Raw genomic sequence first — 67,647 nt, forward strand, 5'->3', positions numbered from 1 at the left:
AGTGTGGCCTCCTCTGCACATTCACGACTGCACAAATTGCTTTCGCTTTTCGCAGCGGGGCTGTCTTCAAAAAAGCAGCCGAGAAAAATAAAAGCAAGCCGCCCCTTTTGGTGCTGTTCGCCTTTAAGTGGAGGCAGGCGCCCTCGTTAGCTGCCATCCCTGAGAACGACACAACAACAAACTGTCAGTCTCATAACAATTAAGTATGAGTCGACTGGTCCTACCCTCTTCACGCTGTAAATGTCGACAAGTGGCTGATTAAAACCATTTAGATTTATATACGGAGGATGACTGCCAGGGAGGCAGCGAGGATGCCCTGCTCTAATTTGACTCCTATGAATATGTAATTAATCTAATTTCCATCTCTATTATCATTTAAAATCCTATAATCACCACAATTTACTGGTGTAATTGCTCTTTAATTAGCTGCTTTAATTGTCGTAATTGCTCTAATTGTCAAGGCTCAGGGCTGCCGACGCTAAGTGGTGGGTAATTCATTTTCAGCTCGTTTCTGCCTGTCTGTATTGTCTTGCTTTTCTGCCTGCGATCTCCTGTCCCCTCTCCTCTGCTCGCTGTTGGCGGGGTTGGGCCCCGCAGGGTCAGGTGGAGCCCTCGGGGGCCCCGCCCCAGCTCGGGCTGTGAGGGTTGGCATGTTTGGTCAGGGTCAGGGTGATCAGGGCCCAGGAGAGTCGTGTGTTTGGGACTTAGAAGAGGCGAGGGCCCAGGGGCAACACTGCGATATGTGTGCGCACTAGGTCCATGCAGCAGAGCAGGTCTCCAGTCGTCTTGGATAATCCTTGCCACTGGACCAAGACCGAGCTCTGTCAAGCCCATGTGGTGGCTGATGTGCAATGGCCATCACACGTTAAAAAAATCCACCCACAGGCCTCTTCCACCCTTCAACATGTAGTTTGGGATCTGGACTATTGGGTCCTTCATTGAAACATTCCTGTGAACTCATTCCTTTTTAGCATGGAAGCAAGTAATCCTCGATACGAGGGACCGCCTATGATGTTGATGATTTGCTCAACCTGATTTTGCCCTTGCCCTTCTATGCACAAAACATCAAAAACATACACACATGTGCACATACACACATAGACACGCACACACACAGACATAGAAACATACACACCTACACACACACACGCTGTTTTTGGGAGCTTGCTGTGCGCAAATTAGCTGCCGTGTTTCCCACATTACAACAGTGACTACACTCTAAGGTATTTCAATGCCTGTAAAGCGCTTTGAAAGAAAGACCTGCATTTGTTTAGCGCCTTTCATGTCTCAAAGTGCTTTACAGCCAGTGAAGTACTTTTGGAGTGCAGTCACTGTCGTAATGTGGGAATCGCGGCAGCCAATTTGCGCACAGCAAGCTCCCATAAACAGTGCTGTGATAATGACCCAGATAATCTGTTTTTGTTATGTTGATTGAGGGCTAAATATTGGCCTGGGACACCGGGGATAACTCCCCTGCTCTTCTTCGAAATAGAGGCCTCGGTTTACTGTCTCATCCGAAAGACGGCACCTCTGACAGTGCAGCACTCCCTCAGCACTCCCTCAGCACAGCACTGATTTATATTCTCAAGGCTCTGGATTGGGATTTGATCCCACAACCTTCTGACTACGGAGCGAAGGTGCTTCCCAGAGCTGAGACGTCCTGAGGTCTTGAAAGGTCATTGAGGTCATTGGTTGAAAGTTGGTTGGGACGTCCCGAGGTCGTGAAAGACGCAAGTCTTTCTTTCACACACGCATACAACACGCAGAGACACAGAAACATACTCAGATGCGCGGACAGACATAAGCACAAAGATACACACAGACAGACACACACAGAGACTCACACACACACACACACACACACACAGACTCACACACACACACACACACACACACAGACACACACACAGACAGACAGACACACACAGATACTCACACACACACACAGACTTACACACACACACACACACACACACGCACCGAGGCTCACACACACACAGACTCACACACACACACACACACACACGCACAGACTCACACACACACACACAGACTCACACACACTCACACACACACACACACACAGACTCACACACAAACACAGACTCACACACACACAGACTCACACACACACAAACACACACACACACACACACACACAGACTCACACACACACAGACTCACACACACACACATAGACATACAGACACACACACACACAGGCACACATAGAGGCTCACACACACACACACACACACACAAAGATTCATACACAGGCACTCACACACACAGACACACACAGAGGCTCACACACACACACACACACACACACACACACTCACAGAGACTCACACACAGATGCACACACACATACGTACACACAGACACACACAGAGATTCATACACACAGACACACACAGAGACTCACACACGCACACACACAGGCACACATAGAGGCTCACACACACACACACACAGATTCACACACAGACACACACAGAGACTCACACACAGACACACACACACAGAAAAACACACACACAGGCTCACACATACACACACAGACAGACAGACAGACACACACACGCACACAGACACACACAAAGGCTCACACACACACACAGACACACACACACAGGCACACATAGAGACTCACACACACACACAGATTCATACACAGACACACACACACACACAGACTCACACACAGAGACTCACACACACACACACAGACTCACACACAGGCACACATAGAGGCTCACACACACACACACACACACAAATTCATACACAGACACACATAGAGACTCACTCACATGCAGACACACACAGAGACTCACACACACACACACACACACAGACTCACTCACACACAGACACACACAGAGACTCACACACACACACACACACACAGACTCACTCACACACAGACTCACACAGAGACTCACACACACACACACAGACACACACAGAGACTTACATACATAAATGCAATCCGATGCACACACACAGACAGGCATACATACAGACAGATGCACACAGACAGACACATAAACAGATGCACACGCACACACACATGCACATTCTAACCGTGGGGTGGAGGGGGATCATGGGATAGGGACAGGGGCGGTAAATCCCGGTTGATTTTTCTCCTCCCCGATCAGTGGTGCTGAGGCCAATTGTAGCAACCTTGACCGCTGCCTTGGCTGAGATGAAGGATCTGAGCAGAGACGTGAGATGGAGCCCGGACTGTCCCGGTCTGTGGCTCAGCGACAAACTGCAGGGGGCAGGGCAGAGTGAGCGGCCCATGACTCGATCTCTGAGGTTTGTCTGTTTTTGGCAGTTCACAAAACGTGCAAGTTCCAACAGACATTCGCACTCAAAAGGGTTAGTCTGTGCCCTTTCATTTCAGTGATGTGTGCCAGTGGGTTGATGAAATTGATCGTAGTCCCTCGTAGCCATCGCCTCCATTTCAATGCATGGCAGGAATAGACTTCTGTTAAAGAGGCAGACTTTTGACGTTTGGTTGACAGAATTTTTGGAGTGCAGTCACTGTTGGAATGTAGCTAATTTGCACACAGCAAGATCACACAAACTGCAATGTGATAATGAGCAGGCCATCTGTTTCTGTTCTGTTGATTTCGGGATAAGTATTGGCCAGGGCAGCAGGGAGAACTCCCCCTGCCCAGCGCAGTGCAGCGCTCCCTCGGGGTACTGCACTTGGAGTGCCAGCCTGGATTATGTCGTCAAGTTCCTGGAGTGGGACTTGAACTCACAACCTTCTGACCCAGAGACGAGAGTACGACCCACTGAGCCACGGCTGAACGCCTCACGGGGTTGGCACAAAGCCATGAGTCTGGCCCAATCTGGATGACGACAGCCCGAGTCGAAACAACTAGCGAAAATGTGCGAAGCTTAGGTTTTCACCCATCATAGGCAGTCCCTCGAAATCGAGGAAGATTTGCTTCCACTCTAAAAATGAGTTCTCAGGTGACTGTACAGTCCGATACGGGAATTACAGTCTCTGTCACAAGTGGGACAGACAGTGGTTGGAGGAAAGGATGGGTGGGGAGTCTGGTTTGCCGCACGCTCCTTCCACTGCCTGCGCCTGTTTTCTGCACGCCCTCGGCGACGAGACTCGAGATGCTCAGCGCCCTCCCGGATGCACTTCCTCCACTTAGGGCGGTCGGTCTTTGGCCAGGGACTCCCAGGTGTCGGTGGGGGTGTTGCATTTTATCAAGGAGGTTTTGAGGGTGTCCTTGAAACGTTTCCTCTGCCCACCTGGGGCTCGCTTGCCGTGTAGGAGTTCTGAGTACAACGCTTGCTTTGGGAGTCTTGTGCCAGGCATGCGAACAACGTGGCCCCCACAACAGAGTTGTGCCAAATCCTTCCCCTAACTCGAGCGGATGTGGCTGGCGAACCAATCCGGGAGCGGCTCCGCCAGATTCCCACTCTCCATCCCGCCCCTCCGCAAACCCCCACCAATAGTTCCGAAATGTCCCGCTAAGGAATGATGCCTAATTGCGGGTGGGCGAGACCAATGGGCATGGAAACGTTGGCAATGTGCCGTTTGCAGCCCAACATGCCCCGGGCACGATCGGTGTTTGATCCTGGTGTCCACCGTTGCTATGAAACCCTAAAGGAGGTGATTTATACCTCAAGAGAAAGCCCATGCAAAAATCTTGCCCATCAAGTTTAAATCCATGTTGCTATTAACCAGTATTTCCTTCATGTATAAATTTATGTTTTTTGAAGAGTTGCCAACTTTGATTGGACACATTCCTGGAAGTTTCATCACATGACCTCCCCCCCAACCGCCCATGCCTTCTTCTGCAAATTTTTTATGACTGATAAACAAAAGTGTTCATAGAAAATGAAATAACTAAATGAAATAAATATTTTTATTAAACGCCCCTATGAGTTTTCTCCTTGGTTTGCTCCCAGCAGTGTTCAAGAGCTTTAAAGTGTTAGCTGTGGGTCAGTGGGCATCACTCTCTTTCACCTCACAGTCAGAAGGTTGTGGGTTCAAGCCCCACTCCAGAGATAGGAGCGCAAAAATCAAGGCTGACATTCCACTCCAGTGCACTGCTGAGGGAGCGCTACACTATCGGAGGTGCCATCTTTTGGATGAGATGTTAAACCGAGGCCCTGTCAGTCCTCTCAGGTGGATGTAAAAGATCCCATGGCACTATTTAGAAGAAGAGCAGGGGAGTTATCCCCGGTGTCCTGGGACCCATATTTATCCCTCAATCAAAATAACAAAAACAAGATTATCTGGTCATTATCGCATTGCAGTTCTATGGGAGCTTGCTGTGCCACAAATTGGCTGCTGCGTTTCCCACATTGCTACAGTGACTACACTTGAAAAGTACTTCATTGGCTGTAAAGCGCTTTAGAATGTCCTGAGGTTGTGAAAGGCGCTATATAAATACAAGTCTTTCTTTCTTTTACCTTAAAACCTGGAGGCTCCGGGAAGGTTGGCAACCATAATTGTTCCCATTAACCAGCATATATCCCATGTTAAATCCCCATTAACCAGCATATCTCATGTTTAAATCCGTGGTCCCATAAAGCAGCATATCTCCCATGTTTAAATCCCCATTAACCAGCATATCTCCCATGTTTAAATCCCCATTAACCAGCATATCTCATGTCTAAATCCGTGGTCCCATAAAGCAGCATATCTCCCATGTTTAATTCCCCATTAACCAGCATATCTCCCATGTTTAAATCCCCATTAACCAGCATATCTCCCATGTTAAATCCCCATTAGCCAGCATATCTCCCATGTTTAATTCTGTGGTCCCATTAACCAGCATATCTCCCATGTTAAATCCCCATTAACCAGCATATCTCATGTTTAATTCCATGGTCCCATTAACTAGCATATTTCCCATGTTTAATTCCGTGGTCCCATTAACCAGCATATCCCCCATGTTTAATTCCGTGGTCCCATTAACCAGCATATCTCCCACGTTAAATCCCAATTAACCAGTATATCTCATGTTTAATTCCGTGGTCCCATTAACCAGCATATCTCCCATGTTTAATTCCATGGTCCCATTAACCAGCATACCTCCCATGTTAAATCCCCATTAACCAGCATATCTCATGTTTAATTCCGTGGTCCCATTAACCAGCATATCTCACATGTTAAATCCCCATTAACCAGCATATCTCATGTTTAATTCCGTGGTCCCATTAACCAGCATATCTCACATGTTAAATCCCCATTAAGCAGCATATCTCATGTTTAATTCCGTGGTCCCATTAACCAGCCTATCTCCCATGTTTAAATCCGTGTTTAACCAGAACTCGCATGTTGTGATGGCACCGAGAATAGCCCATTCCAAACCTTCAGGTCCCTCAAAGTTCAACCAGCAAATAAGAATGGAGTGCACTGCAGATGCAGCATCTAATTCCGGACATTTTAGAGTATTTAAGAAAATGACATAGAAATTATCCAGTCTATGTTGGCCTTTATCCTCCAACAGCAGCCCTGATCTCATGGGCCTGCTGTTCCTACATATCTCTTCAACCCCACTTCCTTCAAACACCTATCAAACCTATTCTTAAATGTTGACATTGTCTCTGCTTCAATCATTAACTAGGGTAGTGCATTCCACAGCCTACCAACCCACTGTGTAAAAACAGTTTCTCCTGCTCTCTGCCCGACATCTCTTACATTTAATCTTCTATCTGTGTTCCATCCTCCTCGACCCCTCAATCACTTAAACAGCCTGTTTCTATACACCTTATCCTGTCCCTGCATCAATTTTAAGCACCTCTATCAAATCACCCGATAACCTTCTCTGTTCTAATGGAAGCAGCCCCTCCTTCACACACCCCCTCTCAGTGGAATCCCTGAACTATAATTTCTAGGTATTCAGCTACTACCTGCGGGATCACAGGATTTATCCCGTAGGGGCCCTGGCACTTTTTCTTACACAGTATTTACAGTACAGAACAGGCCATTCGGCCCAACAGGTCCATGCCGCTGTTTATGCTCCACATGAGCCTTGAGCTAAACTAACATGTCGAAACTTACCAGGAGAGATATCATTCAAAAGAGACCAGCTTCGGTAGTTCGACTGGGTTCTGCCGAATCTGCCTTTCTCTTACGTAAACAGAGGTGATCCAAAACTCAGCTGCCTAAGTCCTAAATCGCACCAAGTCCCGCTCACCCATCACCCCCTGTGCTCGCTGACCTACATTGGCTCCCGGTTAAGCAACGTCTCGATTTCAAAATTCTGATCCTTATTTTCAAACCCCTCCATGGCCTCGCCCCTCCCTGTTTCCATAATCTTGTCCAGCCCCGAGATGTCTGCGCTCCTCTAATTCTGCCATCCTAAGCATCCCTGATTATAATCGCTCAACCATTGGGTGGCCGTCCCTTCTGTTGCCTGGGCCCCAAGCTCTGGAACTCCCTTCCTAAACCTCTCCGTCTCTCTGCCTCTCTTTCCTCCTTCAAGGCGCTCCCTAAAACCTACCTCTTTGACCAAGCTTTTGGTCACCTGCGCTAATTTCTACTTATGCGGCTTGGTGTCAAATTTTTAGCACATAATACTCCTATGAAGCGCCTTGGGACGTTTTACTACGTTAAATGCGCTATATAGATACAAGTTGTTGTTGTTGTTAACATCCTGTATCTTTATTTATGAAATGCCGCTACAGTCCAATTGGCATCACTGGTGGTCAGGGGAGCCAGGCTGACCTTTGCCCTTTTGGTCACGGGCACCAACTTGTCAACTAGCAAGATCCCAGCACTGAGTCGACTAAGTGCCAACGCTGCCGGTTCCAGAAGTACACCTCCTCAGAGAATACTTCAGCAACTTCGCAATCTGCAGTGCAGTGCGACAAAATAACTATTTATAACAATTGGCCTCAAAGTGTGCGCGAGAAACAGCTGGGGATGCAAAAGATCTCATGGCACTGCTTGAAGAAAAGTGTTCTCCCTGGTGCCCTGGCCAAAAGGTTTCCCTCAACCAATGAACGATGGGCTGAATGATCACCTTCTGCACTGTGCGATTCTGTGATAATCTCATCTCCGCAAACAGTTGACCTGCTCATTGACCTTCATTGGCTGCAAAGCGCTTTGAGACATCTGGTGGTCGTGAAAGGCACTATATAAATCCAAGTCTTTCTTTTTTTCTTTCATTGCTGTTTGTGGGACCTTGCTGAGCGCAAATTAGAAGCCGTGTTTCCCTACAGCACGACAGCGATTGCATTTCGAAAGTACTTTGCTGGTTGTAACAGTTTCAATAGAGAATGGTAGCATGGTGGTTATGTTGCTGAACTTGTAATCCAGAGGCCTGGATTAATGATTGGGGGACAAGAGTTCAAATCCCACTATGGCAGCTGGGGAATTTAAATTCAGTTAATTAAATTATTAAAAAATCTGGAATTAAAAAGCTAGTATCAGTAATGGTGACCATGAAACTACAGGATTGTTGTAAAAACCTATCTGGTTCACTAATTCCTTTAGGGAGGGAAACCTGCGATCCTTACCCAGTCTGGCCAAAATGTGACTCCAGACCCACAGCAATGTGGTTGACTCATAATTATTCTCACCGCCACCTTCTCAAGGGCAATAAATGTTGGCTTCGCCCTTGAATGAATACAAATTAAATGAGATGGTTTAATGGATCAAGCCACTGCCTTTCTGGGCTGTGACCTCGATTCAAGTATAGCGTTGGCTGATAGGATCAAATGCTCCTCGCTCTGCTGACGGTAGAGGACATAACTGACACCAGTTTGTGGCCGTGTCACGGAGACAACCCAGTCTTGAGGCACTGAGAAGCCCATATAATGGGATATTGGAAAGCCGTACACTGGCACAGGAATGAGGAACTCACTCATTGAGTTGGTGGTTCATGCAGATTGTTACATCTAACTCGTGCTTTTCCTGATCTGGGAGTGTTTAATGGGACAGTGGAGAGGGAGCTTTACTCTGTATCTAACCCGTGCTGTACCTGCCCTGGGAGTGTTTGATGGGACAGTGGAGAGGGAGCTTTACTCTGTATCTAACCCGTGCTGTACCTGCCCTGGGAGTGTTTGATGGGACAGTGTAGAGGGAGATTTACTCTGTATCTAACCCATGCTGTACCTGACCTGCGGGTGTTTGATGGGACAGTGTAGAGGGAGCTTTACTCTGTATCTAACCCGTGCTGTACCTGCCCTGGGAGTGTTTGATGGGACAGTGTAGAGGGAGCTTTACTCTGTATCTAACCCGTGCTGTACCTGCCCTGGGAGTGTTTGATGGGACAGTGTAGAGGGAGCTTTACTCTGTATCTAACCCGTGCTGTACCTGCTCTGGGAGTGTTTGATGGGACAGTTTCGAGGGAGCTTTACTCTGTATCTAATCCGTGATGTACCTGTCCTGGGAGTGTTTGATGGGACAGTGTAGAGGGAGCTTTACTCTGTATCTAACAATGTTGTACCGTGATCAATTTATATCATGTAACCAGTCTTCCCTCTAATATTTTTTATTAGTGCGTTGTCCCTTTAACTGGGTGCCCAGCCCATTCAAATGTTCACCCATGCGCGATTTCTTCCCTGTAGAAGGCGGTGAGTGGCCTGTGCGGAACCTGCAGACCGCTGCGTGGCCGTGTAGCTTAGCGGGACCATTGCACGTAACGATCCCCCACTCATTACATTGTCCTGGAGAAAACCCCCTGCTTTTATCAGGAGGCTTTGCGGTAGTTTCAGTCATGAGTTCTGTTTGCTGTAGTTGGTGGAGATTTTGTTAAATAGTCACTGTAGACTGTTTGCTGAAGTGCGCTGCATAAGCTGGCTCGATGTGCTGAATGAATTGACTTTGTTTGCTATACTAGAGACTGTTTGCTGTGAGTCTTGCCTTAAGCCCCGCCTCGCCTCCAACTCATTGGCTGGCTAGGCGGTGTCAGTAGATACTCTGGCAACAGCTGACTAAATAGCAGGGCCGGCTCGATGGGCTGAAGACCTGCTCTTGCCCCCATTATTCTGTGCTGCGCACAGCTGGGGCATACTAGACGCTGACCCCCAGCGGACCAATACCCCTCAGACTGGTGGTCAGAGTATCAACAAAAAATGTAATTAAAAAAAATCTTTTAGAAATAATAAAGTGGCTGCACCTGGAGGTTATTGGCTTCACATCATCACTGAAGACAATTTGCCTTCCTCTGTGAAATCAAAGACCCGCACCTGATGACGCTGTCCCTTTAAATTTGCGTCAATAACAAGCCCAGATCTTAAATAGTTAATAATCGACCACCCGGCACCCAACTCTGTGCTCACTGCTGCCCTCTGGTGGAATGCAACTCACAGCAGCTACCAAGGAAAAAGGACTCGTTGTACTGGAAAGGAAGAGCTTGGATTGAAAAAGTTCTCAAATACGTCCCAAATTCACTTTACATTCAATTAATTAACATGAAATAGACTCACTGAGAGATAGGCAAATTTTCCTCACACATGAAATGAGCTGAATGCCAGCCTTACCCCAGTAGCACTCTCGCCTTTGAGTCTGAAGGCAATGGGTTCAAGTCTCACTCCCGAGACTCGACCACCTAATCTAGGCGACCACTCCAGTGCTGTCTTTTGGATGGGACGTTAAACCAAGGCACCGTCTGCCCTCTCAGGCGGACGTTACAGATCCCATAACACTATTGCAAAGAAGAGCAGGTGAGTTCTCCCCAGTTGTTCTGGATAATATATATCCCTCAACCAACATCACTAAAAATCAGATTTTAATGGCTCTACCATTGGTCGCCTCTCTACCGCTCTCTCCTTCTCTTGGACACTTGTGCGAGTTAGGACAGGGGCAGCGTTGGATGACCTTGGGTTGACCACCACAGTGTTGATGGTTGGGGAATCACCATCAGAGACACGCTACTCTTGTTCTTTACTGTCAGTTAAAGAAGGCACTGACTCTTGCTGGGCCACAGTTCCATAGGCACCGGCAACTTCCTGGTATGCAACGATCAATTCTAAACACAATGGGCCTGAATTTGCGGTCGGAGGCTTTCCGTGGGCGGATGCCTCCGAACCGCACCTACCTGATAGTCCTGGATCCAGGGAAACTCACACTCCTGGGCCTCTATGCATAGGCCTTACTAGAGACCCACCTATCCCAGGGGTGCATGCGGTTCGCAAACGTCCCTGGGATCACGCGGTCCGGCCCAACCAATCAGAAAGGTGACTCCCATTATGCTTATGGAGGAGATTCCATTGATGTACAGAATCCCCATCAACTTTATAAGAATCACATAAATGATACATTTTTATGACACTGAAATTTAAAAAAAATCATGACATGTATAACATTAATTAAAATGCAATTAAACATTTAAAACAAAAATTTTATTTTTGGAAAAATAAATGTAAATATTTTTCAAGGGGCCAAAATAACAAACTTATTTTACAGGTTATTCAATGTTAAAATGTTTTAAAAAAAAATCTATCTTAATATTTATTTTCACCCTTACACTGATAGAAGAAGCCCCTATGCCTGCTTTTACTAAGCATAAGAGTTTCACGGGCATTTGCTGGGAGTAGTTGAGCAAATAGTCCAATTCTCTGGCCGCGGTTGTCCATTTCCCGCGGATGCAGAGGATCTGTCAAGAAGATTCTTGACAGATCGTAAGTTCCGGTTTCCGCGCACATGAAGCGCATGGTAAACCCGGAACTTGCGGGGTACGTACGGCCACATACGTAGTCATAGACCCCGGAAAATCTGGGACATTATGTTCAGTTCTGGGTACCTCACCTCAGGAAGGATAGAGCAATCTTGGTCGGGGTGTAGTGCAGATTCTCTAGAATGATACCAACAACAACAAATTGTATTTATATAGTGCCTTTAGCATAATGAAACCTCCCAAGGCACTTCACAGGAGTGTTATGAGATAAAAAATTTGCCACTGAGCCACATAAGTAGAAATTAATGCCGGTGACCAATAGCTTGAACAAAGAGGTAGGTTTTAATGAGCGTCTTGAAGGAGGAAAGAGAGGTAGAGGGGCAGAGAGGTTTAGGCAGGGAGTTCCAGAGCTTGGGGCCTAGGCAACAGAAGGCACGGCCACCAATGGTTGAGAAGTTATAATCAGGGATGCTCAAGAGGGCATAATTCGAGGAGCACAGACATGTTGGGGGTTTTGTGGGGCTGGAGGAGATTCCATCATCATAGGCAGTCCCTCGGAATCGAGGAAGACTTGCTTCCACTCCCAAAATGAGTCCTTTGGTGGCTGAACAGTCCAATGCGAGAGCCACAGAGCCTATCACAGGTGGGACAGACATTCGCCGAGGGAAGGGGTGTATGGGACTGATTTGTCGCACGCTCTTTCCGCTGCCTGCGCTTGACCTCTTCACGCTCGTGGCGTTGAGATTAAAAGAGCTCAACGCCCTCCCGGATGCGTTTTCTCCACCTATGGCGGTCTTCGGCCAGAGACTCCCAGGTGTCAGTGGTGATGTCGTACTTTACTAGGGAGGCTTTGAGGGTGTCCTTGTAACGTTTCCTCTGCCCACCTTTGGCTCGTTTGCCGTGAAGGAGCTCCGCATAAAGCAATTGCTTAGGGAGCCTCGTGTCTGGCATGTGAACTATGTGGCCTGCCCAGCGAAGCTGATCGAGTGTGGTCAGCGCTTCAATGCTGGGGATGTTAGCCTGGGTGAGGACACTGATGTTGGTCCTCCCAGGGGATTTGCAGGATCTTGCAGAGACATCGTTAGTGGTATATCTTCAGTGACTTGAGATGTCTTCTGCACATGCCTGTGATCCATATAGGAGGGCGGGTATTACTACAGTCCTGTAGACCATGAACTTGGTGATAGATTTGAGCATCAGGTCTTCGAACGCTATTTTCCTCAGGCGGCCGAAGGCTGCACTGGTGCACTGGAGGCGATGTTGAATCTCCGCATCAATGTCTGCCTTTGTTGATAAAAGGCTCCCGAGGTATGGGAGTGGTCCATGTTGTCGAGGGCCGTGCCGTGAATCTTGATGACAGGGGGGCTGTGCTGTGCGGCGAGGACAGGTTGCTGGAGCACATTTGTCTTCCGGATGTTAAGCGTAAGGCCCATGCTTTCATATGCCTCAGTGAATACATTGACTATATCTTGGAGTTCAGCCTCAGAATGTGCGCAGATGCAGGCGTCGTCCGCATACTGCAGCTCAACGACGGAGGTTGGGGTGATCTTGGATCTGGCCTGGAGGAGGCGTAGGTTAAACTGCTTCCCACTGGTTCTGTAGTTTAGCTCCACTCCAGCGGGGAGCTTGTTGACTGTGAGGTGGAGCATGGCAACTAGGAAGATTGAGAAGAGGGTTGGAGCGATGATGCAGCCCTGTTTGACCCCGGTCTGGACATGCATTGGGTCTGTAATGGATCCGTTGGTAAGGATCACGGCCGCATGTCGTCGTGGAGCAGGCGAAGGATGTTGACAAACTTTTGGGGGCATCCAAAACGGAGGAGGACGTTCAATAAGCCCTCATGGTTGACAGTGTCAAAGGCCTTTGTAAGATCAAAAAAGGCCATGTATAAGAGCTGGCGCTGCTCCCTGGAATTTTCCTGCAGCTGTCGCGCTGCAAAGATCATGTCTGTTGTGCCCCGTAGGGGACGAATTCCGCCTTGTGATTCCGGGAGGAGCTCCTCGGCCACAGGGAGAAGACGATTGAGCAGAACTCTAGCGACAACCTTCCCAGTGGATGATAACAGGGAGATTCCTCTGTAGTTGCCGCAGTCGGACTTGTCCCCTTTTTAAAGGTGGTCACAATCACTGCATCTCTCAGATCTCCCGGCATGCTCTACTCCCTCCAGATGAGAGAGATGAGGTCATGTATCTGCGCCAACAGCGCCTCTCCACCATAATTTAGCACCTCAGCAGGACTTCCATCCGCACTCGTAGCCTTGTTGTTCTTGAGCTGTTTTATGGCTTTGTCTATCTCATGCAGCTTTGGGGTTTCACTGAGGTGGTGGCGGGTAGTATGCTGCGGGATGGAGTCGAGAACACTCGAGTCAAAGGCAGAGTCTCGATTGAGGAGATCTGCAAAGTGCTCCTTCCAGCGGGCCCTGACTGCCTCGGTGTCCTTGATGAGTGTTTCCCCTTTCTTGGCCAGGAGTGGGGTGGGGCCTTGGGCATTTGGACCGGAGGTGGCCTTGACTGCAATGAAGAATCCTTGCATATCGTGGCTGTCGGCCAGTTGTTGTATCTCCTGTGCTTTCCACCACCTGTTCTTTAGGTCCCGGGTTTTTTGTTGGACCTCAGCCTTGAGCCGTCTGTAACATTGCATTGCTGCTCCTGAATTGGGTTGTTGCTTGAGGCTCAGAAATGCCCTGCGATTGCGATCTATTAGCTCTTCGATCTCCTGATCATTTTCATCAAATCAGTCCTGGTGTTTTCTGGTTGAGTGACCAAGTGTCTCTTCACAGGCACTGGTTATGGAGACCTGGAGGGCAGATCAAGCGCCATGGGCATTCAGCATCACAGGCTCGCACCTACCCCGGGCCGAAAGTACCCTGCACCCACCGACTCTTCCCGGGCCCACCAACTCTTCTGGGCCCATCGGGGCTCGCTGACTCTTTTGGGGCCCGCCAACACTTCGGGGCCCGCTGACTCTTCCAGGCTTACCGGCTCCTTGGGGTCCGCCGGGACCTGCCAACTCTTCTGAAATTCTTCGAGGCCCGCCAGCCTTCTGGGCCTTTTGGCCTGCCAACCACAAGGAAGACGCTGGGGTGTGTGTTCCGGCAGTACTGTGGGACATTCTGTCCGGGGCCGGCAGAGACAGGGAGGGGCGAGGCCATGGATGGATTTGAAAATAAGGATGAGCATTTTGAAACGAGGCTTTGCTTAACCGGAAGCCAATGGAGGTCAGCGAGCACAGAGGTGATGGGTGAGTGGATGGTGTGAGTTAGGACACGGGCAGCCGAGTTTTGGATCACCTCTAGTTTATGTAGGGTAGAATGTGGGAGGCCATCCAGTCGTGCGTTGAAATAGTCAAGTCTAGAGGTAACAGAGGCATGGATGAGGGCTTCAGTAGCGGATGAGCTGAGGCAAGTGCGGAGACAGGCGATGTTACGGACATGGAAATACGCATATGTGGTTGAAAGCGGGGATACAAGTGTTAAATTATAAAGGAGAGGTTGCATATCCTAGGTTGTATTCACTTGTGTATAGACGATTAAGGGTTGATTTATTTGACATGTTTAAGATGTTTAAAGGATTTGATAGGAAAGACAGAGAGAATCACCATTTTCTCTGGTGGGGGGAGTCCAGAAGATAACCTTTAAATTAGAGCCAGGCCATTCAGGGGTGACTTCAGAAAGCACCTCTTCACACAAAGGTTGGGGGAAATCTGGAACACCCTCTCCTAAAAAGCTGTTAAGGCTGAGGGTCAATTGAAACTTTCAAAACTGAGATCGCTAGATTTTTGTTAGGCAAGGCTATTGAGAGTTACAGAACCAAGGCATGTAAATGGAGCTTTGAGGATATTCAAAACAGAGATTGATAGATTGATAGATTTTTGGAGTCGAGGGGAATGAAGGGATATGGGGATAGTGCAGGAAAGTAGAGTTCAGGTCGAAGATCAGCCATGATCTTATTGAATGGCGGAACAGGCTAGAGGGGCTGAATGGCCTACTCTTGCTCCTATTTCTTATGTTCTTATGTTTTTATACAGTTCAGCCATGATCTAGTTGAATGCGGGAATGGATCGAGAGGCTGAATGGCCCCCTCCTGCTCCTATATTCCTTCCTATGTATACGCTGAGAGGCAGTTAGTGTTAAGAGGCTATTCAGCAACAGCGGGCTGTCACAGGCAAGTTGGATTGTGTTCTCACCGGACATCTGTGCTTTGCAGTTGGAGTCTCTGGAGGGCGATCAGGAGTTTGGCGGCCTGAATGGGTTTCCAACTCCTTAACAGGCGGGGGGGGGGAGTGGGGGCAGTCACTGAGGTTTAGTTGCTGTCTCGACTCAGGTCAGCTTTCAAATCATAACCTCTGCTCATATTTTTTCCTTTTTTTTTTAAAGCCCCCTTTTATTTCTCTTTCCCATGGCAGCTGGTAATCAATCTGCCATTCACATCCTATCTCGACTCATCTTTTGTTTCTTAACTTGTCCCATTGCCATCTCATTTTTACCCCTCATCCCTTTTGTCTCTCTAATCTCTCCTGCCTCCCACCCTATCACAGACCTTCCCTTTTGTTCTTTCCTCCCCTCCCCCTTTCCCTGCCCCTGCACTTCCTTAAGAACCTGTTACATCGCGAACCATTCCAGTTCTGACGAAGGGTCACAGACCCGAAACGTTAACTCTGCTTCTCTCTCCACAGATGCTGCCTGACCTGCTGAGTATTTCCTGCATTTTATGCTTTTATTTCAGGTCAGCTAACTCCCCGCAGACTGGGGGGAAGTCGAACTGGGACTTCCTGGTGCACATGACACAGCTCGACAGTCACTGAAGACTCTGTCCATTAGATGACGGGCTGCTAAAGAAGCATAGTTCAGTCATGTGAGGTGTGCAATCTGTCACTGCTACAGCAAGAGGTGAGACTGGGCTGTCTGTCTAAAACGCCCTCGTATGCAGTAATGCAGCACCTCTTGGACTGACGGGGGATTCTGAGAATTGGCGGCTTTATTTTATAAAGCTGGGTTGAAGGGGGTAAATTTGACCTCTCCCAACCAGTGCACAACTGACGGGATTGGGTTGGCCGCTCGATTTTATGCCCCGTTGACTTCAATCGTGAGCAACAATCTGAACTTAGCTCATCTGGTCTGTCCCCTTCGTAACTGTCGAAATCTCGACCTCCGAAAAGAATGACTCCGACACTTACAGCTCCGGTAGAAGTTTCCTTTTTAATTTACTTGCTCGCAAGGGGTAGGTTACACTCAGTCAAGGGCTAAGTGAACACCTCCGAAATGGTTCAGTTTAACAAGATATTTATACAGTAAAACCAAAGTTCTGGCCTCTCCCTGTGTACTGCTCTGTCTCACAGTCAGTGAATACAGATAAAGAGTTAATTACTATATCCTGGTCCTGACATGGTTTACAGATATTTCCTTTTGTCAGGGTAATCAGGAAGCCAAACGGCCATTACTCCATGAGTCATAGGTAATGGGCTATCACCTGTCTTGTATTGTGTCAGGATTGTTCCAATTTCCTGGTCAGTTTATCTGTTTGCATCAAATGGATGAGGTCTCGGAGAGAGATAATGGCTAGAAGATAAGGGTGGGGTGACATGGAACTCCTGTACTTGTCTCAGCATGACTTGTCTCCTAGCTGTCTGATGGCCATCAGCCATCTCACAGCAGGTTTAGCTGTTTATGCAAGCTGACTGCTAAAATGCAGAAAGTTCTGGAAGGGCCAGGACTCCATTTTAATCAAAAGGCACACAAATACCGTATGGTATCAGCTTAGATAAAAATACTTTCCACATTCCCCCATTTTGTCCTTCACAAGGACAACTCAATCCATTCTGATCTTGTACAGTCTCTCCATTTCCATTTCTACACAAGAGCCTTCAGCAGTTGTTGCTACCATAACTCTAGCCGTGGTCTCGGTAGGTAACATAGTTTCTCCCACCCTGGCACAGCAACACTTAATGACGACAAATAATAGATACAGGGCGAAGACTATCAGCAGGAATATGATCAAACCCTGTACCACAGATTTCCCCACAGCTCCCAACCATCCTGATGTTTTCAGCTAGACTGCCGATATCTTCTGATTTATCTGGGATATACGTACAGCATTCTTCACCTATTAATGCGCATGTTCCTCCCTCCTTGGCTAGGAGATAATCTAAGGCCATACGATTTTGGAGAGCCACTGTTTGAATAGCTACCATTTCGTCATTTATCCCTTCAAAGGCTTGGGAAGTTGCGTTGGCTACTGATTCTACTAAGTTAGCCAGTTCCCGTAACTGCCATTCGGTCGATGCTATTCCATAGGGTGGCACCATTACCTTGAATATTCCGTTTAGCCACGTCAAATCCCGTTTAAATCTGTGGCTTCCATAGGCCTCCCTTAGAGTCCTTACTGATCTGATAAGGGGTACCACATATCCTAAGTAACAGGACCCTGTCCAGTTGGCTGGTAACCATGGGTAGGCTTTATGGCCACAAATAAAGTAGGTGCAATTATAGGGCGTCAGCTCCTGGTCCTTTCGCACTATCCCTACTCGAGTGGTCTCACCTTCCCACCCTTCACCTGGGGCTTTGTTATGGACCGTTGTCCAGCCAACGGTTGCTATCTTTCTCTCAGTGAGATTAGTTGTGGCTTGCCATTTAGTCATTTGGGAACACTTGCTGCGTCCCATTTCTGGTCCTTTAGTTTCATTACTCACTAGGCATATTTGTCGAGGAAATATTTAGCTTAAATTAACTCAGGCGGAGACTTTCAGAACTGCACTTCGAGAGAATTTATTTTAAAAAACAAGATATACCTCGGAGAGCCTGCTTGGACCGTACCAAGGCAAAACTCTGTCGTACAAGCAAATTGCACTTATCTTTATACAGAAATTGAATACAGAAATAGAAAAAGAATCTTATTCATTAGTCCCGCGAGTACAAAGGTCGTCTCGGGAGGTACACACTCTATCTGTCCTTGCATAGTTTCTCTCTCTGTTCACAGTCTGATAAGCAAAGGCAAAAGGAGACTCCCTTTTAATACCAGATGGTCACCTAATTGCATCTCTAAGTTTCAAGGCTAAAAAGCGTGGCTATTTTTCTAGTCTTATTATTTCTTTAAGCATAGCAAAAAACAGAATTTAACCCTTCCCTCTAAATTAAGCCAGGTGTTCATAGATTCTTTCTTCCACAATTCCCTCCTTGTTGATCTTTTTATTTTTTAGATCAACACAATTTCCTGTATTCTCTTCTTGAGCAAAAGGGATTCATACCCTTCAGGATAGGGTCGCATTTGGAGATATTCGTCTTCATCAACCTTTTCCTCTAAGCGACTTAACCTTCCTTTCATGTATATACCTTTTCTTTCTATTTCGGAGAGCAGGCCTATTACTTGACTAATTAAATTTTTTAATTTTATCCACATTCTGCAAAGGATTATTAATAATACAAGCATAACCACACCTACGATTACTATGGGGTGTATAGCAAGCTTCAGTACTGCTGTAATCCTTCATCCCAGGCATTTCTGATCTTTATATCTTCCCCTACCAGTCCTCCGACGGCCTGGATTTTATTTTGTAGGGTCACGATATCCATGGAGTTCAATGCTCCTATTCCTGCTCCTACTCCACCTAACACAGTCTCTAACACATCACGTTTCTTTCTTTGGGGTCTTTCTTTTTCAAAAGATACCTTAACACTGGTTGTGTGGCAACCATCTTCTTTCTTTGGGGGATATTTAATTCGTATTGTTAGATTTAATACACCTGGGGATTTTACCACTCGGATGCAAGTGGTCAGTATCCTTTTTAAATGTCCCGGGTCCCGGTCTTCTGGGTGGTCGGATTCTTTTACTGACCATTTTACCACAAATGGGTCTCCTCCATTCACCGGGGTGTTATTCATGCACAACATCCGCTGCCCTTCTACCATACTTGTAAAAGAATAACTACCTTTTCTCCTGTCCGGCCTTCCTATGTACCCCCATCTCTTGTTTTTCCCTGTGCTCAGGGTACACTTCATCCACACATCGGCCTGGTATTCTATGAACAACCGATACCCTTTCCCCAATATAAACTGGAATTCCCCTCTTTCTTCCTTCATTCCACATGCCTCACATCGTGCCGTAAAATTCCCTACCTTACAACTTTCCCTTCCATACTCTTCCTTTTTTTAGGACTTCTTCCTCCTGCCGGGAGTTCCCTGTCGCTAAAATGATCAGTATACCTAACGTCCATTTATAATTTTTCCAAGAGTCCCTTCCCATCTTCCCTTTCTTGTTTGTTTCTATACCACTCTTGAAATAAGTCGTTACAATAACAACATGTCCACACGATAGTAACAGTGACCCAAATAATAAAGGCCCAAACTGGCACACAAATGAGCTCTGACATCCGTCCGTGAATTTTGGGCAATATTTTCAAGTCCAAATATTTAATACAAGAGCAGGTACAGTTCTTCAGCGAGAAGATGGCTGTTTTCTTAGTCGGGCAACCGTAGTACGTCCTGGTTCAATGCCTTTTCCTTCGGCTGTAATTCATCGGGGAAATAATATTTACAGCGGGTTGCATGCACCCAGTTCGGGTGCTTTTCCAACTTCAAAGCGGTTCATGTTGTGAGAATTATCTGATACGGTCCTTTCCACCTAGGAGAAAAGGATTCTTTATTTAATGTTTTTACTAACACTTGATCTCCAGGTCTGAAAGGTGCATATTTCCTTCCGACGGGGGCACCTGTGTCTGCTTTATTTGTTCATGCAGACTTCTTGCTATTTCACACATGGCCTGAGCATACTTTAGTGATTTTTCATCATTCCAAATTAATGCTGTTTTTTCATCTGACAGTGGTGGTTTTACGCCAGTAGGCATTGGTCTTCCCAATAAGGCTTCATGTGGTGTCAAATCAGTGTTTCGGTTTTTCTGGTTTCTCATTGTATACAATACTAATGGTAAGGCTTCTGGCCACTTCAGTCCAGTCTCCTGACATACCTTGGTAAGGGTAGATTTTATTACCCCATTTACTCTTTCTACCATTCCTGAGGACTGTGGCTGATATGGTATATGTAACTTCCACTGGAACCCTAACGCTTCTGCAAGGTTTTGCACTATTTTTCCGGTGAAGTGGGTTCCCCTGTCACTGTTGATTCCCATAGGTATCCCATATCTTGGTACTATTTCTTTAAATAGAATTTTTACTACTGTTCGGGCATTTTCAAAGGGCATACTTGGTTGGGGTAGATGATCATATCCAGCAGGTGTTTTACCTCTGTTATTTTGTTGACAAATTTGGCATGTTCTAGCAACTTTCTCAATTACTACTGTTATTCCTGGTGCATACCACTGTGCATTAATAGCATGTATCATCCCTCCTTTGCCCATGTGAGCCTGACCATGTGCTAGGCGTGACAGGGGCAAAAATAGAGATCTAGGGCAAACAGTTCGCCCATCAGGGTGATACCAAATGTTGTTTTTTTAAAAAACAACCCTGGTTTTCCCAAGTTCTTCCTTCCTGCATGGTAACTTGTTGTTGGGCTGTTTTAAGTTGTTGGATGTCAAGTACCTGTGGAGGGGAAACTGAGACTGCTTGAAGGCAGTCTGCCTGTGCCGAAGCGGCCTGTTTGGCTGCCTCATCAGCCCTCCTATTACCTACTGATACTTCATCCTCACCGGTTGTGTGAGCTGCACATTTGATAACGGCTACCTTACTTGGCAACTGAATGGCGTCTAATAGATTAAGCACCAGTTGAGAGTGCTTAATATGCTTTCCACCAGAGGTGATAAAGCCTCTGTTTTTCCACAGTTGTCCAAAATCATGGACCACACCGAATGGATATCTAGAATCAGTATAGATATTAGCAGTATGATCTTTAGACATCAATTCTTCAGTATTAGAGTCAAATTTAGCTTTTAAGTTTTGTATTACTTCATGTATCAAGGGGGAATAGTAGTTGCCAATCAATTGCCAACAATAGAGGGCAGCCTTTTCTTTGTTATCCTCCCTTTTCTCTTTTTTAATCCCATTAAAGAACTGATGAATATTATTTGGAGGGAGCTCCATGTACATTCCTTCCTTTGTGCAATAAATTGTGGCTCCGAGTTTGCACAAAGTCTGTCTTCCCAATAAAGGGAGCGGTGTTGTTTTAGAGACTATCAAAGTCTCATCATTAACTGATTGTCCTTCAATTATCAATTTGGTAGGTTCAGATAAAAATTCTTTCATGGGGATACCGGCCACACCCATACTTAAGACGGTGGTGTTGCTTACAGGTAATCCCACAGAGGATGGTACAGAAGACATAGTAGCACCGGTATCCACCAGGAACTTCACATAAGTGTCTCCTACTTTTACTACTGCCAGAGGGTTTTCTTCTATGTCTGCCGATAAGAGGAGGGCTGCCGCCTGTACCACTAAACCTCCGGGGCATCCCTATGCTGATTATTCTGTGCCTGTCCTCGTCCCTTTTGCTGATTTACTGACCTGCTGTTTTAGCCTTATTTTCCTAATAGGTAAATAGTCCCTCTCTATCCATGTTAGCCAGTACTGTAACTGTCTCTTTCCAACCTTTTCCTTGCCAGTCCAAAACCCTTATTTTGTATGTTCTTGCTTGTTGTGGCAACATACAATTTAACAAGGTTTGCACTGCCAAAGGTTCATTTTGATCCATTGGTATTCCTGCATGCTCGTCCCAACTATTTTTCCATCTGCCTGCAAAATCTATTCTTCTGCTTTCTGCAAGCAGCGGGTGACTTCCCCTATATCTCCATGCTTTTTAGCTCCCTTTAATATGGCATCCTTGCCCCGGTGCTGCAACCAATGTTCCCGGGACTCATTTCCTTCTATTTTCCCGCCAATCTCCGTTTTCGCCGGCGGGTATAGGGAACATATCTTTTACCCCTTGCCAAGAGGACCCATATGCAGTAATAATTTCACATCTCCGGGGAGGGGGTTATAAATGGTACAGGTTTGCTCAAGCCAGTTGTGAAAGGCTACTGGCTTCTTAACAGGATTAGGGGCAGCTGATATCATATCCCGAGCTTCTCCCGGTGTACAGGGCTTTAGGACAGCCGTTGTTCCGATCATTACACGGGGGGCTTGTGTCGTGGGGGTAGTGGAGGAATCGGCCTGTCTTATCCAGCTGAGCGGCCACTATTTCTATAATCTCCTGCCAATCATCCGGCTTGGTGGTTGGAAGACGGGGATATAAGCCGACAGGGGAAGCGGTCAAAACCGGGGCACTCGGGGGGCTGTAAGAGGGAGGGGGCTGGTGCCTCTTTGCCACCTCTGTCCATTTTTTAAAACAATTCTCCATATAATCTTTGTCCCAACTGGGGTCCCCCGCCCCATCTTTGGTGGTCTGTCTCCATTCCTCAATTAAGGACAATTTAAAATTTCCTCCAGATGGCCAATCCCCATCAGACCAACCGTACAAATCGCTACTAAACGTTACCGCGTATCTGTCGTCTCCTGTTTCTTTAATTACAGTGTCCGCCGGCGAGCCGGGCGGCACAATGGGATCTCCTACCTTCTCTCGTTGCTTTACTACCTTACGGATTCTCTTCTCAGTCTTAGGATGTACTTTCATTCTTTCAGTTGAGAGGTCGTCCTTCTTTCCTTTTCTAGGAGCTGGGCGCGAGCGCCCTGCTCGACTAGAGCCATTTCCCATTCTTCCGGGTGCAACGTCTCGCGATCTTTTCTGAAATGAGAATTAGGACAATCCTACAAAATATACAATAATTTACAAAGCGCTCACCGGTGTTCTCTTTTCCGCTCAGCTCGGGGTCTCCTTTTGCCTTTTTGTTATTTTAGCTTCTTAGCGGTAGCTACCTTATGCCTCACCCTCTAGGGGATCTCGGCGGCCCGTCCCCCTTTCAGCTAGGACGGCCTAGGCACCTTCCTCCTTTCAGCTAGGAAGGTCCTTAAAATTCCTCTTTTCTCTTTAAAAGTTAAATTTAGTTCTTTTGGATCTCGTTTTTTTTTTTAGAGATCCTGCCGACTACGCCAGAATCTGTCGAGGAAATATTTAGCTTAAATTAACTCAGGCGAAGACTTTCAGAACTGCACTTCGAGAGAATTTATTTTAAAAAACAAGATATATCTCGGAGAGCCTGCTTGGACCGTACCAAGGCAAAACTCTGTCGTACAAGCAAATTGCACTTATCTTTATACAGAAATTGAATACAGAAATAGAAAAAGAATCTTATTCATTAGTCCCGCGAGTACAAAGGTCGTCTCGGGAGGTACACACTCTATCTGTCCTTGCATAGTTTCTCTCTGTTCACAGTCTGATAAGCAAAGGCAAAAGGAGACTCCCTTTTAATACCAGATGGTCACCTAATTGCATCTCTAAGTTTCAAGGCTAAAAAGCGTGGCTATTTTTCTAGTCTTATTATTTCTTTAAGCATAGCAAAAAACAGAATTTAACCCTTCCCTCTAAATTAAGCCAGGTGTTCATAGATTCTTTCTTCCACAATATTGTACCTTCAGGATTTCCTATTCTGGGAGTAATGCTTAGGAAGGGAGGCTGATGGTTATTATCATAATTGGGCTGGTACCATCCCTGGAAGGCTGTAAGTTTATATCCTGCCGACCTCCATTCTGTTTGCTCCTTCGTTTCTGGCCTCTTAGTTAGTTTTGTCCTGTTTTGCACTGTCAACCATTCTACCATTTCTGATTCGTTAAAGGGGACAGATCTCAGGGGAATACCCCCTCTGGAGTGGACAGGTACATGGGAACATATCCAACAACTCGACAAGTTTCTTTCTTGAGCATACCTATGACTCAGTGCCATAAATACGTTTACGTGCAATTCCCTTCGGTGGCGGGTCTGTACCCCTGGTGTAATCAATAATGCGAAGTAAAACCCTGTCAAGCCCAGCACCATCAGTCCCCATAGTCCATACAGTTCCTTATTCAGTCTTCCTTTTTCTGTTCCTCTGATTCCTTCGTCCCTTCCTCCTGGTCGGGTGCCCATTTGCAATGGGATGCGTAGATCCATGTTGGTCTTTCCTTTACCTTGATTGCAGTATTGGTCGCCAGCAAGACCTGGTATGTTCCTTCGAATCTTGGCTGTAGACTGCTTTTCCTTTAAAAATCTTGATGTAAACGAATTCCCCTGGCTCCAGGTTATGACACTTCCCTTCCGCTGGCTTGACTTGAGCTTCCTTTACCTGTGAATGAAAGCTGGAAATACATTTGGTTAGTGCAATACAATAATTCAACATATTTTCCTCCATTTTGTGGATGTCCATTTGTTTTGTAGTAAATGGTGCTGTAAAAGGTAGTCGTTGGGGACGTCCCATAACTATCTCATGCGGTGACAGGCCTGTTGTTCTGTTGGTTGCAGATCGCATTACCATCAAAGCTAAGGGCAGCAGTTCTGTCCATTTCAGTCCAGTGTCATTGCATAGTTTTGCCAGCTTATTTTTAAGCATTCATTATATCTTTCAACAAGTCCAACTGATTGTGGATGATAACTGCAATGAAAACGTTGATTAATCTGTAAAGCTTTACACATTTCTCTTATAACAGTTCCCGTGAAATGTGACCCGTTATCACTGGAAAGCTTAGCAGAGATTCCGAAGCGCGGTACAATTTCTTTTAACAAACATTTAGCAACAGTAGTGGCATCGGCCTTTTTACATGGAAAGGCTTCAATCCATCTAGAGAACACATCTACAATAACTAATACATACTTGAATCCCATACACATAGGTAATTCAATAAAATCCATTTGTAAATCTACAAAAGGCCCGACTGGATTTGGGTGGGAGGCAGATTCTACTTTTTCCGTCTTACCCGGATTCATTGTCTGACAGGTAACACAATTTTCACAGATTTGTTTTGCAATTGCCGAAATACCTGGTGCATACCAAGTTGCCAAAATATAATCTGCCAATCCCCCTTTGCCTGCATGTGTGAATGTATGAACACATCGGGCAATCCATGGAAGTAAGGATCTAGGGGCCACCACGCGGCCGTCATGGTGAACCCATATTCCTTCTGGATTTTTATAACATTGATCCTTCGTCCAGGTCACCAGTCCTCCGTACTGGCCTGTGTCTGAAAGGCCAGCACGTCATTAATAGTGGGTGGCGGGTCTGAGCAATTATTTTTCCTTAGTGGGAACAATGACACCTGCATCCCCCCTTTCGACAGAGCTGCTGACTTAGCTGCATTATCAGCTCTGGCATTCCCAAGTGCCACCTCATTCGACTGGCCTGTATGTGCTTGGCATTTGATAATGGCAAGTTTCAAAGGGCATTGAATGGCTCGCAGGAGATTTTCCACTTGTTCTGCATTTTTGATAGGGGTTCCTGAAGAAGTCAGGTACCCACGAATCTTCCAAATTTGTCCATAGTCATGTGATACCCCAAAAGCATACCTGGAGTCAGTGTAGATATTAACTGTGTGTCCTTCAGCCAGAATACAGGCTCGAGTTAACGCAAACAATTCGGCTTGTTGGGCTGAAAAGGAGTCTGGAAGAGAGGCTGTTTCGACAACATTAAACTGAGTTACAATTGCATAAGCCGCTCTAGGTTGGCCCCTATCATTTCGTAAGGCTGATCCGTCAACATAGTACATTAAATCAGGGTTACACATTGGTACATCTGTTAAATTGATACGTGGTTTAGTCACTAATTCGGTTACCATTTCACATGAATGGGGTTCGCCGTCGTCTTCCGTGGGGAGTAGAGTGGCTGGATTTAAGGTAGTACATCTTTTGATGATAAGGTTCGGATTTGATAACAGTTCGACCTCGTATTTAGTGGTTCTTGCGGAGGTTAGGTGTTGGGTGGCACATTTAGTAAGTAAAATCTCGACAGAGTGTGGGATATACAAAATGGTCTGATGATTTAGAGTTATTGTCTGAGCCTGTTGCATAGCATAATAAGCTGCTGCCAACGAAGGAAGACATCCTGGTAGTCCGCGTGTTACTGGGTCTAGTTGGGTACTGAAATATGCTACCGGTCGCTGCTTGTCCCCATGTAACTGAGTCAAAACAGATTGTGCAAAACCCGACTTGTGATGCACAAATAAGTTGAATAGCTTAGTGTAATCTGGTAATTCCCAAGGCTGGTGCTGAAGTGAGGGACTGCTTAAGACTCTGGAAAGCATTCCGGGATACTTCATTCCACATCCTTTAAGCATTGTGAGAATACAGTAGATTCATTCACAGCTCGTAGGTCATGGACAAACCTCCATTTGTGTGGGCTTCTGAACTGGACAAATCTGTGTGTTACACGGACTTCTCATTTATGCTTATAGTGATTCACAGATCACAGAATGTAAAGTACTTGTTTTCTAATCTTATTAAAAGGCTTCCAAACCCAAGATTTTTCCAATATACCCAAAATGTTGATCAAGGAGATCACCTGAAATATCTCAAAATCCCAATTCAAATATTGCACTGTCACTCCTTATCAAAAAAATCCTCTTACTGAGCTAGAAGCTTTTGTACCAAGATTTTTCCACCAAGGACAATGAAAGTGTACTCCCCCAGCCTGCACCTCGAGAGACCCACAAAGGCTGCTTTTAAAAAAAAAGTCATTACAACTTTTAACCACCGGGACCATGTCTCAACAAACCTATCCTTTGTGCATTTCCTAGCTCCGTAACCTCTCATCCGAATAAATTCACACCTGCGCTTCTAACTTAAAATGTCTTAAACTTCCCACATACAGGACAATACTATGAAGGGTTAAAAAAACTTCACTTTGTTTGAAAAAGTGGGTGGAGCTAAAACAAACAGGCAGCTCCAAAACCTTTCCAAACAGGTTTCCAGACACAAGGAAAAACACAGAAGCACTCTCATTCAAAGACAAGACATTCATGCACTCTCATTCAAAGACAAGGCATTCACAAGTCTCTCTCCATTCAATAAAGCTTTTTTCTTTTGCTAGCCTCATTTTTTAAAAAATTCATAAGTCACTATCAGGTTCTCTTTTTTTTTTTACATTTGATTTACTTCCTCTGTTAATTTTACATGGGCTTGAAGAATCGGAACACAGGCCTTTTCTATTACTTTCCTTTTTTTTTCTACCTGGATCTCTGTTTATAAGACACTCCTCTAGACATGTTGTTCTCTCTAAATTAAATGAACCATCGGGTGGAAATGGCCTGTTTTCACCCTTAGTCCACTTTACCGGTTTTTGTTTCTTTGGTCAATTGAAGACTGACCACAATTCTGGAGCATGACATAAGCTGGTGTGCCTTTTGGTGGTGGTTTACTTGCTCCAGCCCCCATTCTGGATGATTTAAGATTTTTTTCCACAGTTTCTGATCTCACAATCCTTTCGGCCAACCGAGTTCTCTACGCCCACTTCTCCTGGCCGTTACGTGGCCTGAAAAGGCTCTTAATTCGGGCTCAGTCTGGGTGTGTGAGATATGTTGGCACGAACCAACCGTAGTTGATCAATCAGTTACTGTTTCTTTTCTTAATCAATCCTTGTGTTTTTTTTTTCGAATCACAACTTTCCCTAGTGACTCTTCCCGTTTTTCTAATGGCAATGACTCACAAAGGTATTGCACACAACAGTAATACAAGGACAACAAACAATATTCCCAGTCTGCGTTGTACGCCACTACAGACCGAGTCCTTAACTTATCCTAATAAAAACTGATAAAACTTAAGGTTCTGTACCCAAACTCTTTGATCGATTGCGCTTTCTTTTTTTTTATAGTCTTATCACATAAGAACCCCTTCCGAATTAAAAACAATAAAAATCTTATCACATAAGAACCTTCGATCGATTAGCGCTTTCTTTTTTTCTTTTTTTTTTAATAGTCTTATCACATAAGAACCCCTTCCGAATTAAAAACAATAAAAATCTTATCACATAAGAACCTGGAACCCTTTTCGATCGACTAGCGCTCCCTTACCTACTGAAACCTTCCCCGGGCTGTCTCGAGATTTTTTCCAGAACCTGTTCTCTTCTGCTGGCGAGCTGAGAAAGAAATGGTTATAAAAAAAATACCTTTAACTTTTAAATGCCGAGTCTTGTAGATGCAGTACCTCCGCTGTGGACAACAGATTACATCTGCGATTCAACAGTGAAGAAACCTCTTGTGAGCAAAGGCTCACCTTGTTTGGCCACTGAAGCCTTTCACTGGAGAGGCACTATGCCTGTATCCGTTTTACTCACAGGACAGAGAGTATGTATCTCGGTGGTACCTCCAATAACTGTCGAAATCTCGACCTCCAAAAAGAATGACTCCGACACTTACAGCTCCGGTAGAAGTTTCCTTTTTAATTTACTTGCTCGCAAGGGGTAGGTTACACTCAGTCAAGGGCTAAGTGAACACCTCCGAAATGGTTCAGTTTAACAAGATATTTATACAGTAAAACCAAAGTTCTGGCCTCTCCCTGTGTACTGCTCTGTCTCACAGTCAGTGAATACAGATAAAGAGTTAATTACTATATCCTGGTCCTGACATGGTTTACAGATATTTCCTTTTGTCAGGGTAATCAGGAAGCCAAACGGCCATTACTCCATGAGTCATAGGCAATGGGCTATCACCTGTCTTGTATTGTGTCAGGATTGTTCCAATTTCCTGGTCAGTTTATCTGTTTGCATCAAATGGATGAGGTCTCGGAGAGAGATAATGGCTAGAAGATAAGGGTGGGGTGACATGGAACTCCTGTAGTGTAGACAATAGGAGAGCACCATGGGGGGTTACTTGTCTCAGCATGACTTGTCTCCTAGCTGTCTGATGGCCATCAGCCATCTAACAGCAGGTTTAGCTGTTTATGCAAGCTGACTGCTAAAATGCAGAAAGTTCTGGAAGGGCCAGGACTCCATTTTAATCAAAAGGCACACAAATACCGTATGGTATCAGCTTAGATAAAAATACTTTCCACATAACCCAGAGCAACCACCACCAGTTGCAGCAGCTCAATGGCCAAGAGTGCTCAGATAAAAAGATTGCCATGATTAGCCGCACATTGGTTAGTAATTCTTCACTTAGCGAGTGTGGAGTTTTTAGACTTATTCCGTTGCTTTATGCACTGTGTCAGCATCAGACCTGCAAAGGCCACCCACAGATTGGGGTAAAAGTAAGCAAAGGCTATCTCTATTTGTAATGCATTTGATTCATGGGTTCTTTGCTTAAGAATTCATAACAGCACATTGCTGTTAAGAACTGGTTGGTTTACTAGCAAAGGTTTAACAATCACACTACACATTACCAGTTCATCCACCAGGCTCACAACTACCTGCCTCATTGTGGATCCCCTGAACGCAACTGGCTGGGGTTTTATTGAGTCTTATGAACATCACATGACTGGCTAAGTCACTCACAACTCAGCAGCTCCACAACTATTTTTGTAAAACATAAAATCAAATACCCCCTTATTACAGGGGTACTAGAACTGACAAATTAATAAATTAAACTTTGGAGCATTGAACCACTCAAATTAATATTTAGTTGCCGGGGGTGATGCTGCACTCTAGTCCCTCCGGCGCCCACCTCTCACGGAAGGCCGCGAGTGTACTGGCAGACACAGCATGCTCCATCTCCAGGGATACCCTGCCTCGGATGTAACCGTGCAAGAGAGGCAGGCAGTCGGGCTGAACGACCCCCTCAACGGCCCGCTGCCTGGACCGGTTAAAGGCCACCTTGGCCATGCCTGAGAGCAGTCCTACGAGGAGGCCTTCCGACCTGCCCGCTCCCCTCCGTACAGCATGCCCAAAGATTAGGAGCGTAGGACTGAAGTGCAACCAGAATTTGAGGAGCAGCCCCTTCAAATAAAGGAAGAGTGGCTGCAATCTCACACATTCAATGTATACATGGAACGAGGATTCCTCCAGTCCGCAGAAATTGCAGGCGGCCTGGGAGTCCGCGAACCGACTTAAAAACCTATTGCATGGGAATGTCCCATGTAATACCCTCCAGGCCAAGTCCCCAATAAATAAAGGGAGGATGCTAAGTAGAGAGCACTCCACTGGGGACCCCCGCCTCCTCCGGACGGCAAGATGGTGCGCCATGGCGTGTCTGGATGGGAGATGAGGATGGCAAGATGGAGAGTGTGCAAGAGCAGTCCGTACAGTCTGCACAGAACTGAAAGGCACGGAGGCAATTTCCCAGAGGAGGCTCAAGTTGTGAGGCACTGGCTCCTGAGGGAGGTTTCGGGGCTTGGCGCCGATGAGGAATTCCATCCGGATGGGGGTCAGTTCAGACGGAATCGCCCCATGTGCTTGAGCCTCCTCGACACACCTAACAGAGTCAGGGCCCAATGTTGTTTTTAGCGACTCGATGGCATTGGCCGCGCACCGGACATCAGCTCAGGATAGACGCCGTGCCAGCTTTTTTATGAAGTGAAGGGAGCTGATTTGAGCGAATTGCTGCTTAACAGCTGCTTATTCCAAAGGAACACTAGCTCCTTCGATCCGGAACTGAACCAGCCACCTAAGGATGCCTTTGCTTTGTATTCAACTAGACTCCTCCGCTCTACCAACTGAGCTATCGAAGGGAAGCAACTTAACAGCTCTGCAAACCTGGTGCATACATTACACTGCTCAACTCCAATGACTTGAAAAAAAAAACAACCTCAGAGTCATAATCAGTGCAATTGATTCTCAGCCGCTGGGAACTGGGTTGATGGATCAGAAGGTTGTGGGTTCAGAGCACTCAGTCCGCACTCTCAAAAAATCCATTTCCGAGTTTGTACTACCAGCAAGGACACTCCCACATTGGCCGAGTAATGTAGAGGGAGCTTTACTCTACATCTAACCCATACTGTACCTGCCCTGGGAGTGTTTGATAGGACAGTGTAGAGGGAGCTTTACTCTGTATCTAACCCATGCTGTACCTGCCCTGGGAGTGTTAGATGGGACAGTGTAGAGGGAGCTTTACTCTGCATCTAACCCGTGCTGTACCTGCCCTGGGAGTGTTTGATGGGACAGTGTAGAGAGAGCTTTACTCTGCATCTAACACATGCTGTACCTGCCCTGGGAGTGTTTGATGGGACAGTGTAGAGGGAGCTTTAATCTATCTAATCCGTACTGTACCTGCCCTGGGAGTGTTTGATGGGACAGTGTAGAGGGAGCTTTACTCTGTATCTAACCCATACTTACCTGCCCTGGGAGTGTTTGATGGGACAGTGTAGAGGGAGCTTACTCTGTATCTAACCCATACTTACCTGCCCTGGGAGTGTGTGATGGGACAGTGTAGAGGGAGCTTTACTCTGTATCTAACCCATGCTGTACCTGCCCTGGGAGTGTTTGATAGGACAGTGTAGAAGGAGCTTTACTCTATCTAATCCGTACTGTACCTGCCCTTGGAGTGTTTGATGGGACAGTGTAGAGGGAGCTTTACTCTGTATCTAACCAATGCTGTACCTGCCCTGGGATTGTTTGATGGGACAGTGTAGAGGGAGCTTTACTCTGTATCTAACCCGTGCTGTATCTGCGTTGGGAGTGTTTGATTGGACAGTATAGAGGGAGCTTTACTCTGTATCTATCCCGTGCTGTACCTGCCCTGGGAGTGTTTGATGGGACAGTATATAGGGAGCTTTACTCTATATCTAATCCATGCTGCACCTGCCCTGGGAGTGTGTGATGGGACAGTGTAGATGGAAATTGCTCTGCGTCCAACTCAGGGATGTTTGACAGGACAGAGGGAGCTTTTCTCTGCATGGTGGTTACGCTGGGTGTGTAAAATAGGAAACATTCTGTTCTCTAAATTACTTCCCTCACATGATCAGCAGGAAAAGATTAGATAACGGACAGTCCGTTAAGGAACAGCTGGATGTTTCGCCCTTTGTGTCATTGGCCATGGTGAAGTGCAGTAATATCGAAAGCAGGAAGTGCCGTGTCTAAAAATACAAGCAGTGGCTTAGCGCAGAGCACGACACAGAGAGCCTGAGGTGCAGAGGCAGCAGAAATGGCCAACAACCTGAACCGGGACCTGAGCTGCTCCGTCTGTGCCGAGATGTATACCGAGCCCGTCACCCTGGACTGCGGCCACAACTTCTGCAAGGCCTGCGTCCTGGGTCTGTGGGGCGAGCCGCGGGCCACCGTGTCCTGCCCCCAGTGCGGGCAACAGCTGCCCCGGAGGGATCTGGTGACCAACCAGCTGTTGGTGACCATTGTGGCCAGCCTGAGGCACCTGAACCTGGAGGCAGGAGGAGCCGGGGTCACGGGCCTGATGTGCCCTGCCCACTGCGAGCTGGCGGGACTCTTCTGCCGCAAGGATCTCAAGTTAGTCTGCCCCGCCTGCCTGGGCCAGGAGGGGAGCTTGACCCTCATCCCCGTGGAGGAAGCCTACTCATTCTGCAAGGTAGGGCTGATTGAAGTGGGCACTCATGGGGAACTTGAGGCATTTTTCTTTGTATGTGGAGCGGGCTGTGGATGAGGGGGGAGGTTGAAGTGGGTGTAATTTTCAGCTTCCCCAGCCTTGGAGTTGCACTAGCCCCCGATGAAAAAACACTGCCTATATCAGTTAACTAAATATAGACATTAACTAGCAAAGTTTCCCCAGTTGTTTTGGTCAAAGAGATTTTGTCTTTATTGTGTGGTTGCTGATGTAGAATAAGTATGTGGAATGAGTAGGAACTAAATGTATTCAGTAATATGCCAGTATGAACTCAGCCAGCTGTTTACATTGTACATTAATGATTTAGACGAGGGGATTAAATGTAGTATCTCCAAATTTGCAGATGACACTAAGCTGGGTGGCAGTGTGAGCTGCGAGGAGGATGGTATGAGGCTGCAGAGTGACTTGGATAGGTTAGGTGAGTGGGCAAATGCATGGCAGATGAAGTATAATGTGGATAAATGTGAGATTATTCACTTTGGTGGCAAAAACAGGAAGGCAGAATATTATCTGAATGGTGACAGATTAGGAATAGGGGAGGTGCAACGAGACCTGGGTGTCATGGTACATCAGTCATTGAAGGTTGGCATGCAGGTACAGCAGGCTGTTAAGAAAGCAAATGGCATGTTGGCCTTCATAACGAGGGGATTTGAGTACAGGGGCAGGGAGGTGTTACTACAGTTGTACAGGGCCTAGGTGAGGCCACACCTGGTGTATTGTGTACAGTTTTGGTCTCCTAACTTGAGGAAGGACATTCTTGCTATTGAGGGAGTGCAGCGAAGGTTCACCAGACTGATTCCCGGGATGGCGGGACTGACATATCAAGAAAGATTGGATCAACTGGGCTTGTATTCACTGGAGTTCAGAAGAATGAGAGGGGATCTCATAGAAACGTTTAAAATTCTGACAGGTTTAGACAGCTTAGATGCAGGAAGAATGTTCCCAATGTTGGGGAAGTCCAGAAGCAGGGGTCACAGTCTAAGGATAAGGGGTAAGCCATTTAGAACCGAGATGAGGAGAAACTTCTTCACCCAGAGAGTGGTGAACCTGTGGAATTCTCTACCACAGAAAGTTGTTGAGGCCAATTCACTAAATATATTCAAAAAGGAGTTAGATGTAGTCCTTACTACTAGGGGGATTAAGGGGTATGGCGAGAAAGCAGGAATGGGGTACTGAAGTTGCATGTTCAGCCATGAACTCATTGAATGGCGGTGCAGGCTCGAAGGGCCGAATGGCCTACTCCTGCACCTATTTTCTATGTTTCTATTATTTCAAAATTCTCATCCTTGTTTTCAAATCCCTCCACAGCCTCGCCCCTCCCTATATCTGTAATCTCCTCCAGCCCCACAACCCCCCGAGATGTCTGCGCTCCTCTAATTCTGCCCTCTTGAGCATCCCGGATTATAATTGCTCAACCATTGGTGGCTGTGCCTTCAGCTGCCAAGGCCTTAAGCTCTGGAACTCCCTCCCTAAACCTCTCCACCTCTCCACCTCTCTTTCCTCCTTCAAGAGGCTCCTTAAAAAAAACTACCTTTTTGACCAAGCATTTGGTTACCTGTCCTAATTTCTTCTGATGCCTCTTGGTGTCAAATTGTTTTTTATATCTCATAATCAGTATTTAAATGGAGAGAAATTACAAAATGCTGCGGTACAGAGGGACCTAGGGGTCCTTGTGCATGAAACACAAAGAGTTAAGTATGCAGGTACAGCAAGTAATCAGGAAGGCAAATGGAATGTTGGCCTTTATTGCAAGGGGGATAGAATATAAAAGCAGAGAAGTCCTGCGACACCTGTACCGGGTATTGGTGAGACCACACTTGGAGTATTGTATGTAGTTTTGGTTCTCCGTATTTAAGGAAGGATACACTTGCACTGGAGGCAGTTCAGAGAAGGTTCTCAAGGTTGATTCCTGAGATGAGGGATTGATTTATGAAGAAAGGTTGAGCAGGTTGGGCCGATACTCAACAGAGTTTTGAAGAATGAGAGGTGATCTTATTGAAACATATAAGATACTGAGGCGGCTTGACAAGGTAGATGCAGAGTGAATGTTTCTCCTCATGGGGGAATCTAGAACTTGGGGGCATAGTTTCAGAATAAGGGGTCGCCCATTTAAAACTGAGATGAGGAAGAATTTCTTCTCTGAGGGTCGTGAATCGTTGGAATTCTCTACCGCAGAGAGCTGTGGAGGCTGGGTCATTGAATATATTTAAGGTGGAGATAGACAGACTTTTGAACAATAAGTGAGTGAAGGGTTATAGGGGGTGGAGAGGAACATGGAGCTGAGTCCATGATCAGATCAGCCATGATCTTATTGAATGAAGGAGAAGGCTCGAGGGGCTAAATGGCCCACTCCTGCTCCTAATCTGATGTTCTTATAATACCCCTGCGAAGTGCCTTAGAATGTTTCACTACGTTAAAGGTGCTATATAAATACAAGTTGTTGTTGTTGCTGCTGATTGTACCCAACCAATGGGTAATTCAGGAGCAACCTCTTTACCCAGAGGATGGTTAGCAGATGGAAATCGCTACCCCAAGGAGTGGTTGAGGTGTATAGATGCATTTAACTGGAAGCTACATCAACATATAAGGAAGAATATTATGGAAGGGTATGCTGAAGGAGTTAGATGAAGAAGGTTGGGAGGAGGCTCGTGTGGAGCGTAAACACAGGCACGGAGCTGTTGGACCAAGTGGCTTATTTTTGTGCTGTTGACTCGATGTAATTCTATGATGTTGGTCCCGTTGATTTAAACAGAAACAAGGATGGTGGACTGTCTGTCACGGGCAACGAATCTGCGAAGTCAGTTTTACACCCGAGCTGCCACTTTAAAATCTCACGCCCAGTATCTCTATTTAATTTTTGTGCGTTGCCCCTTTAAGCTCCGAGACTGAAGTAATACTCTCTCCTGCCGCGATTTTAAACCAAGCAAGTAAGTGAGCTCCCCCAGCCTTGGTAGCAAGGTGTCAGCTGTGGCTCAGTGGGTCATGCTCTCGCCTCGAGTTAGAAGAGCTATAGCTTCAAGTCCCCAGTCCAGAGGGCTGGAGCTCAGAATCTAGGTGGACCTCCCAGTGCTGCACTGTCGGAGGAGCCGTCTTTCGGAGGAGATGTTAAACTGAGGCCCTGTGCTCTCTCCGGTGGACATAAACGATCCCATGGCTCTATTTCGAAGCAGAGCAGGTGAGTTATCCCCAGTATCCTGAAGCTAATATTTATCCCTCAATCAATATAACAAAAACAGATTATCTGGTCATTACCGCATTGCTGTTTGTGGGAGCTTGGGTGCAGATTGGCTGCCGTGTTTCCCACATTACAGCAGTGACTACACTTAAAGATACTTCATTGGCTATAAAGCACTTTGAGACATCATGTGGTTGTGAAAGGCGCTATATAAATGCAAGTCTTTCTTTTTTTTCTTCTCTGCTCTAACCGTCCAGCACGAAGGTCAGAGTGATGATAACGAGAGGGATCCCTGGCTGATTATTCCTCTTCCTTAAGCAAGAAGAGAGCCTCAGGGAGCAGGAGAGCAGAGCTCTGAACACTGGACACTGGGCTGACGTCCATAAGGGAAGTTCCGGCTGTAAAGCAGTGGAAGAAATGTAGGGGTGGGTGAGTGAACATAAGAACATAAGAAATAGGAGCAGGAGTTGGCCATTTAGCCCCTCAAGCCTGCTCTGCCATTTAATAAGATCATAGTTGATCTGATCTTGGCCTCAACTCCACTTTCCTGCCCACTGCCCATAACCCTTGACTCCCTTATCGCTCAAAAATCTGTCAATCTCCACCTTAAATATATTCAATGACCCAGCCTCCACAGCTCTCTGGGGCAGAGAATTCCACAGATTCACGACCCTCTGAGAAAAAATTCCTTCTCATTTCCGTTCTAAATGGGCGACCTCTTATTCTGAAACTAAGCCCCCTAGATCTCGATTCCCGCACGAGGGAAAACACCTTCTCTGCATCTACCCTGACAAGCCCCCTCAGAATCTTATACGTTTCAATAAAATCACCTCTCATTCTCCTAAACTCCAATAAGAATAGGCCCAACCTGCTCAACCTTTCTTCACAAGACAACCCCTTCATCTCAGGAATCAACCTATTGAACTTTCTCTGAACTTCCCTCCTTAAATAAGGAGACCAAAACTGCATGCAGTACTCCAGGTGTGGTCTCACCAATGCCCTGCATGGTTGTAGCAGGACTTATCTTCTTTTATACTCTATCCCCCTTGCAATAAAGACCAACATTCCATTTGCCTTCCTGATTACTTGCTGTACCTGCATATTAACTTTTTGTGTTTCATGCACAAGAATTGCCAGATCCCTCTGTAACTCAGCATTTTGTAATCCCTCTCCATTTAAATAATAATTTGCTTTTTTATTCTTCCTACCAAAGTTGATAACCTCACATTTTCTCAAATTATACTCCATCTGCCAGATTTTTGTCCACTCACTTAGCCTATTTATATCGCTTTGCAAATTCTTTGCGTCCTCTTCACAATGTGCTTGCTGAGTAGGTGAAATTGATCTTTGGCGGGATTGTAAAATCAGGCTTCAGTGAAAACAAAAATCGGGCATGGCTTAAAACAGGCTGCTGATTTGCTACTGAACAATTCCAGTTTCTCCCGTCCCGGGTTGTCTCAAGTACGGAAGAGAGAGCAACCAAGCTCACTTGTAACACTTCAGTTGGTAACTCAGCACAAAGTGGGTGCAGATCCTGGGACCTTCTGACTCAGTATCACACTGCGAGCTGCATTCATTGAGTTGCAACATTGCACTCTGTCCCCAACTTCCTGCTCCAGTGAATCAGGCGACCCTTAATAGTTCTCTTTCTCTCCTTATTTCATTTTATCTTTCTTCTTTTCTGCACTGAGCTATTTGTAAAGTGACATATAGTAAGTTACCTATTATCTTATTCTAATTAACAACAACAACAACAACTTGCATTTATATAGCACCTTTAACGCAATAACAACTGCACTATTTCTTCATACCCTTCATTGAGTTCCAACCCAAAGCTTTAGGAGGATTAGAGGGAATGGCTTTTAGAAGTTGTGCAAACTTTTGCCCCACACTCAGACATGCAGTCTTTCCTTCATCGTCAATTAGAATCCACTGTTGTAGGACTAAACACAAGAGTCAAGAATACTTCCCCGGACCGAAGACATTATTTCTATTGATATATTGATGCTTGTTGCCTCCACTTCTGAATGTGCCGACTCTTGCTGGGGTGCAGTTTCACAGGCACTAGGTATTTCACAGGAGCGCCATTAAACCAAATATGACACTGAGCCACATAAGGAGAAATTAGGGCAGGCGACCACAATCTTGGTCAAAGAGGTCGGTTTAAAGGAGGAGAGGGAGATAGAGAGGTGGAGAGGTTTAGGGAGGGAGTTCCAGAGCTTGGGGTCCAGGCAGCTGAAGGCACGGACTCCGATTGTTGAGCGATTATGATCAGGGATGTGCAAGAGGCCAGAATTAGAGGAGCGCAGACATCTCGGTGAGGGGGGTGGGGGCGGTTACAGAGATTACAGAGATAGGGAGGGGTGAGGTTACAGAAGGACTTGAACATGAGGTTGAGAATTATATACTGAATCTGTTGGTGGGCCGGGAGTGACTGTAGGTCAGCGAGCACAGCGATGCTTTAAATTGGGTGGATTGTGAGCAGTGATGCACTGAGCAGAATGGTCCTTTATTTACAGGAATTTACCGTGTGCAGGATGGCTGCTGCATGTTCCGTCAATGTCAACAGCTAACAGCCATTCAAACACTCTGCATTGCCTTGGAGATGTCTCAGAGAGAGATGTGACCAATGGCTACGCATCTGAGCTTGCTCCCCATTGGAGCAGAGAAGGTGAACAGGAGATCTGATAGAGGTGTTCAAAATTGTGAAGGGTTTTGATAGAGTAAATAAAGAGAGACTGTTTCCACTGGCAGGAGGGTCGGTGACCAGAGGACACAGATTTAAGGTGATTGGCAAAAGAACCAGAGGTGATGTTACACAGTGAGTTGCTGTGATCTGGAATGCGCTGCCTGAAAGGGTGGAGGAGGCAGATTCAATGGTAACTTTCAGAAGAAAATTGAATAAATACTTGTCGGTAGCTAATATTTAAGGTGATTGGCAAAAAAAACAGAAGCGACATGAGCACACAAACTTTACGTAGTGAGTTATTGTGATCTGGATTACAGCTGCCTGAGACGGTATGGAAGCAGATTGAAACGTAACATTCAAAATGGAATTAGATACATACTTGAAGACAAAAATGCAGGGGAGTGGGATTATTTGGATAGCTCTTTCATAGAGACAGCACCGGTGTGAGGTGCCGACTTTTAAAGATTTAATTCAATCGCAGGCTGTGAGCATCGCATTTATTGGCCATCCCTAATTGCCCTTGAGAAGGTGGTGGTGAGCCGTACTCTGGAACCACTGCAGTTGCGGTTTGTTAAAAATGAGTGGGTCGCTGGTCCATTTCAGAGTCAACCACATTGCTGTGGATCTCAGTGCCTCAAGCGGACTGGTTTTGTGCTGCGGACCCACGAGAGACTGGATTGGTCTCTGTGACATGACCACAAACTGGTGTCAGTTATGTCCTCTACCATCAGCAGAGCGAGGAGCGTTTGACCCCATCAGCCAACGCTCGACTTGAATCGAGGTCACAGCCCAGAAAGGCAGTGGCTTGACCCATTGCACCATCTAATTTAATTTTTATTCATTCAAGGGCGAAGCCAACATTTATTGCCCATCCTAACTGCCCTTGAGAAGGTGGCGGCGAGAATAATTATGAGTTAACCACATTGCTGTGGGTCTGGAGTCACATTTTGGCCAGACTGGGGGTAAGGGTGGCAGGATTCCCTCCCAAAAGGACATTAGTGAACCAGTTGGGTTTTTACAACAATCCAGTAGTTTCATGGTCACCATGACTGATATTAACTATTTTATTCCACATTTAGTTAATTAACTAAATTTAAATTCCCTAGCTGTTGTGGTGGGATTTGAACTCATGTCTTTAGATCATTAATCCAGGCCTTGGGATTACTGGTCCAGTAACATTACCACTGTGCTATCACTCCCATGGCTTGTTGCTGTACTTTGTCATTCTAAGTGCTGGCCTTCTATCAATGCAAGTGGCAGCTGTTATGTGCAAACCTTTCACCTTAAGTGAACGTATTTTTGAATTGCCACTTTATAAATTGGATTCTGAGGTTCAGACACAACTACTCAAACATGTGTTATCTGCTGCCACATCTCCCAGGAAGTGACAGGCAGTGACGGTGTGAAACAGTGCAAGGCGGGGGCTTGAAGCTGTGACAAGGGACGGTGCTGTCGACAGTATTTGTGTTTCTTGGTCCAGTCACATTGCTGTGTCCTTAATTAGAATCGCTGCGGCTGCTTGGCAGCAAGCGGACGCTCTCAGGGCACTCACACACGACCATCACGCCTAAATAAGCAGCCAGATGTAACCGCTGCTGGAGGTGATCACCCTTTGCTGAGTTCACTTCACAAGTCGAAAATACAACTGGCTGAATCCACACAATGCACAAAGCCATCCCCACCATGGTTAGCTGTCTCACTCATAGGAGACACAGCATGCTGTACCTGCTCTGTATCTAACCCGTGCTGTACCTGCCCTGGGAGTGTTTGATGGGACAATGTAGAGGAAGCTTTACTCTGTATCTAAGCCATGCTATACCTGCCCTGGGAGTGTTTGATGGGACAGTGTAGAGGAAGCTTTATTCTGTATCTAACCCGTGCTGTACCTGCCCTGGAAGTGTTTGATAGGACAGTGTAGAGGGAGCTTTACTCTGTATCAAACCCATGCTGTACCTGCCCTGGGAGTGTTTGATGGGACAATGTAGAGGGAGCTTTACTCTGTATCTAACCTGTGCTGTACCTGCCCTGAGAGTGTTTGATGGGATAGTGTAGAGGGAGATTTATTCTGTATCAAACCCATGCTGTACCTGCCCTGGGAGTGTTTGATGGGACAGTGTAGAGGGAGCTTTACTCTGTATCTAACCTGTGCTGTACCTGCCCTGAGAGTGTGTGATGGGATAGTGTAGAGGGAGATTTATTCTGTATCAAACCCATGCTGTACCTGCCCTGGGAGTGTTTGATGGGACAGTGTAGAGGGAGCTTTACTCTGTATCTAACCTGTGCTGTACCTGCCCTGGGAGTGTTTAATGGGACAGTGTAGAGGGAGCTTTACTCTGTATCTAACCTGTGCTGTACCTGCCTTGGAAGTGTTTGATGTGGTGTTGTAGAGGGAGCTTTACTCTGTTTCTAACCTGTACTACACCTGACCTGGGCGTGTTTGATGGGACAGTGTCGAGGGAGCTTTACTGTGTATTTAACCCATGCTGTATATTTTTGTGAAAGTATCAAAATCTACCCAGAGGGTGGGACAGTTGAAACAGGCAGGAGAGATTCACAAAAAGAGGGAAATAGAGTCAAAAACAGATGAGGAGAGAGAGACGGAGAGAGACAGAGAGAAATTGAGGAAAAATGCATGAAAGAGAAAGGGAAATGAAAGGAATAGAGCAGGAGAAAGTTACAGAGAGAATTACAGGAAGAGAGAATTTTTGATTGTGAGGAAAGATGCTGTAAGAAAGATTTGTATTTCTATAGCTCTTTTCACCACCTTAGGATGTCCAAAATCACTTTCTATCCAAAGAAATACCTTTTGAAGTGTACTCACTGTTGTAATGCAGAAAATGAGGCAGCCAATTTGCATACAGCAAGCTCCCACAAACAGCAATGCGATAATGACCAGATCATCTGTTTTTGTTATGTTGATTGAGGAATAAATATTGGCCAGGACACCGGGGACACCTTTCTCTTTCATGCATTTTTCCTCAATTTCTCTCTGTCTCTCTCTGTCTCTCTCTCCTCATCTGTTTTTGACTCTATTTCTCTCTTTTTGTGAATCTCTCCTGCCTGTTTCAACTGTCCCACCCTCTGGGTAGATTTTGATACTTTCACAAAAATATACAGCATGGGTTAAATATTGGCCAGGACACCCCTGCTCTTCTTCGAAATAGTGCCATGGGATCTTTTATATCCTCCCGTGAGGGCAGACGTGGCCTCGGTTTTACTTTTCGTTCGAAATATGCTACATCCAACAATGCAGCACTCCCACCGTACTGCACTGGGGGTGTCAGCTCGGATTATGCGCTCTTGTGTCTGGAGTGGTGTTTGAACCCACAACCTTCTGACTCATCGAGGGCACGACTCACCGAGACACGGCTGACAAACAATAGCCGAGTCGAGAAGTTGTTGCTTGTGATATTTGAAAGCTAACAAAGATATTCTGATTATTACCACACTGCTGCTTCTGGGACCTTGTTGTGCATAAATTGGCTATTCTGTTTCTTACATTTCAACAGTGATTACACTTCAAAAGAACTTAATTTTCTGTGCTGGGAAATTCCGAGGGCAAGCAAGACGCTATATATGTCTCCTATAAGTCTTTATTCCTTAGAGTACATTGAGGGCTGGTCTGAGAGGTGTTTAAAATGTTAAAAGGATTCGATAGGGTAGATACACGGAAACTAATTCCTTCATGGGGGGGCATCAAGAACTACTGGACATAATCTTAAAATTAGAGCTAGGCTGTTCAAGAGCAAAGTCAGGAAGCTCTTCTTCACACAGAAAGTAGAGGAAGTCTGGAACTCTCCCTCAAAGGGCTGTGGATGCCGTGGGTCAATTGGAGCTTTCAAGTCTGAGATCAAAAGACTTGTTGTTGGGTAAGGGTAGTGAGGAATATGGAGCGAAGGCGGTTAAATGGAGTTGGGGTGCGGATCAGCCTCGCTCTAATTGAATGGCGGAGCAGGCACGAGGGCTGAATGGCCTCCTCCTCTTCCTAATGTGACCCTGCAACTTGGCTTGTACCCGGTGCTTTTTGATAATGGATGAAATGCCTCGTCGCCCAGAGCCTGATCTTCCAATGTGTTTTCCTGAAGGGCAAATTGGAGAATTCGATTGGTTTGCTCGAGAAGAAGCTGGAGGAGTATCGAAGAGCACAGACCACCCGAGGGTCCAAGATCTCCGAGACGCTGGTGAGCATTAATGGACAGGGAATAGTATAACTATCCACTGACCTGCACTGGATCCTGTTCACCCATCAACCCTCAGTGTTCACTGACCCACACGGGGTCCTGTTCACCCATCAACCCCCAGTGCTCACTGACCTGCACTGGGAGCCGCTCAACCATCACCCCCAGTGCTCACTGACTCACACTGGCTCCCATTCACCCATCACCCCCAGTGCTCACTGACCCACACTGGGTCCATTCACCCATCACCCCCAGTGTTCACTAACCCACACTGGGTCCATTCACCCATTGCCCCAAGTGCTCACTGACCCACACTGGGTCCCGTTCACCCATCACCCCCAGTGCTCACTGACCCACACTGGGTCCCATTCACCCATCACCCCCAGTGCTCACTGACCCACACTGGGTCCCGTTCACCCATTACCCCCAGTGCTCACTGACCCACACTGGGTCCATTCACCCATCACCCCCAGTGCTCACTGACCCACACTGGGTCCATTCACCCATCACCCCCAGTGCTCACTGACCCACACCGGGTCCATTCACTCATCACCCCCAGTGCTCACTGACCCACACTGGGTCCCGTTCACCCATCACCCCCAGTGCTCACTGACCCACACTGGGTCCATTCACCCATCACCCCCAGTGCTCACTGACCCACACTGGGTCCATTCACCCATCACCCCCAGTGCTTACTGACCCACACTGGGTCCTGTTCACCCATCACCCCCAGTGCTCACTGACCCACAATGGGTCCATTCACCCATCACCCCCAGTGCTCACTGACCCACACTGGGTCCATTCACCCATCATCCCCAGTGCTCACTGACCCACACTGGGTCCATTCACCCATCACCCCCAGTGCTTACTGACCCACACTGGGTCCTGTTCACCCATCACCCCCAGTGCTCACTGACCCACAATGGGTCCATTCACCCATCACCCCCAGTGCTCACTGACCCACACTGGGTCCATTCACCCATCATCCCCAGTGCTCACTGACCCACACTGGGTCCATTCACCCATCACCCCCTGTGCTCGCTGCTCCCGGGCCAGCAACCCCTTGATTTCACCATAAACATCCTCATGTGCAAATCCCTCTATGGCCTCGCCCCCTCCCTATCTCCATATCCTCCTCCACTCCTACAACCCTCCATGATATATGTGCTCCTCCAATTCTGGCCTCTTGCACATTACCGTTTTGAATCGCTCCACCATTGGTGGCTGTGCCTTCAGCTTCTCTGGAATTCCCTCCATAAACCACTCCACCTCGCTACCTCTCTCTCCTCTCTAAGACGCTCCTTAAAACCTACCTCTTTGACCAATCTTTTACTCACCAGTCCCAGTATCACATTGTGTGACTCGGTGTCAAACTTTGCTACATTGAAGGCGCTAAATAAACGCAAGCTGTTGTTGCTGGTGCAGTAGTGTGACCGGAAAAGCAATGGTATTCACCCACCTCAAACAGAAAGTGCGACCCTTTCACACCCAGCGCACGGAGCTCTACAAAGTATGAAGGCAATAGGCACCTATGGTTACTTCTGTGAGTGTAGGCCATTCAAAGGATTGGGTTAATCGTTGGGAAGAGAGATAAGAGATTCTGTTCAATCCTACACAGAGAGGGAAGTTCAAGGGCGAAGTAACTTGTGAATTAAGCTGGCAACATGACTGCACTGCATGTTCACTGGTTAGTGGTATGAGGCTTGATCCAGGGTGACCAAAGGAATGTGAAAAACCTTTGATTGATTCCCTGTCAAGCCTGCTCCTGTAGAACTGCTTTCCCACCAGCAGGGGATGCTAATGGCTACTTGAAGCAATGGGCAAAATGTTGAACAAAAAGAAAATATAAAGAATTGAATTTATATTTTGCTATTCTCACGACCTCTGGACGCCTCAAAGTGCCTTACAGCCAATGAAGTACTTTTCTATATAAGAAACGTGGCAGCCAGTTTGCACACAGCAAGCTCCCACAAACTGCACTGTGATAATGACCAGTTAATCCGTTTTAGTGCCGTTGGTTGAGGGATAAATATTGGCCCCAGGACAACGGGGATAACTCCCTTGCTCTCCGTTAACTAGCTCCATGTGATCTAGTAGCTCAGTGGGTAACACCCTTGTCTTTTGTGTCAAGATTTGTGGGTTCCAATCCCACTCCAGAGACTTGAAGACAATAATGTAGGCTGACACACCCAGTGCTGCACTGTCAGATGGTACCGACTATCGGATGAGACGTTAAACCGAGGTCCTGTCTGCTCTCTCAGGTCCCATGGTGCTATTTTGAAGAAGAGCAGGGGAGTTACCCCAGTCTTCTCACCAATATTTATTCCTCAATCAACATCACTAAAATGGATTATCTGGTGCTTATCACATTGCTGTTTGTGGGAGCTTGCTGTGTGCAAATTGGCTGCTGTGTTTCCCACATTGCAACAGTGACTACACTCCAAAAGTATTTCATTGGCTGTAAAGTGCTTTGGGACATCCTGAGACCGTGAAAGGCGCTACATAAATCCAAGTCTTTCTTTCTTTTATGTCCACCTGAGAGGGCAGCCTCGGTTTAATGTCTCATCCGAAAGACGGCACCTCCGACATTGCAGCGCTCCCTCAGCACTGCACTGGGAGTGTCAGTTTAGATTTTTGTGCTCAAATGTCTGGAGTGAAACCACAAACTTCTGACTCAGAGGCCAGGGTGCTACCGACTGCCATCTGGTGGTAGGAAATAAAACTGCATCAAATTGCAGTTGTACACAAGTGGAAAAAATAAAGCCAGACTTTTGGGCTGGAAGGCCAGGTTCAGTTTTGTGAAGGGAAAGTTTATGGTAGAAACCAGGAAGTGCTTCTTTGCAGAGAGAGGAGTCAGCAGCGGGAATTGGCTACCAGAAAGGATTGATGACAGCTGGAAAGTGATTTTAATCGCTCCACCATTGGTGGTCATGCCTTCTGTTGCCGAGGCCCGAAGCTCTGGAACTCCCTCGCTAAACCTCTCCGCTTCACTACCTCTCTTTCCTCCTTTAAGACACCCATTAAAACCTACCACTTTGACCAAGCTTTTGGTTACCTGCCCTAAAATCTCCTTATGTGACTCGGTGTCAAATATTTTGTTTCATAATACTCCTGTGAAGCGCTTTGGGATATTTTACTAGGTTAAACATCATCATCATTATAGGCGGTCCCTCGCATCGAGGATGACTTGCTTCCACACCAAAAAGGGTTGAGTTCACAGGTGTTTCAATGAAGGACCTAATATTCCAGGTCCCGAACTACATCTTAAAGGGTGGAAGATGCCTGTGCTTGGATTTTTTAACATGTGGTGGCCGTTGCACACCAGCCACCACACGGGCCTGACAGAGCTGGGTCTTGTTCCAGTGGCAAGGGTTAACCAGGACAACTGGAGACCAGCTCTGCTGCACGGACCGAGCGCGCACACAAATCGCAATGTGGGCTGGCCCGTGCTGCTCTTGGGTCCTCGCCTCTTCTGGACCCCGAACTCACGCCTCTCCTGGGCCCCGATCACATCTCTCTATGAACTATCGCCGCTCCTCCGCACAGACTCGCCACTCCTGCTGTACCTGCCTGCACTGCAATCAGCGACCTGGATCTGGGTGACGTCAAATGCAGTTGCCCTCTTCACAGCCGTTGCCCTTCTGCCACAGCTCGCATTGCTCCCTGCAGTGGTATGCCGCCCCACATTGCTCCCTCTAATGGCCAAGGCCTGCCGATGGTCATGCAGGCCGGGACCGTGCTGATTTCCGGGCCAGGCCGGGGCCATTAGAGGGCGCAATGTGCGAAGGACTGGCCTGGAAATCGCCGCGGTCCCGGCCTGCAAGACTAGGTTAAAGGTGCTATATAAATACAGGTTATTGTTGTGGAAACTGGACTCATTTAAGGAACAGTTGGATACTGTACCTGTTGTGTTTGTATCTTCAAATTTTCCCGAGGAGCACCGTGCAAAGTAGCGGAAGGATTCTCAGGCTGATTACCTGTCTGATAGGCTGTGTGCGACCTGAACACTCCTCGCGTGGCCATAACAATCTTCATACCAGCCGATAGGTTGGTTAGTTCTTCATGGCCGGAGTGTTTCTGGGCTCCCACAATATATATACAATGGGGGGAGTGGGGGGGGGAGGCACCCACACACGTCTGATATAGCAGCACAAGAACATAAGAATTAGGAGCAGGAGTAGGCCATTCGGCCCCTTGAGCTCCGCCATTCAATAAGATCATGGCTGATCTTCGACCTCAACTCCGCTTTCCTGCACTAGCCCATATCCCTTGATTCCCTTAATATCCAAAAATCTATCGATCTCTGTGTTGAATTTACTCAATGACTGAACATCCACAGCCCTCTGGGGTAGAGAATTCCAAAGATTCACAACCATCTGAGTGAGGATATTTCTCCTCATCTCAGTCCTAAATGGCCGACCCCTTATTCTGTGACCCCTGGTTGTATACTCCTCAGCCAGAGGAAACATAGTCACTGCATCTACCCTGTCAAGCCCTGTAAGAATGTTGTATGTTTCAATGAGATCACCTCTCAGTCTTCTAAACTCGAGAGAATATAGGTCTAGTCTGCTCGATCTCTACTCACAGGACAATCCCCCCATCCCAGGAATCAGTCTGGTGAATATTTGTTGCACTCGCTCCGTGGCAAGTATATCCTTCCTTAGGTAAGGAGACCAAAACTGTACACAATACTCCAGGTGCGGCCTCATCAGGGCTCTGTATAATTGCAGTGATTTGTCTTTACTCTTCTACTCATGGATATCAACCCAGAATTAAAAGGCTCCACTCACCAGGACTATATGCAACAATCCCTTATGTTAATACAATGCCCCTAACATAGTAAATTATCCCAAGAAACTTAAAAGGAGCGATTATCAAACAAAATTTGACACCGAGTCACATGAGGAGCTTTTAGGACAGGCGACTAAAAGCTTGGTCAAAGAGGTAGGTTTTAAGGAGCATCTTAAAGGAGGAGGGAGAGGTGGTGAGGTGGAGAGGTACAGGCAGGGAATTCCAGAACTTGGGAACCAGGCACCTAAAGGAATGGCCACCAATACTGGAAGAATTAAAATTGGGGAGGTGCAAGAGGTCAGAATTGGAGAAACACAGAGATGTCAGAGGGTTGTGGGATTGGTGGAGGTTACAGAGATAGGGAGGGGGGCGAGGCCATGGAGGGATTCGAAAACGAGGATGAGAATTTTACAACCACAAACCAATATAGGTCAGCGATCACAGGGGGTGGTGAGTGAATGGGGCTTATTACACGTTAGGACACAGGCAGCAGAGATTCGGATGAGCTGAAGTGTGCAGAGGGCTTGAACACTGAACCTTCTGACTTGGAGGCGGGACTGCTACCATTGAGCCAAAGGCGCCCTCTATACTGCAATGGGACGAGAGTAAGATTGGTGCCAAGGGAGGGTGACATCGAATAGGCTGAAAGGCCGTCATCTGTTGGCACCTTGCAACTGTAAACGTTTCATTTGCCGCCATCCTTCATGTTCTAGGAGCTGGTGGAGAGCCTCCAGGGAAATATTGAAGCCGAGTTTGCCAAATTGCACCAGTTCCTGCAGGAACAGGAGACCACCCTGAGCGAGAAGCTGAGGAGAGAATCAGAGGACCTGGTACAGTCACTGGAGGGAAACTTCAAACTCATCTCCAAGAAGAGCAGCTCCATCGAAAAGTTAATCGCGGAGACACATTCGCTCATCCAGACCAAGGACCAAAGAAGGCTCCTGATGGTGAGAATATCAGAATATCTTCAATCTGCACTGAGGATGGGTAACAAACAGTGATTGTAGGGTGCGGGGGTAATCCCACAGTGCTGTTAGGTGTAATCGTACAGTGCTGTTAGGGGTAATCCCACAGTGCTGTTAGGGGTAATCACACAATGCTGTTAGGGGTAATCCCACAGTGCTGTTAGGAGGTAATCCCACAGTGCTGTTAGGGGTAATCACACAGTGCTGTTAGGAGGTAATCCCACAGTGCTGTTAGGGGTAATCCCACAGTGCTGTTAGGGGTAATCACACAGTGCTGTTAGGAGGTAATCCCACAGTGCTGTTAGGGGTAATCACACAATGCTGTTAGGGGTAATCACACAGTGCTGTTAGATGTAATCGCACAGTGCTGTTAGGTGTAATCCCACAGTGCTGTTATTGGGATAATCCTACAGTGCTGTTTGGGGTAATCCCACAATGCTGTTAGGGGTAATCCCACAGTGCTGTTAGGGGTAATCCCACAGTGCTGTTAGGTGTAATCCCACAGTGCTGTTAGGGGTAATCTCACAGTGCTGTTAGGTGTAATCCCACAATGCTGTTAGGGGTAATCCCACAGTGCTGTTAGGTGTAATCCCACAGTGCTGTTAGGGGTAATCCTACAGTGCTGTTAATGGGATAATCCTACAGTGCTGTTAGGGGTAATCCCACAGTGCTGTTAGGGGTAATCACACAATGCTGTTAGGGGTAATCCCACAGTGCTGTTAGGAGGTAATCCCACAGTGCTGTTAGGGGTAATCACACAATGCTGTTAGGGGTAATCCCACAGTGCTGTTAGGAGGTAATCCCACAGTGCTGTTAGGGGTAATCCCACAGTGCTGTTAGGGGTAATCGCACAGTGCTGTTAGGTGTAATCCCACAGTGCTGTTAATGGGATAATCCTACAGTGCTGTTTGGGGTAATCCCACAGTGCTGTTAGGGGTAATCCCACAGTGCTGTTAGGTGTAATCCCACAGTGCTGTTAGGGGTAATCTCACAGTGCTGTTAGGTGTAATCCCACAATGCTGTTAGGGGTAATCCCACAGTGCTGTTAGGTGTAATCCCACAGTGCTGTTAGGGGTAATCCTACAGTGCTGTTAATGGGATAATCCTACAGTGCTGTTAGGGATAATCCCACAGTGCTGTTAGGGGTAATCCTACAGTGCTGTTAATGGGATAATCCTACAGTGCTGTTTGGGGTAATCCCACAATGCTGTTAGGGGGTAATCCCACAGTGCTGTTAGGGGTAATCCCACAGTGCTGTTAGGGGTAATCCCACAGTGCTGTTAGGGGGTAATCCCACATTGCTGTTAAGGGGGTAATCACACAGTGCTGTTAAGGGTAATCCTACAGTGCTGTTAGGGGTAATCCCACAGTGCTGTTAGGGGGTAATCCCACATTGCTGTTAAGGGTAATCCCACAGTGCTGTTAGGGGTAATCCCACAGTGCTGTTAGGGGGTAATCCCACAGTGCAGTTAGGGGTAATCTCACAATGCTGTTAGGGGGTAATTCCACAGTGCTGTTAGAGGGTAATCCCACAATGCTGTTAGGGGGTAATCCCACATTGCTGTTAGGGGGTAATCCCACAGTGCAGTTAGGGGTAATCTCACAATGCTGTTAGGGGGTAAATCCACAGTGCTGTTAGAGGGTAATCCCACAGTGCTGTTAGGGGGTAATCCCACATTGCTGTTAGGGGGTAATTCCACAGTGCTGTTAGAGGGTAATCCCACAGTGCTGTTAGGGGGTAATCCCACATTGCTGTTAGGGGGTAATCCCACAGTGCTGTTACGGGGGTAATCCCACAGTGCTGTTATGGGGTAATCCCACAGTGCTGTTACGGGTAATCCCACAGTGCTGTTCTGGTGGGAGTTCCAGGAATTTGTCCCGCCGATGATGAAGAAACGATGGTATGTTTCCAAGTCAGGATGGTGTGTGACTTGGAGGGTAGTTTGGAGATGATGGTGTTCCTATGCGCCTGCTGCCCTTGTCCTTCTAGCTGCTGTCGATAAATGATGAGGTGAATGTTGCAAAAGCATTGCACACAGAGAGCTGAGAAGGGGTTAGAGAGGCCCATTATACTGGTATTATTGGTGTGAAGTTGAAGTGTTTCACCCCCCTTCTCTGTGAAGATACAGATCTGGGGTTTGTTTCCAAGGGTGCTCCCATAAATCGTTTCATCACTTTATGTACCTGTGAGAGTCCCACACCCTTTTGCGGGAGCTAGTGCACCCCCTGGTGGAGGCTAGGGAGGGGTTAGCTGTACGAATGCCAGTGGTCTGAGTGCAAGCATCACTCTGCTGAGGAAGATAAAAATTGGCCAACTGTGCTGAGGGAGGCAAGGAGCTAAATATCCAACAACTGAGACCTCTGAGTGAATTTCTGGCCCTGCTCTCAGTGCAGTAAATATCTGTCTGCTTGTTTGTGATTCTATCTTGGCTGCTGTTTGAATAAAATCATTTGGTTTATTAATTGTGTTTCTGTTTTTATTTATTTAGGATACCAAGAGTGTCCTTCAAAGGTTGGTAACTCCGAACAGCTTCCGTCCATGTTAAACCAGGAGATTATCTTTAATCCCGAATGTCTCCTCATGCTGTGTTTGTGTGTGTGTCTGTCAGAGTGTGAGCGTGTATGTAAGTGAGTGTGTGTCTGTCAGTGTGTCCATGCGTGAGTGACTGTATGTCGTGTGTACGCGTATCAGGCACCATCTGTGGAGAGAAAAGCAGAGTTAACGTTTCGGGTCGTTGAAATGGATTAAATAGCTTACCCCTTATTCTTATGCTGTGACCCCTGGTTCTGGAACATTCTTCCTGTCTCTAACCTGTCCAATCCCGTCAGAATTTTATATGCTTTTATGAGATCCCCTCTCATTCTTCTAAATTCCAGTGGATACAAGCCCAGTTGATCCAGTTTCACCTCATATGTCAGTCCTGCCATCCCGGGAATCAATCTGGTGAACCTTCGCTGTACTCCCTCAAAAGCAAAAACATCCTTCCTCAGATTAGGAACTGAACACATTATTCCAGGTGTGGCCTCACCAAGGCCCTGTACAACTGCAGTAAGACCTCCCTGCTCCTATACTCAAATCCCCTCGCTATGAAGGCCAACATGCCATTTGCCTTCTTCACCGCCTGCTGTACCTGTATGCCAATCTTCAATGACTGATGTACCATGACACCCAGGTCTCTTTGCACCTCCCCTTTTCCTAATCTGTCACCATTCAGATAATATTTTGTCTTCCTGTTTTTGCCCCCAAAGTGGATAACCTCACATTTATCCACATTATACTGCATCTGCCATGCATTTGCTCACTCACCTAACCAGTCCAAGTCACCCTGCAGCCTCTTAGCATCCTCCACACAGCTCACACCGCCACCCAGCTTAGTGTCATCTGCAAACTTGGAGATATTACATTAAATTCCTTCATCTAAATCGTTGATGTATATTGTAAATAGCTGGGGTCCCAGCACTGGACCCTGTGGCACCCCACTAGTCACTGCCTGCCTTTTTGAAAAGTATCCGTTTATTTCGACTCTCTGCTTCCTGTCTGCCAACCAGTTCTCTATCCACGTCAATCATAGACAGTCCCTTGTATCGAGGATGACTTACTTCCACGCCAAAAAGGAATGAGTTCGCAGGTGTTTCAATGAAGGACCTAATATTCCAGGCCCCACACTAATGCTGAAGGGTGGAAGATGCCTGTGCATTGAATTTTTTTAACATGTGGTGGCCGTAGCACACCAGCCACCACATGGGCTGGAAAGAGCTAGGTCTTGGTCCAGTAGCAAGGATTAACCAAGATGACTGGAGACCAACTCTGCTGCATGGACCTAGTGCGCACACATATTGCAGTGTGGGCTGGCCTGTGCTGCCACTGGGACCTTGCCTCTTCTGGGCCCCAACCACATCAACACATTACCCCCAATACCATGTGCTTTAATTTTGCACACCAATCTCTTGTGTTAGGCCTTGTCAAAAGCATTTTGAAAGTCCAAATACACCACATGCACTGGTTCTCCCTTGTCCACTCTACTAGTTACATCCTCAAAAAATTCTAGAAGTTTTGTCAAGCATGATTTTCCTTTCATAAATCCATGCTGACTTGGACCGATCCTGTCACTGCTTGCCAAATGCGTTGCTATTTCATCTTTAATAATTGATTCCAACATTTTCTCCACCACCGATGTCAGGCTAACCCATCTATAATTCCCTGTTTTCTCTTGCCCTCCTTTTTTAAAAAGTGGTGTTAGATTAGCTAACCTCCAATCCATAGGAATTGATCCAGAGTCAATAGAATGTTGGAAAATGATCCCCAATGCATCCACCATTTCTAGGGCCACTTCTTTAAGTACTCTGGGATACAGCCTATCAGGCCCTGGGGATTTATCCCATCAATCCCATCAATTTCCCTAACACAATTTCCTGACTAATAAGGATTTCCTTCAGTTCCTCCTTTTCGCTAAACCCTCGAACCCCTAGTCTTTCCGGAAGGTTATTTGTGTCTTCCTTAGTGAATACAGATCCAAAGTATTTGTTCAATTGTTCTGGCATTTCTTTGTTCCCCATTATAAATTCACCTGATTCTGACTGCAAAGGACCTATGTTGGTCTTCACTAATCTTTTTCTCTTCACATATCTATAGGAGCTTTGGCAGTCAGTTTTTATGTTCCCTGCAAGCTTCCTCTCATACTCTATTTTTCCCCTCCTAATTAAATCCTTTGTCCTCCTCTGCTGAATTCTAAATTTCTCCCAGTTCTCAGGTTTGCTGCTTTTTCTGGACAATTTATATGCCTCTTCCTTGGATTTACCACTATCCCTAATTTCCCTTGTTAGCCACGGTTAAGCTACATTCCTCGTTTTAATTTTACTCCAGACAGGGATGTACAATTGTTGAAGTTCATCCATGTAATCTATAAATGTCTGCCATTGCCTATCCACTGTCAACCCTTTAAGTATCATTTGCTAGTCTATCCTAGCCAGTTCACGTCTCATACCATCTAAGTTACCTTTCCTTAAGTTCAGGACCCTAGTCTCTGAATTAACACTGTCACTCTCCATCTTAATAAAGAATGTTACCATATTATAATCACTCTTCCCCAGGGGGCCTCGCACAACAAGATTGCTAATTAGTCCTCTCTCATTACACAACATCCAGTCTAGGATGGCCAGCTCTCTAGTTGGTTCCTCGACATATTGGTCTAGAAAGCTATCCCTAATACACTTCAGAAAATCCTCCTCCACCGCATTGCTACAGGTTTGGTTCGCCAATCTATATGTAGATTAAAGTCGCCCATGATAACTGCTGTATTTTTATTGCACGCATCCCTAATTTCTTGTTTGATGTTATCCCCAACCTCACTACTACTGTTTGGTGGTCTGTACACAATTCCCACTAGCGTTTTCTGCCCTTTGGTGTTCCGCAGCTCTACCCATACAGATTGCACATCATCCAAGCTAATGTCCTTTCTTACTATTGCGTTAATTTCCTCTTTAACTAGCAATGCTATCCCACCTCCTTTTCCTTTCTGTCTATCCTTCCTGAATGTTGAATAGCTCTGGATGTTGAGTTCCCAGCCTTTTCTGTTTTTATTTCAGATTCCAGCATTCGCAGAATGTTGCTTTTGTTATATGTAAGTGTGTGTATACATGTGTGAGTGTATGCAAGTGTATGCATGTGTGTGAATGTGTGCATGCGTGAGTGCATGTTTGGGTGTCAGTGTTAGTGTATGTAAGTGTGAGTGTATATGTACATTATCTCTGTAATCTCTACAATTCCTATAAATCCCCCCTAGACCTCTGCACTCCGCCTATTCTGGCCTCTTGAGCATCGCTGAATTTAATCACTCCACCATTGGTGACTGTGCCTTCAGCTGTCTGGGCCCTAAACTCTGGAATTCCTTCCTAAACCTATCCGCCTCGCCACCTCTCTTTCCTCCTTTAAGACGCTCCTTAAAACCTACCTCTTCGACCAAGCTTTTTTTCTTATTCATTTAATTTTTGGGGGTCATCTGCCCTAACATCTCCTTATATGCCTCGGTGTCAAATTTTGGCATTATCGCTAAGTTTTTTAATGTTAAAGGCGCAAAATATTTGTTGTTGCATGTGTGATTGTGTTGTGTTCATGTGTGTATGTGTGTGTGTGAGTGTGCAATTGAGTGTATGTGTGTGAGTGTGTTTGTGGGTGTGTTTATAAGTGTGTGTAAGTTGGAGCGTGTGAATTTGCGAGTGTATCATCATCATAGGCGGTCTCTCGAACGAGGATAACTTCCTGCAACATGAGTTCACGGATGTTTCAATGAAGGGCCCGATGTTCCAGTCCTGAACTCCAGTTGAAAGGGTGGAAGATGCCTGTGCGTGGATTTTTTTAACATGTGGTGACTGTTACACTCCAGCCACCACACTTGACAGAGCTAGGTCTTGGTCCAGTCGCAAGGGTTAACCAGGACGGCTGGAGACCTGCTCTGGTGCACGGACCTAGTGCGCACACATATCACAGTGTGGGCTGGCCCGTGCTGCCCCTGGGCCCTTGGCTCTTCTGGGCCCTGTGTTTATATACTCGGGTGAGAACAGGATCAGGCTCCAATGTCAGCCCCACCACTGTTGAATACGCTGCTGGCACTGTCTGAGCTGACAGAAGAATGGACACAGTTGAGTTACCGGCGGGGGGGATTGGGGGTGGGGGGGTGGGTGTCAAGTGCCCTGGAATCTTACTTCAGGAATGACCTAGGGGCACAGAAGAGGAGGGGAGAAAATTAGAAGGCCAGCAAGGAGTGCTTTCATGATGTGAGCACAAACAGGTTGAATTACGTTGCGCGATGTTAGTTCACATGTTGGTGGATTCTCATTACAAACCCTGTTGTGCCAATGGCGCGAGCATGTAATGCACACTTTTACAGGTGATATGGGGAAGTGTTTGTTACCAACGCAGCCTCAGCAGGAGCCACTCCCTCAACTCATTCTTCCCCCGTACTTACACATAGAAGGCAAATTTACCAGAACCCGCCCACCCACAAACCCACAGGATTGGGCAATGCTGGTTTCATACCCCACCCGATTTGACTCTCCCATTGAAGTCAGTGGAGGGTAATATTGGGCGGTGTTCTACCCGATCCCATGGGATTCCTGCCTTAGGTTCAAATTATCTCATAAACACACAAAGGCATAGGCACAGACTTGTAAACTCACAGACTTACTCATAAATACATTAGCATACTCACAGACTCATACATATATAAACACAGTCACACTCATACAAATATAAACACACTCACAGACTCATACAGATATAAACACACTCACAGACTCATACATATATAAATACACTCATAGACTCATACATATATAAACACACACACTCGTACATATATAAACACAGTCACAGACTCGTACATATGGAAACACTCACAGATTCGTACATATATAAACACACTCACATTCGTACATATGTAAACACACTCACAGACTCGTACGTATATAAACACACTCACAGACTCGTATATATATATAAAAACACACTCACACTCGTGTATATATAAACACACTCACACTCATACATATATAAACACACTCAGACTCATACATATATAAACACAGTCACAGACTCGTACATATGTAAACACTCAGACTCATCCATATATAAACACACTCACAGATTCGTACATATATAAACACACTCACATTCGTACATATATAAACACACTCACGTACTTGTATAAACACGCGCAAAGATTCACGCCTATACTCACATGCTCCTTCATACATGCACACTCACACATGTAAACACACTCACACAAATACTCACATGCTACTTTTCATACATGCACAAACACGCACGTAAACCCAGCCATTCATATTCACACACACACTTGCACATGCAGTCACACTCAAAACATATGCCCATCGACCCTTGCTCCACACACAGTCAAACACTCACCCCTACACTCACATATCTACTCGCATACTATCACACACATGTTCACCTGCTTCTCATCCTTGTTTACAAATCCTTCCATGGCCCTCGCCTCTCCCTATCTCTGTAATCTCCTCCAGCTCCATAACTCCCCGAGATGTCTGCGCTCCTCTAATTTTGCCCTCCTGAGCATCCCTGATTAGAATCGCTCAACCATCGGTGGCCGTGCCTTCTGTTGCCCGGGCCCCAAGCTCTGGAACTCCCTGCTAAACCTCTCCGCCTCTCTTTCCTCCTTCAAGACGCTCCTCTTTGACCAAGCCTTTGCTCACCTGTGCTAAATTCTACTTACGTGGCTCGGTGTCAAATTTTTTATTTCACAATACTCCTGTGAAGCTCCTAGGGACGTTTCACTATGTTAAAGGTGCTATATAAATACAAGTTTTTGTTGTTGTTTACACACTCTCACACCCCAGCCTTGCACTCTCGCACACAATGCCAGTTGTACAGAGCTGTCCCGCTGCACATTTGCTAATCGTGTTCCTGACTTTTCAGAAGTGACTTGCACAATGAGCCTATCCTTCAGCCGCCTGACCTGAGTGTGGGGGACTTCAATGGGCCTCTGCAGTACGCAGCTTGGAAACAGATGTTGAGCATCATCAGCCCAGGTAACCCTCCCGCCCTCCTTCCTTTCTGTCGTGGAATTACAGGCTAACAACTACGCCGGCGGCCCAGCTAACTCACCGTGCCCAAATGAATGCCCAAATAGAAAAACAGAATATTTTTAAATGGTGAGAAACCATTTTAAATTTGGTATTCAGAGAGCTTTGGGGGTCCTTATGCAAGAAGCACAGAAAGTTAACGTGCAGGTACAGCAAGCAATAAGGAAGGCAAATGGTTGTCTTTTATTGAAAGGGGGGTTGGAGTATAAGAGTAAGGAAGTCGTGCTACATTGGTGAGACCACACCTGGAGTACTGTGCACAGTTTTGGTCTCCTTATCTAAGGAAGGATATACGTGACCTCGAGGCGGTGCAACGAATGTTCACTAGATTGATTCCTGGCATGAGAGGGCTCTCTTAAAAGAGATTGTGTAGAATGGGCCTATACTCTCTGGAGTTTAGAAGAATGAGAGGTGATCTCATTGAAACATACCATACAAGATTCTGAGGGGGATTGACAGGGTAGATGCTGCGAGGTTGTTTCCCCTGGCTGGAGTGTCTAGAACTAGGGGGCACAGACTCAACGAAGAGGTTGGCCATTTAAGAAAGAGATGAGGAGGAATTTCTTTACTCAGAGTGATGTGAATCTTTGGAGTTCTCTGCTCAGAGGGCTGTGGATGCTGAGTCTCTGAATATATTCAAGGCTGAGATAGATAGAGTTTTGGAGTCTAGAGGGATCAAGAGATGTGGAGATCAGGCAGGAAAGTGGAGTTGAGGTCGATGATCAGTCATGATCTTATTGAATGGCGGAGCAGGATCGAGAGTCCATATGGGCGACTCCTGCACCTATTTCTTATGTTCTTATGAACTATATCAAAACTGAATTCGAGTCAACCAGCTGCAGGTTTAAATACTGCCAAGCAGATTTAATCCCAGCTGAAGTCTATAAAGAGAGGCTGAGGCAAACAATTACCGGTCACGCAGGCAGTTTTCTACTTATTACTGAATGTTGCAAGCGACTAGCCTGCGCTGTTAGCTCAAGTCATGTGGAACTCAAAATATGGCCCACGAGACCTCCCCAAGAGATTTTAGATACAGTAAAGGCTGTTAGACTCAGCAAGCACATCTCTTTCCATGACATCAGCCCTGTCTACCCACCTTCTCACTGTATCCCGCGATCCTTTTACTTCTCCGAAAGACATGCAGTTGCCTCTTGAACCCACTTCAATTGCCTTTCGCATGTTACTTCCCTGGTAGGTGTCAGTCGTGGTTCAATGGGTAGCCCTATCTGATCCTCTGCGTCAGAAGATCGTGGGTTTGAGACCCGCTCCAGAGACTTCAGCACATGATCCAGGCTGGCATTCCCAGTGCAGTGCTGAGGTAGTGCTGCATTGTCGGAGGTGCCGCCTTTTGGATGAGACATTAAACCGAGACCCTGTCTGCCCTCTCAGGTGGATGTAAAAGATCCCATGGCATTATTTTGAAGAAGAGCAGGGGAGTTCTCCCCATTGTCTGCGCCAACATTTATCCCTCTCTCATAATGACTAAAAACAGATGATCTAGATCATTGTCACTTTGTTGTGTGTGGGACGTTGCTGTGGCAAATTGACTGCCGTTTTTCCTAAATTACAACAGTGACTACACTTCAAAAAATACTTCATTGTGAACTCTGTGCACACACTTTAGGAAGGATGTGAAGGCCTTAGAGAAGGTGGAGCAAAGATGTACGAGAATGATTCCAGGGAAGAGGGACTTCAGTTACGTGGATAGACTGGAGAAGCTGGGGTTGTTCTCCTTCGAGCAGAGAAGATTGAGAGGAGATTTGATAGTATTCAAAATGATGAGGGGTCTGGACAGAGTAGATAGAGAGAAATTTTCCCATTGGCAAAAGGTTCGAGAATCAGAAGACACAGACTTAAGGTGATTGGCAGAAGAACCAAAGGCGATATAAGGAAAAACTTTTTTACGCAGTGAGTGGTTAGGATCTGGAATGCACGGCCTGAAAGGGCGGTGGAGGCAGACTCAATCATGGCTTTCAAAAGGGAATTGGATAAGTACTTGAAAGAAAAAAAATTGCAGGGCTACAGGGAAAGGGCAGTAGAGTGGGTCTAACTGAGGGTCTTGCAGAGAGCCGGCACGGTTCGACGGGCCGAATGGCCACCTTCCGTACTGTAACTATTCTATGATTTTATAACTCCGATGGATTGTTCAGTTGTGAGATGTGCTGTTTCAATGCAAGACTTTCTTTCCAACTCATTCCACAACTCCATTATCTTCAGGGTGAAAAAAATCCCAATTGATTATTACCCTTCCTTTTCTCCTTTTTAACGCGTGTCCTCTGACATTTGGAACATAAGAACATAAGATATAGGAGCAGGAATGGCCCTCGAGTCTGCTCCGCCATTCAAGAAGATCATGGCTGAACTGATCTTGGGCTCAGCTCCACTTCCCTGCCCGGTCCCCATAAACCTGGAGTCCCTTATCGCTCAAAAATCTGTCTATCTCCACCTTAAATATATTCAGTGACCCAGCCTCCACAGCTCTCCAGGGCAGAGAATTCCATAGATTTACAACCATCTGAGAGAAGAAATTTCTTCTCATTTCTGTTTTAAATGGGCGGCCCCTTATTCTGAGATTATAGCTGCTAGTTTTAGTTTCTCCTATCAGTGGACATATCCTCTCTGCATCCACCTTGTCGAGCCCCCTCATTATCTTATAAGTTTCAATAAGATCACCTCTCATTCTTCTGAACTACAATGTGTAGAGGCCCAACTTACTCAACCTTTCCTCATAAGTCAACCCCCTCATCTCCGGAATCAACCTAGTGAACCTTCTCTGAACAGCCTCCAGTACAACTCTTACATAATAGCGGGTGAATTGACCAGTCGCTGTCTCTGTATTGCAGCTCCAGATCCTTTGATCTTCGACCCGGAGACAGCGAACCCCAGCCTCATCCTGTCCAAGGACCACACCATGGTCAAGCGGCGGACCAAGTTCAAGCAGTTGCCGGAGAACCCCAAGAGATTCACCTTCTGCGTGGCAGTGCTGGCGACCGAAGGATTCACCGGTGGGCAACACTATTGGGAGGTGGATGTGGAGAACATGTCTGGCTGGATCGTCGGTGTGGCCGCTGAGACTGTCAACAGGAGTGACGATGTTGCCCTGACGCCGGCCAATGGCTTTTGGAGCATGAGGCTGTGGAACGGGAAGGTGCACTGGTCCCACGGCAGCGCCGACACCAAGCCCGAGAGGGTCGGGGTCTACCTGGACTACGAGAGGGGTCAGCTGTCATTTTACAATAGCGGTGACATGTCCCATCTCTACACCTTCTACCACCGCTTTGTGGAGAAGCTCTACCCCTTCATTCTCCCTCTGCCTAACCTGGAAACAGCAGAGACTGAACTCTTGAAGCTGTTCCATTTGTATTTATGACAAATGGAAAGAGGGAGAAGGGGCGGGGAGGGGCAGAGGGGGGTGGTGGAGGAATGAAAGTCCATGGATTAAAGGTTATCCAGCTAAGTGTCTTATCCATTGGATAATGAGATGTGATTATAAAGTCCACCGTCAACAATTACAAGCCAACGCATGTGCCTTTTTGAGCAGGAGATGATTTTGACCAAGTGATAGACATTTAACAGTAGCTAGGTTTGGATGAAGAAGGTCCTCTGGCTCCTTGGCTGTTATCCATCAGCCATGGCTCAGTGGGTAAAAACATAAGAACATCAGAAATAGGAGCAGGTGTAGGCCCTACGGCCCCTCGAGCCTGCTCCGCCATTCAATGAGATCAAGGCTGATCATCGACCTCTATTCCACTTTCCCGCCCAATCTCCATATCCCTTGATTCCTTAGACCCCAAAGATCTAACTATCACAGCAGTAAATATAGCACTTTCCTATGCAACTTTCTCGCCTAAGAGAGAAGGGTGTAGGTTCAAGCCCGCATTCCAGAGACTCGAGCACAAATTTTAGGCTGACACCCCCAGTGCAGTGCTGAGAGAGCGCTGCATTGTCAGAATTGTCGTCTTTCAGATGTGATGTTAAACCGAAGCCCCCTCTGCCCTCTCAGCTCGAAGTAAAAGATTCCATGGCCACCATTGCAAAGAAGAGCAGGGGGAGTTCACCCCACTGTCCTGGCCAATAATTTTGCTTCAACCAACACTGCTAAAAAAAAAACAGATTATCTGGTCATTATCATATTGCTGTTTGTCGGAGCTTGCTGTGCGCAAGTTGGCTGCTGCATTTCCTACCTTACCACAGTGATTACACTTCAAAAAGTACTTCATTGGTTGTAAAGTGCTTTGGGGCATCCTGAAAGGTGCTATAGAAATGCAAGTTCTTTAACTTTTGCAGAATGCCAACCCTACTGTCTTCACATTTTCGCTTCAATGCCTTGGGTTCACCAACGTTTCCTAACAACCACTGTAGACAAAAGCCCAGCTGCCCTTGTCCTAACTCGCACCAAGTTCCCTTCACCCATCACCTCTATCCTCGCTGACTGACATTGGCTCACGGTCCGGCAACGTCTCGATTTCAAAATTCTCATAGAAAACATAGAAACATAAAAAATAGGTGCAGGAGCAGGCCATTCAGCCCTTCTAGCCTGCACCGCCATTCAATGAGTTCATGGCTGAACATGAAACTTCAGTACCCCCTTCCTGCTTTCTCGCCATAACCCTTGATCCCCCGAGTAGTAAGGACTTCATCTAACTCCCTTTTGAATATATTTAGTGAATTGGCCTCAACTACTTTCTGTGGTAGAGAATTCCACAGGTTCACCACTCTCTGGGTGAAGAAGTTTCTCCTCATCTCGGTCCTAAATGGCTTACCCCTTATCCTCAGACTGTGACCCCTGGTTCTGGACTTCCCCAACAATGGGAACATTCTTCCTGCATCTAACCTGTCTAAACCCGTCAGAATTTTAAACGTTTCTATGAGGTCCCCTCTCATTCTTCTGAACTCCAGTGAATACAAGCCCAGTTGATCCAATCTTTCTTGATAGGTCAGTCCCGCCATCCCGGGAATCAGTCTGGTGAATCTTCGCTGCACTCCCCCAATAGCAAGAATGTCCTTCCTCAAGTTAGGAGACCAAAACTGTACACAATACTCCAGGTGTGGCCTCACCAAGGCCCTGTACAACTGTAGCAACACCTCCCTGCCCCTGTACTCAAATCCCCTCGCTATGAAGGCCAACATGCCATTTGCTTTCTTAACCGCCAGCTGTACCTGCATGCTAACCTTCAATGACTGATGTACCATGACACCCAGGTCTCGTGCACCTTCCCTTTTCCTAATCTGTCACCATTCAGATAATAGTCTGTCTCTCTGTTTTTACCACCAAACTGGATAACCTCACATTTATCCACATTATATTTCATCTGCCATGCATTTGCCCACTCACCTAACCTATCCAAGTCACTCTGCAGCCTCATAGCATCCTCCTCGCAGCTCACACTGCCACCCAACTTAGTGTCATCCGCAAATTTGGAGATACTGCATTTAATCCCCTCGTCTAAATCATTAATGTACAATGTAAACAGCTGGGGCCCCAGCACAGAACCTTGCGGCACCCCACTAGTCACTGCCTGCCATTCTGAAAAGTACCCGTTTACTCCTACTCTTTGATTCCTGTCTGACAACCAGTTCTCAATCCACGTCAGCACTCTACCCCCAATCCCATGTGCTTTAACTTTGCACATTAATCTCTTGTGTGGGACCTTGTCGAAAGCCTTCTGAAAGTCCAAATATATCACATCAACTGGTTCTCCTTTGTCCACTTTACTGGAAACATCCTCAAAAAATTCCAGAAGATTTGTCAAGCATGATTTCCCTTTCACAAATCCATGCTGACTTGGACCTATCATGTCACCATTTTCCAGATGCACTGCTATGACATCCTTAATAATTGATTCCATCATTTTACCCACTACTGAGGTCAGACTGACCGGTCTATAATTCCCTGTTTTCTCTCTCCCTCCTTTTTCAAAAAGTGGGGTTACATTGGCTACCCTCCACTCCATAGGAACTGATCCAGAGTCAATGGAATGTTGGAAAATGACTGTCAATGCATCCGCTATTTCCAAGGCCACCTCCTTAAGTACTCTGGGATGCAGTCCATCAGGCCCTGGGGATTTATCGGCCTTCAATCCCATCAATTTCTCCAACACAATTTCCCGATTAATAAAGATTTCCCTCAGTTCCCCCTCCTTACTAGACCATCTGACCCCTTTTATATCCGGAAGGTTGTTTGTATCCTCCTTAGTGAATACCGAACCAAAATACTTGTTCAATTGGTCTGCCATTTCTTTGTTCCCCGTTATGACTTCCCCTGATTCTGACTGCAGGGGACCTATGTTTGTCTTTACTAACCTTTTTCTCTTTACATACCTATAGAAACTTTTGCAATCCACCTTAATGTTCCCTGCAAGCTTCTTCTCGTACTCCATTTTCCCTGCCCTAATCAAACCCTTTGTCCTCCTCTGCTGAGTTCTAAATTTCTCCCAATCCCCAGGTTCGCTGCTATTTCTGGCCAATTTGTATGCCACTTCCTTGGCTTTAATACTATCCCTGATTTCCCTAGATAGCCACGGTTGAGCCACCTTCCCTTTTTTATTTTTACGCCAGACAGGAATGTACAATTGTTGTAATTCATCCATGCGGCCTCTAAATGTCTGCCATTGCCCATCTACAGTCAACCCCCTAAGTATCATTCGCCAATCTATCCTAGCCAATTCACGCCTCATACCTTCAAAGTTACCCTTCTTTAAGTTCTGGACCATGGTCTCTGAATTTACTGTTTCATTCTCCATCCTAATGCAGAAATCCACCATATTATGGTCACTCTTCCCCAAGGGGCCTCGCACATGTTTTCAAATCCCTCCATGGCCTCGCCCCTCCCTATCTCTGTAATCTCCTCCAGTCCCACAATCCTCTGGGATCTCTACGCTCCTCTCATCATGCCCGCTTGCTCATCCACTATTTTCATCTAGTGGCCATGCCTTTTGCTACCTAGACTCTAAGCTCTGTAATTCCCTCCCTATACCTCTCAAGCACTCCCTCCTCCTTTAAGTCACTCCTTAAAATCTACCTCTTTGACCAAGCTTTTGGCCACCTGTCCTGGTATCTCCTTATGTGGGCTCGGTGTCCAAATTTTGTTTGATATCGTTCCGGTGAAATGCCGAAGGATGTTTTTACTATGGTAAAAGTGCTATATAATTTCAAGTCATTGTTGCTATATTGTGCCAGTAAAGCAATACAATGTTGCAAGCTGCTCTGCAGAATTAAATAGAGACGAGTGAACGGTGATGGGAGAAGAGGTCGGGGAGGTGGCGCAAGGTGCGGTTGATGCTTTTCAAGGTTGTAAGGCGGAAGGTTTCGATGGAATGTGGCAGGGTGCCGAACCAAACTGGCCGATGACTCTGTGACTCAAGATGGAGCGGAAGGAGGGAGAGATGCAAAACTGGCTAGAGTTGGATGTGTGGAGGATAGGTGCTTGCAAGTAAGGCTGGAGGAGGTCGCAGGTTGAAAAAGGATTTTGAATTTGTTATTTTTGGGTGGGTGGAGGGGATGGGAAGGCACCGGAGGTTTGTAAGGACAGCAGGGATAGCGGAAGCAAGGATGTTGTGCAGGATGGGATGTGGGTGGTGGGGTTATATAGGGCAACTGGATTGGACATCACCAAGATCCAGATTGCCGATTGGGCAGGTACTGCAGGAGCGGCGAGGTTGGGGTGAATGAACAGCGAGAGATTGAAGAGGGACGTGATCGGGGCCTAGGAGAGGTGAGAGTTCGGGGCCCAGAAGAGGCGAGGGCCTAGGGGCAGCATGGGCCAGACCACACTGCGATATGTGTGCGCACAGGTTGGTCCGTACAGCAGAGCTGGTCTCCAGTTATCTTGGGTAATCCTTGCTACTGGACCAAGACCTAGCTCTGTCAAGCCCGTGTGGTGGCTGGTGTGCAACGGCCACCACACGTTAAAAAAATCCACGCACAGGCATCTTCTACTCTTCAACATGTAGTTCGGGATCTGGAATATGAGGTCCTTCATTGAAACACCTCCGAACTTTTTGGCATGGATGCATGTCATCCTCGACTCGAGGGACTGCGTATGATGATGATGATATATAGGGAAGTGCTTGTGGGGCTGGCCTAAAGAGTCTGGAGGTGAGGAAAGAGGGAATGAGGGTTTCAGCAGTGTTGGCTTTGAATGGAGGCAAAACTGGAGGGTGGAAGATGTTGTGGAAATGGAAATAGGCAAGTGGTGTCTCGCCTAAATGGAAAGCTTCTGCAATGGAAACACCATTTGCCTCACTTCACCAGATATCCACGTGGCTGAGGTCAATGAGCAGATTGGAATCTATCAATGCATCTGAAACTTTTGAAATCTGTGAGCTATGGACTGGTGCAGATGCCTCAGACCAGGGCACTAAAGGATGACTGTCTACTGATTGGTGGAGAGAGTTTTACTAATCTCTGGCTCCAAGCAAGCATGGACTTACAGCACAAAAATGACCCTAATTTTCATGGAATTGCCAATCTCAAAGGACACAGCATCGTATGTGCAACAATTTTCCACTGGTGCATTAGATGCCGATATTCTGAGATTTGTGCTCAAGCATTTTGCTGCGACAGTGTAGAGGGAACTTTACTTTGTATCTAACCCGTGCTGTACCTGCCCTGGGAGTGTTTGATGGGACAGTGTAGAGGGAGCTTTACTCTGTATCTAACCCGTGCTGTACCTGTCCTGGGAGTTTTTGATGGGAGAGTGTAGAGAGAGCTCTACTCTGTATCTAACCCGTGCTGTACCTGCCCTGGGAGTGTTTGATGGCACAGTGTAGAGGGAGCTTTACTCTGTATCTAACCCATGCTATACCGGCCTTGGGAGTGTTTGATGGGACAGCGTAGAGGGAGTTTTACTCTGTATCTAACCCGTGCTGTATCTGTCCTGGGAGTTTTTGATGGGACAGTGTAGAGAGAGCTTTACTCTGTATCTAACCCGTGCTGTACCTGCCCTGGGAGTGTTTGATGGGACAGTGTAGAGGGAGCTTTTTTCTGTATCTAACCCATGCTGTACCGGCCCTGGGAGTGTTTGATGGGACAGTGTAGAGGAAGCTTTACTCTGTATCTAACCCGTGCTGTACCTGTCCTGGGAGTTTTTGATGGGACAGTGTCGAGGGAGCTTTACTCTGTATCTAACCCGTGCTGTACCTGCCCTGGCAGTTTTTGATGGGACAGTGTCGAGGGAGCTTTACTCTGTATCTAACCCATGCTGTACCTGCCCTGGGAGTGTTTGATGGGACAGTGTAGAGGGAGCTTTACTTGATATCTAACCCGTGCTGTACCTGTCCTGGGAGTGATTGATGGGACAGTATAGAAAGAGCTTTATTCTGTATCTTATCCGTGCTGTACCTGTCCTATGAGTGTTTGATGGGACAGTGTAGAGGGAGCTTTACTCTGTATCTAACCTGTGCTGTATCTGCCCTGGGAGTGTTTGATGGAACAGTGTAGAGGGAGCTTTACTCTGTATCTAACCTGTGCTGTATCTGCTCTGGGAGTGTTTGATGGGACAGTGTAGAGGGAGCTTTACTCTGTATCTAACCCATGCTGTATCTGCCCAGGGAGTATTTGATGGGACAGTGTAGAGGGAGCTTTACTCTGTATCTGACTGCAGCTGGGAGTGTTTCATGGGACCAACAGAATGTGAAAAATAAGGAGGAATTAGCATTTAACTCAATTGTCAACTATTGTGTTCCTGATTCAATCTTTTGAATGTTAGGGAAATGTAATATTGTTGAACGCTAGAGTGTGTGAAGGCTTAATAGTTACATTTATGCAAGAAGGAACATTGTAGAATACAATGCTGTAATCAAGTTATCTGATCAGATGTGTCTTGTTTACATCAGGTGATGTAACAGTGTCAATCTTCACACCCCTCGATTATGGTTGGGTGATTAAAAAACTCCGTTTGTGCTCTGAATGTCCAATCAGAGGCCAGCTTTTTGAAATTGGGTCACGCCTTCTAAATGAACTGTGGAAGCCAGTTTTTTAAAAAGCTACTTAAGCGGGTAACGACACTGCTGATTATGGGTTTGAGCTACCCGGACCGGAAAGACCCCACGTTTAACTCCCTGCGATCCATGATCCCAGCTGAGGTGGGACACCGCGATTGCTCTCCGTTCCCCTGGGGCGGGGGAGTTGCTGCTTTTAATGTCATGCAAGGGCAGGCGTGGACTCTGTCAGCTGCGGCTCAGTGGGTTTCACTCTCGCCTGTGAGGCACAAGGTTGTGGTTTCAGGTCCCGCTCCAATACCTCGAGCACCTAATGTAGGTCGACAGTACAGAGGGAGTGCTGCACTTTAAGAGGAACCGTCTTTTGGTTAAACCGAGGCCCCGTCTGCTCTCT

At 46.6% G+C, this 67,647-nt stretch overlaps 1 protein-coding gene across 1 annotated transcript; it reads left to right on the forward strand.

The window, feature by feature from the left end:
* Window positions 1-32,463: 32,463 nt before the first annotated feature.
* On the forward strand, window positions 32,464-60,682 carry LOC139230402 (zinc-binding protein A33-like). The gene is made up of 6 exons (XM_070862241.1): window positions 32,464-32,859; window positions 42,845-42,940; window positions 48,442-48,675; window positions 51,183-51,205; window positions 57,146-57,258; window positions 60,156-60,682. Exons 1-6 carry the CDS (start codon window positions 32,464-32,466, stop codon window positions 60,680-60,682), a joined length of 1,389 nt encoding a protein of 462 aa, XP_070718342.1.
* The last annotated feature ends 6,965 nt before the right edge of the window (window positions 60,683-67,647 follow it).

Source organism: Pristiophorus japonicus, chromosome 19 (genome assembly GCF_044704955.1).
Source record: "Pristiophorus japonicus isolate sPriJap1 chromosome 19, sPriJap1.hap1, whole genome shotgun sequence".
NCBI classification, from domain to species: domain Eukaryota; kingdom Metazoa; phylum Chordata; class Chondrichthyes; family Pristiophoridae; genus Pristiophorus; species Pristiophorus japonicus.

What these genes read in the sequence shown, in the direction of transcription:
- LOC139230402 (XM_070862241.1), top strand. Translation starts at nt 32,464, where the DNA reads ATGGCCAACAACCTGAACCGGGACCTGAGCTGCTCCGTCTGTGCCGAG. An exon ending in AAGCCTACTCATTCTGCAAG is followed by an intron (nt 32,860 to 42,844) that starts GTAGGGCTGATT and finishes GTTTTCCTGAAG; the next exon opens with GGCAAATTGGAGAATTCGAT. An exon ending in CCAAGATCTCCGAGACGCTG is followed by an intron (nt 42,941 to 48,441) that starts GTGAGCATTAAT and finishes TTCATGTTCTAG; the next exon opens with GAGCTGGTGGAGAGCCTCCA.